Source organism: Ictalurus punctatus, chromosome 27, assembly GCF_001660625.3.
Source record: "Ictalurus punctatus breed USDA103 chromosome 27, Coco_2.0, whole genome shotgun sequence".
Classification (NCBI taxonomy): domain Eukaryota; kingdom Metazoa; phylum Chordata; class Actinopteri; order Siluriformes; family Ictaluridae; genus Ictalurus; species Ictalurus punctatus.
The window spans coordinates 14,573,748-14,645,836 of record NC_030442.2 but is presented as its reverse complement, the minus strand read 5'-3'; the positions used below and the strand labels follow the sequence as shown (position 1 = coordinate 14,645,836).

At 38.3% G+C, this 72,089-nt stretch overlaps 1 protein-coding gene and 2 long non-coding RNA genes across 4 annotated transcripts in view; 1 reads left to right on the top strand and 2 right to left on the bottom strand.

Annotated features, from left to right (window-relative positions):
* The window catches only part of irx5a (iroquois homeobox 5a), a 10,672-nt gene extending 4,567 nt beyond the window's left edge, over positions 1-6,105 (top strand). Inside the window, exon 4 of the mRNA XM_017459318.3 lies at positions 5,311-6,105. Within this exon, the coding sequence (XP_017314807.1) occupies positions 5,311-5,384 (74 nt within the window). The 3' untranslated portion in view covers positions 5,385-6,105. The remainder of the gene's footprint in view (positions 1-5,310) is intronic.
* A 34,363-nt stretch (positions 6,106-40,468) lies between these two features.
* On the bottom strand, positions 40,469-49,766 carry LOC124626435 (uncharacterized). 2 transcript variants are annotated; one of them, XR_008393657.1, is made up of 4 exons: positions 49,392-49,766; positions 48,306-48,555; positions 43,607-43,880; positions 40,469-41,204 (listed from the first exon to the last, which is right to left on the bottom strand). It is a non-coding gene; the product is annotated as an uncharacterized LOC124626435 (long non-coding RNA). The 2 variants fall into 2 exon arrangements; XR_006981260.2 differs by lacking the exon at positions 43,607-43,880 and having other exon boundaries at positions 49,392-49,764.
* Positions 44,523-48,286, bottom strand: LOC124626436 (uncharacterized). Its single transcript, XR_006981261.2, has 2 exons — positions 46,377-48,286; positions 44,523-45,060 (listed from the first exon to the last, which is right to left on the bottom strand). It is a non-coding gene; the product is annotated as an uncharacterized LOC124626436 (long non-coding RNA).
* Positions 49,767-72,089: the final 22,323 nt, after the last annotated feature.

The window sequence follows — 72,089 nt, the reverse complement described above, 5'->3', positions numbered from 1 at the left end:
TGAATAAATAGCACTGCGGATTACGGACGCGGGTGCAATCGCCATGAGCACCGTGTGCCTGCGCCTCTAGACCCTTTCTCAAGGAAACCTCTATAGCTCTACCCTCCTCCGCAGGTAGGTGTCACACTTGCTCCTAATACGGGCCGTGCACTCTTAAACACACACACTCAGAGAGAGCATCTTGCCTCAGGTGGCACGCCAGGAGGAGGAAATGGACCTCTGTCAAACCCAACTAAACTAACAGTGGATCAGGGCCGCAAGCACGTGCTTACACTTTTGTGTGGGAAAATAAATAAATAAATAAATAATTGGGTTTATTTATTTATTCAAAGTATCAAAGTACAAGCCGAATTAACATTAGTCTACAAGCGTTTAAACTCAGCATTCAACATTATTATTATTATTATTATTATTATTATTATTATTATTGTTATTGTTATTATTATTATTATTATTATTATTATTATTATTATTATTATGGAGATTGTCTGAATTCAGTACAAATCGCTCACCTATATTAAATGTAAACAATCTCTACGGATTGTGCACTATGTGTTGACAATTACACTGTAAAACAAAAACGAAATTATTAGAAATCTCACTGTTGGAGCATATTACAATAACTAACCAAATACTATAATTTAAAACAGACAATTATGTTGGGCTCTTGGCACAAGGTTTGGATATTATTGATAATGAACACAGCTAATTTAGAAACAATATTAGATTTATTTACGCATATACTACTACTACTACTAACAACAACAACAACAACAACAACAACAACAATAATAATAATAATAATAATAATAATAATAATAATAATAATAATAATAATAATAATAATAATCAGTAGAGGTATTAAAGGGGAGCAGATTGCCCAGGTCTGAGGTCGGGTCATTAATCTCTATAGTTTACTTTGCGCCCTCCACTTGAAAAGTCCCCTGGGTTACACTGAATTCCCGCAGCTCTAATGTCTTTCCCCCTGCAGCCCCGAGACCCGCCATATTTCATCTCTCACTACACCCCAGCCTCCTAAATAGCATAATCACCTTTTCTTTTCTTTTTTCTTTTTTTTTTCCCCCCCAGCTCCCCTCTAGGAATTGACGCTCCTCTACGCATTAAAAATCTTTTTTAGTAGATTTAAGCAAAACGAAAATGACATTCCAGAGTGCCATAGGACATTCTCCTAGCCAAGTAAACATTTATTGGTTTTGAGTTGCCACATTTTACGGCAGTATTTTCCCCATCGTTTATATATATATATATATATATATATATATATATATATATATATATATATATATATATATATATATATATATATATCAAGCTTGACTTTCACAGGCCTAGAATATTGAGCTATCGATAATAATTTACGATCTCATTTTCCGCCTGATGGAAATCAATTGAACGTTTAAACGGATAAACTAGAAGTAGAAGGGAAAGCCCGGTTCAAAGGCTTTGGGTATACAATAGCGGTTTGAACACTGCAGAGAGAGAGAGAGAGAGAGAGAGAGAGAGAGAGAGAGAGAGAGAGAGAGAGAGAGAGAGAGAGAGAGAGAGAGAGAGAACGGCTAATAGGTTCAGTAACAGTCGTGTGAAATCCTCCCCACTAATTTCTGCACTCAGTAGCCTAGGACTGTTTTTTTCCTCCTATATTTAGTCGTTATCAGCTCTCGGGGATATTTGCAAAGGCCCGGATCACGTGACTGATCCGCCCCTGTCGCTTCATTTGATGTGTAAATTTTATGGCATGAAGAAAACGGCTACACTTTATGGATATTATGGATATCGGTGTATATATGATCACAGGCCTATAACTACCTTTCTGCTTTACGTGCACTTATACGAGCAACAAAAGTTACACACTTACGTGCAGTGGCAGACAATTATTTCTTTTTCACTATTGCAAAGAAGAACGTTCATTCTTTCCCCCATCTACAATCTTGTTTCGAATCGACCGAATTCACCCCAGGTTTACTAAAATGTAAAATGTCATGATCTCTGAATTGCTCGCGCAACCTTTTGCACATTTAAGCGAGGCTCAGACATGTAGGAAAGCTAATTACTCTCAAAATGTTAGAGAGGAAAAAAGAGAGAAAATAATTAGAGGTTAACTCAGTTGTGCCTAAGCAACAACTCAGAACTTATAATAAGATCCAGAGATTCATATTCACTTCGGTATTTCATATTTTTTGGGGGAGGAAACTGGAAGCAATGTGTTGTGCAACGAAACAATTGTATTTATTTATTTATTTACTTACTTACTTACTTACTTATTTGTTGTCTGCTTTATTTAATCATCAAAACAGATTTCACTGGGCCATGCGACTTTGACAGGCTGTAGTGAACTTCTTATAGGCAGAAAAACAACAAATAAAGGGTAAAACTGCAAGGAATGAAACAAAGAATACAAGTGCTATTTTTTTTTAATAATACAGAGCAGAAACGCGTCTCGCGCTTATCTTTAATTGTTCTTTAATGAGTGAATACCTAGATTTCTTTTCGAAATATTTCATAAAACATACTGACATTTCATTGTGTTTCTAATAAAAAAACAAACAAAACAAACAAACAAAAAACAAACAAACAAACCAGTGTATTTATCAGGGTTATAAAGGGGAGGAAAGGATTTTAAAGATATTTTTTATGACCCGACATGAAATCCCACACTTAGAATTGTGGGTAATTTCATCCGCTAAACATATAAAAATGAAATCTATTAAACATTACGATTTCAAGAAAGAAATGTAACCAAAAATGTAGAAAAAAAATGAAAATGAGGCAGGAAAATAACCCATGAAGCAATAAAAGAGAGAGAGAGAGAGAGAGAGAGAGCGTGTGTGTGTGTGTGTGTGTGTGTGCGTTCCAACGAAAATCGAAGAGCACAAATTGTCCTGGACCTAGTCACGTGACATGTTCGCTTCCGCGTTTCCTAAAACAAATATCTGTAGCTATAGAAAGTAAAACAAAAACAAAAACAAAAGCAAAAAAAAAAATAAATAATAATAATACGACTTAAATAAATACATGCAGAGCATGGTGTTTAGATAAAAAGTGAATAAATAAGGCAGTTTATAATCGAATGTGATACAACATTTTGTTTTTTGTTTTTTTGATAATGTAACCCATTGCTGAAGAGTTAGGCTACACCTGCCGCCCTGTATCTGTGCGCGCGCGCGCGCGCGCGCGTGTGTGTGTGTGTGTGTGTGTGTGTGTGTGTGTGTCAACCTGTTGATGATCGCGTTGCAAAAATGTGCTGCACCAAGTGTTTCCCAAAAGATCGTGGACTTTTATATCAGCAGCAGCCTGATAACAGCCGATGTCTACATGATCTCTCATCAGTGACAAGCCTCCAGCTGAGCCGAATCATATTCAGCCCGATCGTGTAAAAGGACACCATTTTTATTTGGCGCGCTGCACATCCGGGAAAAGCAACAGAGCAACAGAGCAAGTTCGTCCAAACACTGACAGAATCTTTTTTTTTTTTATTTTTTTTTTTTAGTCTGAATCCATTCTTTACTTGAAGTGATTCGTTTGCTCAAATGCTTGTCTTAAATGAAGGATGGTAAAAAAGAGAAAGGGGGAAAAGAGAAAGAAAGTATTATCATTTGACCTGTTCTCTAGCACAGTTGGAGCAGTCTCTCTCTCTCTCTCTCTCTCTCTCTCTCTCTCTCTCTCTCTCTCTCTCGGATTTTAAGAAGAGAAGGAAAAATAATAATAACAATGATGAATAAAGACAGAAGCAGAGGGAAAGAGATGGAGACCGTGGCCTAGAGAAGATCCTATTAATTTCTCCTTTTCTGTTGTTTTTCTAACGAAGAGAGAGCGAGAGAGAGAGAGAGAGAGAGAGAGAGAGAGAGAGAGAGAGTCCTAGCACTGATTTGTTTTAAACTGATGTTTTTCAGTTTTTTTTAAGCAAATAAATAAATAAATAAATAAATAAAGACACACACACACACACACACACACACACACACACACACACACACACAGAGAGAGAGAGAGAGAGAGAGAGAGAGAGAGAGAGAGAGAGAGAGAGAGAGAGAAGGCCTATAGCTCAGAATGTATTGTATTTATTTGTTTTAAGAAAAGGAGTATTTATGTATTTATTTATTTATTTATTTATTTTAAAAGCAAGGACAAACATGATAATAAATAAAAGAGACACAGCTTATATAATAAGCGGAGTGTAGTTTATTTTTTTTTAATTATTATTTTTTTTTAAGAGAGAGAATGGTGTCATTTGCCTAATTTTTGTCTAAACCTTTTCACTCGTCTCCTCTTCTCCACACCTCTCCACAAACTGGAGTGGAGTGCGCTCTCTCTCTCTCTCTCTCTCTCTCTCTCTCTCTCTCTCTCTCTCTCTCGCTCTTGCTCCCCCCCCCCCCCCATTGGAGCACGCTGGGAAAACCGCCTCCCCTTTTTTATTTAATCATCCGATCCCACTGAGGAAGCGCTTAATTAATTATGGGGGCTAAAAATGCAGGCCAGCTGTTCCTCTCCTCTCCGCACTGCTTCCGCAAGGTGTGTGTGTGTGTGTGTGTGTGTGTATGCGTGAGAGAGAGAGAGAGAGAGAGAGAGAGAGAGAGAGTGAGTGACGTGGCCACGGGGCCTCATTTTCACAAATTAGCTCCATTTTCTCCTTCAAAAAAAAAAAAAAAAAAAAAAAAAAAAAAAAAAATAGCTGTCAGGGCTCGTCTGACGTGGGCGTTTCGTTGGTTATTAAAGACCTCGCACTTTGTGTCTGTATGTGTGTGTGTGTCCTGATGAGGACCAAATATCCCCGCAAAAAAAAGGAGTATGTGACATGTTTGACCTTGTGGGAACATTTGGTTGGTCCCTACTAAAAAAACTTATGTTGTTTTTTTTTTGTTGTTGTTGTTTTTGTTTTTTCCAGAAAGTGGAGCCTTTTTAATAATAACAATAACAACAACAACAACAACAATAATAATAATAATAATAATAATAATAATAATAATAATAATAATAATAATAAATCAAGTTAAATCAAAACAAATAAGAACCTAAAAGGTTTCCTTCTGGTTACTGGTTACTGAGGTTAATGTCATGGTTAGATCCAGGTACAGCATGTCAGCTAACTGCATAAGTAAGAAAGGTGTAAGAGAAGTGTGTGTGTGTGTGTGTGTGTGTGTGTGTGTGTGTGTGTGTGTGTGTGTGTGTGTGTTAGGCAGCACATAAATCCTTCAGGTTTGAAGCACATCCGAAATAGGCAGGGACACAATGTAAACGTGCTCAGATTTAACCGACAGCTCGTGATTTACTGCTGTTTTTCTCTCTCTGCAGCCCTGGACTTCAGCCGCTGTTTTTCTATGGTTTTCTCGAGGGACAGATTACACTTGCCTCATTCGGCCGTCTGACTGGCCGAGAGAAACCTACACTCTCAGAAAAAAGAAAAAAAAAAAAAATAGTACTAAACTGTACCTTTCCTTGTCACTGGGGTGGTACACTCAATCGAGGGTACTTGTTTTATGTCTGTTTCACATGGAAACATGGATGTAGTGTATACCATTACAAATGATTTAAGGTACATAAATGAAATGGACCATGATTAAAGCTTTTCTCTAAAAACTGAAGGCACACTCACTATAAGCAGCATTCGAGGTAATTCATAGTAAAGGTACACAAGGTGTAAGTGTGATTGTGGGTACCAACCCAGTGAGACTGAAAGGTACGGTTTACTCTCTCTACAACCGAGCAGATCCACAGGAATATCACCTAATATTTATATATTTATTTCTTTTTAAATAACTAAAGAACGAAGAGCAACCTTCTTTTAAAGAGAATTACACTGAATTGGGACAGGGTGTGTTCCACTAAAACAGCCTTTATACCCTTTCACTCTTTTATTAGCTTATTTGTACAAAGTTAAAGTGAGAAAAAAACAATAATGATGAACTAAATGTTAGATTGCTTTCTTTTTTTTTGTTTTGTTTTATGAAAGACTAGAATGTTTTTGTTTGTTTGTTTGTTTGTTTTTTAACATTTAGGTGTGAATTCCAGGAAATGTTTCCACAGATTCATTGTGGATCATTCAAATTAAAATGACACACAAATAAATCTGTAATTTGATTACTGTAAGACGTGTTTTTATTTACTTCTCACACAGATACAATTACACTTGCCTCAATTATTCACTTATGGTCGTAGCTTACATATATAGCTACATATACGTGTAATTATACGGGCTTTTCTTCTCAGACGAAGACAAATACGAAGGTGTTTTTATTATTATGTTTAAAAAAAAATTACAGCAACACAGACAGAATTTCCAATATGTCGACACATTCACTGTCTGTCCTTGGAGCCTCAAGGCAGCACTTAGGCGAGATAAGCAGTCCTATTATTCCTCTCTTTAATGGTTCTGATGAAGATTGATGAACTGTTTTCTTTACAGGGACTTCAGAGGGTCCATGCTATGGATGGAGGGAAGGAGAGAGAGAGAGAGGGAGAGAGAGATGGAGATAGAGGGGAACTGAAGGAATGGAAAGGAGGTCTACAAGTTTGCCTGAGTGTTTATTTACCTTTGCCCTTTTTTTAATGATCCCTTTCAAGCAGACATCTGTTCCACATTAAGACACTGATATTTAACGTAATGATGTGCTCACTTGGTAAGATGGAGGCAAAGAGAGAAAGAGAGAGAGGGGGGGCTATGATTGACCTCCCACCTGGAGGTCACATCGAAGAGTGCAGAACTCCTGTCTAATTTCTCATGCATTTATTTATTTATTTATTTCTGTCTGACCAGTTAGGTTTTTTTTTTTTTTTTTAATTTAAATTTTTTTTTTTTTAGTTAGACTGTTTTCGCCTCACTCAGGCTGATGGATGCAAATGTGAGCGCTGTAATTGGATCAGCTCCCTAGATACAGATAAACGGCTGCTGCTTTGCTGGGGTTATTTTAAGCTGTGCACAGTGTATGTGTGTGAGTGTGTGTGTGTGTGTGTGTACAGAAAGCACTAATGAGAGGGTGAAAGAGACGTGCTATATACACTCACGCTGGACCAGGCCTAACACACACACACACACACACACACACACACACACACACACACACACACACACACACACACACACACACACACAAAAACATGAAGGAGTTCCCGGAATCTGTGTGTATGACCACCATGCTCATTAAACAATGTAACCATGTGCTGGTGTACAACTGGTCAGCCAATCCCAAGCCAAGAAAACAAGAACTCCACCCAAAATTCTTGTATCAGATGTTACACTTAACGAATGACAAGGTGTGGACAGAGGGCATTGCTGAGACTGTCAAATAAATAAATAAATGAATAAATAAACAAACACTGGGGAAAATGTTATTAGATCGTTTTAAAAGACAATATTTATTTATTTAAAAAAAAATGAAAAAAAACATGATAAATATATACTGTTGCCTGTTTTTTCTTTTTTTTTTTTGTGCCTCGTCTTTTTCAATCTTCATTGGTTCATATCCGTTGAACCCCCTTGCCCACTGTGGCCTCAAATCCATGTTCTTGGCTGACAGGAGTGGAACCCGATGTGGTCTTCTGCTGTTGCAGGTCAATCCACCTCAAACTTCAAATTTGTTGTGCATCATGAATCGCTTTTCTGTTCAGTGTGGTTGTAAAGAGTGGTTATTTGAGTTACTGTAGCCTTCCTGTCAACTCAAATCAGTCTGCTTAAATCATTCTCCTCTGAGCTCTATCATCAACAGGCCGTTTCCGCCCACAGAACAGCCACTCACTGGATGTTTTTTGTTTTTCGCACCATTCTGCATAAACTCTAGAGACTTATGTGACAATCCCAGGAAATCAGCGGCTTCTAAAATACAAAAGACGACAACCAAAGTCACTTAGATCACATTAATCCATTCTGATGTATGATGCGAAAATGAACTGAAGCTCTTGACCTGTATCTTGCATATTTTTCTTCACTGCTGTGACACGATTGGCCAATTGGATAATAGCATGAATGACACCAGTGTAATTAAAAAAAAAAAACAAAAACAAAAAAAAACGTATCTACCCTATCTGCATTCCAACCTGAGATAACCACCTAGCACACTTCTTAGCAGCATGCTTCACAGCCGAGTGCAACAAGCTAATCTCATCAACGAGGTGTTTTCCGACAGACAAAGCACCAACTGTGGCTTCCCCTCATGGAGGTACAGAGGAGTCGTGATCCCGCTGTCACGAGTCAAATGTGCTAATACCTGCTACGCCATGTCTTAAGCCTACCCAGGCTTAAATAATCAATTGACCTCATTTTCAATAACTGGGGGTACTTCCAGTCTGATGCTTAATTCCCTGGCTGTGGATGAGGCAGCCATCTGAACTGGAAAGCTTCTAAGCATGCTGTGTGCTCACCTGAGCAGCAAACACACAAGCAAGGAGAATGAGGCGAGAGATTTTACACACATGCCCATGTATTTAGCTAGCATCCATCCTGATTAGCATGCAAAAACAAAACCACAAGCAATCTACATTGGGTCAGTTCCAGGTTGAACCAGTAACTACCTAAAATGAATAAATGAATAAATAAATAAATAAATAAATAAAGTCCATTCACATCCGGCGTGACCGTGAGTCTGTGATAGTGCCCTTTTGGCTCCTTGTGAATGAAGGGTGGGGGTGGGGGTGGGGGTGGGGGACCCAGCAGCTGATGTTTGTAAGGGATGATTGTTTAAAGCAAAACTCACATCATCCCACTCACTCAGTGTTTTCTTTTTTTATCCTTTTTTATATTCTCAAGCTCAAGTCAGACCTGTCTTCTTCTACAGATCTGATTTATTAGCTTGTCAAAGGAAGAATTGTTGGAGAAGGCAATCAAAAAGCACTTACTGAGCCCCGGCAAAAAAAAATAATAATAATTTTTTTTTAACGCTTTTTCACTGGTTAATTTGTGCTACTCCCATGGAGGGGGCTGGCAAAGTGTTTGATGAGGCATAAAATGATGATAAATGAATTTATTGCCCTGCTGCTCATCAAACGGTGCTAGTATATATACTCCTTTTTTTTTTTTCTGGAAACAAGCCACGCTGATCTCGTCAGTCTCCGGCTGAGATCGGGCACCGAGGTATTTCAAGTCTTGGCAAAACTTACTGAGGGTCAGAATGAAAACAAGTGAACCAGTGCCAGTGGATGGAAGAGGAGGAGGAGGAAGAGAAGGGTGGGTGGGTGGGGGGGGGGGCAGGACAGGACAGGACAAAGGACAGTTTAATAGGTTAAACTGGAAACAGGAGTAAAGTCGTTGCTGCAAGGGACACATGCTCTTGTCTTTCAGCTTCTGATCAACGTGTGGGAAAAGACTGGCGTAACCAGATAACCCTCCCTCCCTTTTTCTTTCTCTGTCTTTCTCTTTTGACTCTCTCAGGCAAGCGGAGTCAAAAAAAAAAAAAAAAAGAAGCTCCCAGCTAACAATATATCTGCCAGTGAATTAATTAGAAAACAACACGAACACACACCAGTGAAGAAACAAGTGGCATGTTGTCAGATGAGTGGCGAGAGAAGAAATATTCCATTATGGCACTTACAGAAGTGCCCACTCTCATTCCCAACCATGATTAACGACCGGCGAAGGGGAGGGTGAGGGTGAGGGTATCGAAGCGGTCGCCATGGGGTCAAAAGCAGTTCTGCATATTTGCTAAATAAGCTCTCGGCCCTGACTGCTTCTCCCACAAATCAAAGCTGTTGCAATTCTGCTCCACGTAGTTTAGACATTTACACTTGATTGCTCCATCTCTCTCTCTCTCTCTCACTCTCTCTCTCTCTCTTTGTCTGTGTAATTGTCGATGATTAAATCCTCACATATTCTTCTGCCAGCGTTGGCGAGAGAAAAATGAATTGCTGTACTTTTTTTGCTGCTGGACTGCCACCTCTTCTCGCTCTCATTCTCTTTCCTTCTCTTTCTGTTCCCTCCATCATTAGGTTAGTCCTTTAAATACTTCAAAGCCCTACTTATTTTTGCACAATAAATCCATGAAAGCAATTACATGCAGACTCGGTATGGGGTGTAGAATCATAAGGGCTGCAGCATTAGATAATGAGCCGTCTCTGTGCCATAAGAGTGCTACAAAGTAGAGTTGTTGCTACAAAGTTTTCCTCAAACTGGCACAGCTAATACAACAACACTGGGACAGGGAAGCTATCAGGGGCTGATTTGTCAGGAAACAGGGCAAGGTTCTTTTTCATTCTAGCTGCTAGTTATACATTAAGTGTTTTAAACTTTAAAAATATAATTCTATGAGCTTTCTGCCAGGAGGCCACATGGGTGGAGCAAGAAACTGAAATAAACGCATTCCCCCTTGATAGAAAGAATGAAATTTTGTCAAACAAAAATGAAAAACATTAACATTCAACAGAGGCAGGAGTTGCCGTCATTCTCCCACCCATTGACAGGAAGCTAATCAAGGGAATCAGAATATGCAGATAATCTCCAATAAATTTTTCATGAACACTTTCAGTGTAATCTCAATGAAGAGGCAGCAATGGGAGAGATGAAAGCGGTTATTAAACAAAAGATGGAATCATCAGACTGAGAAACGGCGCTCAAAACGATCTTTTCAAACGAGCGTTTTGCGTGACAATGCATTTCAATTTTCCAAACAGCATGAACATGGAAGATATTTAAATGCTGTGCGGATCTTTACTCGCCTCTGTCAAAACCAACAGACATACAGCTCACTTCATACAATCCAGTGCAGATCCCAAACACGGCGATGTGCTGTGAAGGTAAAAAAAAAAAAAAAAAATGTGGACGTGACCAACTGACAAGTATTGCAATAATGACTTTGCAACTATTTCACCCTTACAGGAATTCAGAGGATGTGGGTATATTTACTTAAACAGTGTGTTTGGTAATATTTAACAATATTATCAGCTGAAGTCTTATCCAACACTCACACAGACAGACACACTCAAATAATAAAAAGAATAGTAATAATAATAATAATAATAATAAGTGAGGATATCAATTCAACATTCCATTTGGTAATCTAAGCATTCTTCTTTACTTAAACAATTGATAAATCATTAAATCCACAAAAGAACCAAAGGTGAAACTGATTGACTATTTATACAAACCAACCTTATCACACTTACAAATTCTTAACAATTCCAAAACGTATAGTCTTATGAAAAGTTCTAAAAGGTTAAAGTTAGGGTTAAGGGTGGAGTGAGTGTTATTTTAACCTTTTAGATTGATTTAGTGCTGATATTGTGCACTTTTCTGGCCACAACCTTTAGGATTCTGAAGCTTGTGGCCAGAAAAGTGCACATTCTCTTTCTTCCTCACATATACGGTATGTGCACTGGTTTCTGATGGGTATACAAACTTTTAAACATCATGACTCAATAAGCATCTTGGAGCAATATGTACATATAAAATAAACTCAGTTCCCAGCATCATATATTAAAATGTTATTCCTTGTTCCATTTTGAAGAGGAAATTATTAGTGGTGAGTAAATATGATACGATACGCATGCATGTATTCCAACAGGCTGCAGAAACGCTCTGTCAAATGGCTTCTTTCTGTGAAAGTACATAGTTTTGCCACATTTAGTGATGATAAAGTACCAGAGTCTCCAGCAAAAGCTACTCAATACCATGGAAACACCCAACACACTCCTAAAACACTCTGTATTAATGAATATTATAAAAACAGTAGGCTTTTTATTTTTGGTTTTGGTATCGGACCAGTTTTTGGACTGCTCTCTATAGAAAGACTTTCTGCACTTTTAAAGTTAAAGAGGAAAGTTCTGGCACCTTTAGCTTTGTTTGAGTCACTTGTATGCAATTAGGAAGAAAGCAAAAAACAACTTTGTGTCTCAGGCTCTAAAGTGGCTAGCACATTCTTACTTAAATAGGTTGCACAATGCATGGTGTTTTGTTCTGCAAGAGCAACAGAACAGGTACTAAACCAAGGTATATATGGTCCCGGGTTTGCATTAGCACACGTTCTGGGTGTGTCTAATTGGAAGAAGTTCATTAAGTTAGCCCTGAGACATCACCACACACAACCAAATACATCTAGATACTGCTGTACACTAATACACACTCAAATCTAAAGGTGTGGATTCATTTTCTTCACCAGCAGCTCTGACAGTAGTTCTGGCTTTAGCATTAATAACAGGTTTATATTAATGCTCTTGTTCTAATACGTTATTGTTTCTATAGTAGCAGCTCATTGGACAGCACAAGCACTTGTATGTTGACTGCATCACATAATCTATGTGTTTTTGTAAAATTGAGCTATGTCTAAAGGTTTATGTAATACTTATAGAAGGAGTCTCCAGTGTCAGTGCTTTGTAACAGTAAGTTTTCCACCACACCAGAGGGGAGGCTGGTGAGGGAAGGACTCTATAGCTGCTATAACATAAGTGATAAGAGGAACTGACTTGTCGTAAGGATGTTTCTGAACTTTAAATGTAACTATAAATGGTTAAAAAGAATAGCATGGTCTTCATTATTAAACAAAAAAATCTTAATTGTTGGGAAAATCACTGTGGCACAGTATAAAGTAGCTGTTATAAGAAAATAACCAACTTTATGCTGCTAATAGTAACTCTGCTTCATGTCCAGTCCTATCAAACCACCCCGACATGGATTATTTCCCCATTTCTGCATGGTCTGCGAATGTTATTTCTGACTTCTATAAGCAAACAGAATTTAAACAAACAAAGTATGAGAGCTAGATATTTGCTAGACTTTTTTTTTTTTTTTTTTTCCCAGTTCCATCATTAAACAGAGATGAAGTCACTCCCCAAATGAGGTCGAGACTCTTTTGATTCATGTATCAAAAAGACAGCCATGACGAGAAAACACACAAACACTACACGCACACTCACACACAAAACTGACACACTATCACAGTCTCCAGAGAGCTAACATAGTTTACCACAGTATGATGTAATCCCTATGGCATTAAAACACACACACACACACACACACACACACACACACACACACACACACACACACACACACACACTCACTCACACACACACTCACACACACACTCACACACACACACAATTATACACACTTTCAATAAAGAAAAGCATCATGTTGCATATCACTTGGTAACATTAAAAAAGAGGTCTTTGTGTGGTTTGCTAAGCTATGCTGCTTGAGGCATGATTAATAAGGCTGCCTGTCAGAATAATTAATATTCAATGAACTCAGAGTGGATGTCTGCGGGCCTCAGCGACTTCACGAGGGATAGGCCTGAACAAGGAAGCCCTCTGGAAAATTCCTGCACATCACACACTCACACACACACACCTTGCACATCTGCTGTGTGTTTTGGAGTGTTACACTGCTTGACTTTTTGACAGACACAGAGGGATTGACACCTCTGTGTACCAAACCAATCTGACTCTGCTAAAAAATAGATACTTACACAGATGGACAGAGCGATAAGACGTCGAGGGGTCTGCATAGGGAAAGGCATGAGCTATTCTCTCTATTCGCTGTATTTTGGCAATATGACTCTGTGATATGTGAGCTGTGTTTTGCTGCATGAGAAATGGTGTTTAACAGCATGGGGAGCTTTGCCTTTTTTTTTTTTTTTTCAAGACTATTGTGTTACATTTTAAACTGCTCAAAGCAAAAACATGTCACTGTAGCTACCGGCATCTATTATTTATTTACTCTTACTGTATAGTGTTACGGATATATTGTTATTAAGATGTCACCATATCTTATTTGCTGTGCTTAACATACAGCTTTACACATTTTAGGTGTGTTTTATTCTTCTTCTTTCTGGTTTATTATCTGCACAAGTCCCATACCTAATATACTGGCAATTCGGTTTATATATGGGGGTGGGGTCTGAGGTACAGTAACAACAACAATATACACTGAATTGCAAGTGAATATTATATACATCTACCTTTATTTTATTACTTCCACCTACACTTTGTGCTCAGCCAGCTCACCAGTAGGTGTTTCTAGCAATACACTGTATGTAAGAAATGAAACACTGGGTAGTTTGCTGTTTTGGGAAAATAATAAATGACACTGTGGTGTGATGTGAAATGACATGAATCTGAGGTTCTGCTACTACCCCAAAGTTAATTATTTTACAATAACAGAATATTCCAGAGTGTTTTATTCCTCTTACACAACAGAGATCTGTCAGGGATTGCAATGTTTCCATTTATTGAAGAATTTCATACTTTAAGCAATTATAGTTACACTGTAGAGCTGTCTGACCTGGTGGAGAAATGATGTGGGCTAAAGAACAGAAAGCTTCTTACAGTAATAACAACTTCCTCCATGTTGAATCATCCTGAAAGATGTGACCTAGCCATACAGCCTTGTTTTCTACTGAAAGGTTCATCGGGCTATGTTTCGTCTTGAGGAAACTCTACGCAAAGTGAATTCTGAAGAAGTGGATGCGAAATTAACTGCTTCTGGAAATCCCATGTCTGAGTATTGTTTCCTCTTCCATTCAACACACCTTTTTCACCAGGTGCATTTTATTCGTGTCCGGTGTGACTGCTGCTTTAGATTCTGATCTGCTGTAGGAGTTTTTTCCTCTGATATGCTCCAAGACAACGTTTGAAAAATGCACTGCAGATCTGCTCTGGCATTACACAAAATGGTTCAAATGCCTGGCACAGTCTAGGAGAGAGAGAGAGAGAGAGAGAGAGAGAGAGAGAGAGAGAGAGAGAGAGAGAATACTTCATCAAGATTTACAACTTCCCCCTGAAAATATTATCTGAAATGCTCAGTGCACTCATAATCTGAGACAAGATCATATTCATTTTCGACTGATCTTTGAATCAGATCAAATTATAACCACATTACCACAAGCGTTAGAATGCAGACTCAAAATGCAGTCCTCACTGATTTAAGGTGTCATAATAGAGTTTCTGATTTGCACACATGCTGACACACACAGACACACACGCACACACACACACTCTCGCACATACACTCACTACTCACTATCCTATCACGTATGTTTCAACTTGTCAACAGTCTTAAGTTTCTGCCCGCTCAAACATTAACCAGACGGATCTCTGTCTGTAGGGTGGGTCAAAGTTGGAGCGAATTCCTCTGCGGCCATGTTTACACATAAACATGTCCAAAAGTTCATAAACAAGGCAAATAGACACCGTACACCTTCGCAGCACACACCAGGCAATTACAGCAAACCGACACGCTATGAGAGATGTGATGAGAAGAATTGCGGCGAGTCGGGAAGGCGAGGACAGCTGAAGTGGAGGCGCTTGAGTTTTGAGGAATGATACGACAAAACACTACACTCATCCTTCACCTACTGTTTATCACCCCCTCGTCATCGACATTCCAGGTCTATGTGCCCTGCCAATCATCCACGTCAACGCAGACAGAACTCGTCTCTCTCTCTCAGTATACTGTATTTATGAATCTTTTTTTTTTCTTTCCACTCTCTTACAGTCGCTTTCTGATGCAACCCTGTGATTACGTAAAATGCTGTCTCTCTGGTTTGTTTGTATGTTTGATTGCAGCCGAATGTTGTGTCTCTCGCTCTAGTGCATGTATATTAAAACAGTCGCAATGTGGTATAATCAGACACTTAACCACTCTCGGAGCAGACAGGCCTAGCAGCACCGCCACAGGAAATTGTTCCCAGTTAGCATGATTATCCAGTAACCAGAGGACTTGAGGCGCACTGTACAAACACACACAAACAAACACTCCTATATTAACTCAAATTAATGATCTAAAACTGACATAATTCTGGATGTTCAGTTAACACCAAAACATTCACAAATCACTGGAATTTGCATATACACAACTTTTAATTCTTCTTCTTCTTTTTTTTAACTGATTTCAAAAACTTTATTTCAACTTAAATACTGTAACTCGGCGTGTAGTATTCTTTAAAGGCAGTCTTCACAAAGAACCAACCTTTGGTACTAACACTCAGCAAAATTTCCTACAAAAAAAAACAAAAAAACAAAAACAAAAAAACCTAAACCTTTATTATTATTAAACTGCTTGAGTATAAGCTAAGGCTATAATCTCTTTCATTTTTATATAAAAGTAACCAGATTTAACTGAAAACACACAAACCATTCTTTCATGATTATACATCCGACTACCACATGTTGCCGCCTGGTCTATTAAACCCCACCCCACCACATACAGTACTCATGTGTGTAAGAACATGCTCCTGTGCTCATCTTTTCTCATGATCTTAATGGGTGAAGGCACACAATAAAAGCAGCCGTGGAAATAATTAAAGATAGTGTACGGTAATGTGTTCAGTGGCGGCGCTTGCTACACCACTCATTTACTTTACTCTAATGACTTGGGGAAGAGCAATAAAACGGAGAAGGCAATAAAGAGTGAGGCACAGAGCGGCAGGCAATATTGTTTAAGAATTAAACGCCCCAAATATCTTCGGGAAATAAGATTGTTGTGCTGCGGATGGGGCCTAATTGACTCAGTCACGGTGGTTTGACGGGAAAAAGGTTTTCATGCTTTAGGAGGCTTGGCTCCATTTTTCTCAACCACAATGATCATGGCGCAGAAGAGTCTCACTTTCTCTCCGTGTCTTTTTCTCTAACAAGACCAAATACTTAAACTAACACTAAAGCTTTTGCATACTCAGGACATTACATTAAAGATACTATACATAGTCTCTTGATTTCTACACCCTCAACAGAAAATTAGTTGAGCTACCATTCTCACTATGATTGTGTTGTTCTCATCTGGGTTTTCGAGTTTCCTCCCACTGTCCAGAAACATGTAGGTAGGCATATTAGATATGCTAAACTGCCTATATGTTTGAGTGAGTGTACGGGTGTGAGACTTGTGTTGCATTTGACGTGAATTCTCCCGTCTTGCAGCCAGTGTTCTTAGGATTTAATTCGGATCACCGTGATCTTGGCCAGGATAAAGTGTTTAGTGACGATGGATGAAGGTGGCCATGGTGGCTTAGTTGTTAGCACAACCTCCAGGGTTGAGGGTGCTATTTTAACCTTCGACCAGTGTGCATGGAGTTTGCATGCGTTGTAGGCTGATTGGAATTTCCAAATTGTCTGTAGTGTTAGTGCATTTGATTGTGTCCTGCAATGGGTTGGCACCCCACCCAGGGTGTCCTCCAACTTGTGCGCCAAGTGCCCTGGGATAGACTACAGGCTCCCCGTGACCCTGTGTAGGATAAATGGTACAGAAAACAGAAATGTCCTTATGCTTAGAGCATGGATGCTAGTTAAACACATTTACTGTATTTGCTAATTTTATGCAAAAAAAACAAAACAAAACAAACCAAACAAACAAACAAACAAAAAAAAAACAACCCTTACTTGTTTAAGGACTTTAACTCTCTCACAAAATGTTGAAAAATGATTTTAAAATAGCTTCATTTTTTTTAATGTTACAATGGCTAAATGGCACAGCAGTTGCGGAATCTCTTATATCATGACACTTTTGTTGTCAGTGTAAAAAATAAAAATAAAAAGGATTTTCATTAGATTTCACACAAGCCGTAAAAAGATATGAGTGCCAACCCCGCCCTTTACCGTAATCTTTTACTTCGGAACTTTTCATACACATTAAGTAATTTTAATTGTTCAGAATTTTGAAAGTGTAAGAAATACTTACTAATTAAAAGTCTTAGATTGATGCAATGTTGTGCAAAGCTGATTGGATGCGTTTCATCGGGGGCGCGGGCGGGGGGGGGGGGGGGGGGGGGGGAGTTGAAGGGGTTGAGTAATCCACCAATCACTAAACCCTACAGTTTTGTATGATCTGACTTGGGTATTACTGTATGCTATTTCAACTGAAACAGTATACTGCAATTCTGAAAAGAAGCTATTGGACAAAGACAGCGTGATATTTGCACACAAATGGCCTGTGTTATATAACAGCTGAATTGATGGCTTGTCCTTCGCTTTATCCAGATAAAAGATGAGTCACTTAGTATCAATTACAGAGTCTCGTCTACAGCCAGGGGCAACTGCGTAATCCCCCTTAACCCACACTCCCACCATACACACACAGACAATGACCGTGTGATACACAACACACGGCTACAAAAGAAGGGTGTATGGGCAACTCCGCACCACCCTGCCACCCTGCAGCCATGCTGAGATTCAGCCATCTCCCTGCATCTCAGATATCCCTATACGTGTGTATGTGTGTATGTGTGTGTGTGTGTGTGTGTGTGTGTGTGTGTTACCTAAAAAAACTGGTTGTGTTTTACGGACAGGTGCATGTTATATGGTTTGATGGCTACAGGTGGCACCAGTGTGGTGTCTGGACTGGCTGACTCCACTGAGCTTGAAAGGGTGCCATGATGGTTTAGGCAAGCCATATTATATAGAGAACGGAACAATGGACACTGTGACAAGGCATATAATAAGTAATTGGGGACTCTGAGCCAGGATTTTCTTCATCGGGATCATTAGGCCGGAGACTTGATTATGTTTCACTCAGCACATCCCAAAGAGTACACACTTTGGGCTTTATTTAAAGGTTTGGGTTTTTTTTAAGGGCCTTAAATTGCCCAAAGACTCAGTTTCAGTTTACTCATGACATATTGTACAAGTTCACCGACTCTCCAGTGTTCCATCAAGCTCACTACACACACACACACACACACACACACACACACACACACACACACACACACACACAAAGTCAGGATTTAACTTTACTTGCTCTGCTCTGGAATTTTCATTATGTAAAAGTGGATAAAATACAAACTCAGCCCTGTAAATTTATAGCTTACTGCTCTCTGCCATTAAAAATATGACTGTTTTCAGTCTGCATGCTGAAACCGGAGTAAGAAAATAGACCAGACCACAGAGTTTACACTGCCACACCACAACAGCAGCGAGCTCTCAGCAAGATTGTGCTAACACACACACACACACACACACACACACACACACACACACACACACACACACACACACACAGAACACCAATGAGACTGTAAAAGTAGAGAAATGCCACACACTGCTATACACCCATATACATATATACATTTGTGTGTGTATATATATACATATATATATATATATATATATATATATATATATATATATATATATATATATATATAAATATATATATATATATATATATATATATATATATATATATATATATATATATATATATATATATATTCTTTTGTGTAATTTTTACTTTGTTTGGACAAAGTGTGCTTAGTCTATATACTTTTAGTTTCTATTAGTCTATTTTAGCATTTTTTGGGGGGAAAAAATGGATGATAAAGTAAATAATCCACCTCGTTCTCCTTCATTACTGTACACCCGTGATCGTATTTCACATGTGCTTTCTCGGTCACTTCTGATGACATGTTATGGACATATCTGAAAAATTTCAGTCCAAATGGAGATCCAATCTAGGGGATGAGTCACTCTGTGTAATCACCTGGCATGACTGTCATTGATAGGCTGCATGAATCAGTCTAGGCTAGAAAGAAATCAGCCCCATCCTTACTTCTAGTCACTTCTTACCATTCTGTGTATTTTTCTCCCCATCATTGATTGTGCTGTTGCACTCGCTTCCACAAAAGGACATTTTCTGCTTTAAAACATTTCTTAATGGCAAAAAATCAGATGTAGATGCCAAAAAATGTATAACCGCACACTCATAATTCCTTTTACTTCTTTGTTGCTTTTGGCTTCATCTTAACGCTAGTATATCATCCCACAATAACGTCTCTGAAAGCCATAACAGCTTTAATGATTATCAAATGTGTCCCTTCATTCCTTTGTGCCTTTGTCATTCATGTTTCCTAATCATGGCCTGGTTTACAAGATGTTGCCTTTTTTTATTATTATTATTATTTTTTTTTTTTTTATACAGCTCCTTTCCCATAATCCTTCATATTTTTCCCCTTCATTTGTCTTTTCCTTCACTCCAAAGAGACAGCTGCTCTTCAGAGGAGGAGAGCAACACATCCACACAGCAGATAATCTGCAGCTTCGGTTCGTTCAATGAGACGAGTTTCGTGTAGCTACATGATGACTCAACACAGTAATTCTGTCATTAAGAGCTAATGCGCCCATGGCCTTCACTACCACTCTCTCTCTCTCTCTCTCTCTCTCTCTCTCTCTCTCTCTCTCTCTCTCTCTCTCTCTCTCTCTCTCTCTCTCTCTCTCTCTCTCTCTCTCTAGACACACAAATGCATACAGATTCAGAGCTGTGGTGGTTCTAAGGGCAGACTGAGGGCAGACACAGGGCAGACTGGTGCCAGATCCCAGTGTAAGAGAAAGATACTAATCAAAGCAGTGGGTAAGACTGACATGGTTGCAATAACTTTATGTATGAGAAAACAGAAAGACCAAAAATCCAATGTTAGAATGGCTAGCTTATGCTTTTCAGTATCATTTGAAGAATGAATAAAGTCTGTGAAATGCTTCACATGCAAATATCTTTATTACATGCTAATAACATTAAATGAAATCTCCAGCCATATTAAATGAGACTGTGTTGAAATATTTGCGATGTGTTGCTCAGTATTTATCTTCTATTTTCAGTATTTCCGCGACGTTAGTGGTTCCCTGCATCCCAATTGGTATACTTATACTATGTACTAAAACTATGTACTCTTTTTGTGAAGAAAAAGTACATACTTTTGAGAGCGTACTAAAAGAGTGTGCAAGTACTGGGATATACTTGCTGCCTGGAAGAGAACACTGTCACCGTAAACAAACTCCTCACTGCATTTCAGCTTTTCTTCATTCATTATTCCTTATAGAATTTCCACTATATAATTTAATGTCCAAGTCCCTTGATTTATTATTCCACATTGCATGTACACCTTTCTAATGTGTACCCTTAAATTCAGAGAAGCAAACCGTCACCTTCCTCACGCAAGGAGTTGTGGGTAATATTAACTACAAAAAGTGTCCACGGATCCACACTTTCAAAATTTACCAGAAATAGTAGACCATCCTGGTACCTCTGGGATACTCATTTCAACATACTATAATTTGGGACATACACATTCTCATCTCAGATACTAGGCGAATTGTGATGAAGGGGTTGTCCGTGACAGTAACATCACAGGAGGGCATTGCTGGCGTAGATATGACAGAATTTAAATAGGAGATCTCAAAAATAAAGGATAACAGTCAACGATTTCCCATGGTATCATTTTAATTAGAAATTCAACGTCGAATTAATAGCAAGAGAGACTCTACGAGAAACTCTAGAACTTCATCCGTTTGAGCAGAGTGTACAAATGAGAAACTGAAAACATGAAAGCTGGACAGACTAAAGTTCTAAAGCTCTGCTGCATCATTGTTCATATGCAGCAAGGGCTAAATCCAATGAGCAAGGGTTAGTTAAATGGCATTGTGGGTAACGTAGATAACTGTTGACCAAAGTGAATCTAGACCACATGTCAATAAAAGAATTTCAAAATGAATCTCGGCTACCGTTGAAGATCACGTGTTAATTATAAAAGTTTCAGCATGGATTTTTACTTTACCTACAGATTTAAAATGATGTCAATTAGTGTTCATTGTATGTAATAAATAAAACATGCACGGGTGGGATAAATGTCTGCCTTGACTCGGAGGAAGCTATGGCTAAGCCTGCTAGCTGTGTGAGCTGATAGACTAATCTGGAAATATGTATAAAACACGAAGGTGTATTCAAGGCAATGTGTGTTCTACACTGATGGGACAAAGAGGACTGAAAAACGTTTAGCTCCCCGGGGGGAAAATGAAACGGCTTTTGAATGTAAGAGGAATTAGAGGAAAAGGGTTATGCCTCTTTCTTTTTTTCTGTCCTCACAAAAAAAAACAAAAAAAAAAAACACACACAGCATGGCGAAGAGAAAAGGAAGAGTGAGAAGAACTGATAAAACATGCCTCAGCTTGGTTCACACCTGTCTCTCTTAGAACATAACAAACCCACATAATTAAGACAATTTAGACTTGCGAGTTATGTTCCCAAGACACCCACAAAGACAGGCCCTTTAGGCTACACACAGAGAAAGCAACAGAACTAGGTAGAGAGAGAGAAAGAAAGAAAGACAGACAGTGATTTAGCTTTGAATGCCAGACAGAAAGTTAGCATAAAGGAAGGACGTACTTTCACACGAAATGTATTATGCATTGCATATGTTTATGTTCAGAAAGGATTTAGCTAACATAAGCTCGTCTGTAATCCAAACTCTTGTAGGGGATCAGGTTAATGCACAAACCAGTGTGTGTACAAGCACACACACACCTGTTGTCGGACAGATCTTATGAGTAACCCATGTCAAAGTGCTTGACTGATTATGAAACTGACTGATGGTTAAATCTCACCTGTTTACCTGCAGCTATTCTGCGCCTGTCACTCCCAGCAACAGGGCCTGTATCCTGCTCCACATCCACCTGCAGCCCTGGGGGAAAGACTCCACGCTCCGTCAAGCCCTCAGATAACCTCACATCTAAACACACATTCTCCGACTTTAAAAGGAGATATGGAAAACATGAGTACATTTGTGTTTTCAATCAATCAATCAATCAATCAATCAATGTGGTGATCTGATTTCAACGCATCTGCCAGGTATTTAATAAGCTATTTAATCAGTCTCCAACATATCATTACAGTACATTTCCATGAGGACAAGCACAAAAACAATGCAAAATAACTGTAGTAGGGCCTGGAGACTTGTTTGGGGGTTGTTCTGACATTGCTTCAACAAGCTCTGATGCATTAATGATTGCAAGCATGTGGCAAAATGTATGTAGATCACAAAAACAGGTTTGCCACTCCCTTTCAACGAAATACAATAGAAACATGCTTGGTCAAGCCACCGGGACAAAAGTCTATGTGTAAATGTAAACATGGCCAAATAGTTTCAGATTTGCTATATGCTGAAAAAAACCCATAAAAGACAAATCAGTGTATTTATTTATTTTATTTTTTTAGCAACAATGACTAAGGTAGGAATTCTCAAAACGCCCAAGTCAGACAAAATAAAAGCATCTGTCTCGCTCACAGCTATGTCTGGATTCCCTTCTCGGGCAAGATCAACACGTTTAGAGACATCAAAGGCAAACCTGATACCTTAAGTATAAGAAGATTAACACTTGCAGTGATCTGCAGCTTAAGACTCGAAGACTGCGAAGACTTTTTTTGGCAGCCAGTGCCAGGAGGGACAATCATCAATGACTTGGCACCGGTATCTCCACATTTATTTAACACAGTCTTATATGGCGCGTAAACCCACGTCCATGAAATGCCTTTTCAAGTTACAGCCTAGTGTTGCAGGGCTAAAATACGATGAGTAGAGTCACCGGATCAAAGCTGCATGAACATGCTATCAGGAAAAGAAGGTGCAACTGAAAAAAAAAAAGCGCAAATAACAGCCCTCACAAAACACTATTGTATTGCATTCAACTTGCCTTTTCCACCTCGTGTCACTTTCTTTCATTCAAAGATTATGTCAAAATATAAGTGCACCAATCATGCTGTCAAGTGCCTCTGGCTCTGAGGAAGCAGGTGTTGTAGTTTTACAAATGCACACAAAGACTGACGAATCAAAGCTATACAGTTTTGCTAATGCTCTTGCTGTAGTTCGGCAGTTTTATGCGTGGTTCATATTGTCGCTATTCAGCAGACATGTTAAGTCTGTATAAGGTGTGTTGAGGAATACAAAAGGTTGCAGACATGATACATCTGTCAAAAGGTAGTGTCAATTACCAGTTGGCAAAATTATCTGGAACATTGAGCCTATAATTTGGAACAGTTAAAATGTCTAACTACTAATCAGGGTCAGTCCACTCAAAGTAATCATTTGCCTGATCCACATCTGTTCAGGGCTTTTCTAAACAATTTACAAATGTAAAAATGTATTTTCAGACTTGATTTTCAAGAACACCCTTTACATTGTAAGCGTCTGTGTAAAATATACACCTAGTTCCTAAAATACTACGAACCTGAGTAAAGAGTACTAATCTGCAACACACTTACTAATTGCCCCTACAGATAGTGGGTGTATTGCATGTGATTTATTACGAATAACTGGAAGGCAGGTAGAGGGAACAATATTTAAATTGTTTTTTTTTTTTTTTTTTTTTTTTTTTTGTGTGTGCATGTGCTAATTGTTCTTAATAGCAGTGACAAGTATGGATCTGAAAAAGCTCTCTTAGAAATGTCCCACATCTAAAAAGTCCCACACTTAAGATAATTATATGTCATGAAGGCATATAATACAGGCATATGATACACCTAGCCAAGCTGTTCGAAATACAGTACAACATGAATACAAAACAAAACAATAAATAAAACCGGTTTGAGACATAAATGTGTGTTCTGTTCACAAGGGAACCATTTCACAGGCCCTTTGAAACCTGTCGGCAGTTGAGGTGTGAACCTGTGGGGAAATATAATACGGAACTTTTCATAAGATTTGATATTAGATTTCATCCATTTTGCTTTGGAGATTTTGTGAAAGTTTCTCACAATTTCGAGAACAGAATGGTTGTTTTATTCCTTCAAATGGCAGAAAGGTTTACACAAATTTATACATGCTGTGTGGCTGTTGGTAGTATTCATTTGCACACACACAACCACCATTCCTAAAGTGATTTTCAGGCTGCGTAAAACACACCTTGAGTGCTAAAGTAATTTATATGAATTGAGACCACCCTGTATTTTGTATTCTTAGGTAGAAATTCCCCAATTTGAATGACAGAAACCTCTGTAGACCCTGTTAGTGCATCAGCTTACAACATTTTTGCAGGTGTCTTTAAGTTTGTATAAGTTATAAACCATCCATGAATCAGGACCATAAACTAGACCTATCTGCTTAAACTAATCTCAACTCTAGTGTCACGCAATTTATTTTTAACTTGGCCCAATTTTCCAAAATGTCTCAAACTTTTTATCTGCGTGAGAGAGAATGTTCAGTGTGATGCTCGCTCTACCATTTTACCCATACTGGTGTGAAAACCATCCCAGATTCGAAGGAGTAATTTTTGGACCTCATTATATTTTACAGTACCGATGGAATTCAGCAAATGGTCCAGTATGGAGTCATGCCTACACACTGCAAATGTTATTACAGTCCAACTGTATCCACAGTGTAGAAATGTAAGGATGGTCCACTAGGTTATGTCCAGATATGTCTATCGTGTTGTACCTGTCATCTTACCAGCACTGTGCTAAAAAAGAATCCAGTGTCTTAGTGTAGGTGACCAGAGTGACTCTAATCCTCTCCCTGTCTCATTCTGTCCCAGGTGGGAGAAGACAGGTGTTAGAGCCATGCTGTCACCCTGCGTCGACCTGTTCTGCACAAGACTCTATGGGCTCATGGGGGGGAAGAAAAAAAAAAAAAAGAATCAGCTGCCCTCCTACTGAGAGGCAACAGTTCTAGTGTAGCTCAGGTATGTGGATGAATTAGAAGTACCCTATGGTGAGGGAATGCTTGCCTGAGCAAGAGAGAAAAGCCATAGTGGAACATAAAAAGTAGAATCCCATGGCATATACACACAGTGGGAAACAATTTGAGTGAAAAATAGAATATCTGCATGAATTTCAGAGTTTCTTAGCATTTAGTACATCCCCTTTTTTGCTTGAATGAAAGTGTGCACTCAAGCTGGCATGGACTCCACAAGCTTGCGCAAAACCTTATGATCCACTAAAATCCATCGGAGTGTCGTCTGAACAAGTGCTTGAATAGAAGAGATTAGGCATAAGGCAAATCTAAACCTTTTGTACAAAGCAGTTAACATGGTCAATATCACAAATCGCTTACATTTAAATAGGGACCTAGAAATGTTACAAAATCATGTAGTCGAGCTATTAACCTTTTCTTTCTTTGTTTTAACTATTCTAAACTTTCTGTTTATTTGCAGTTTTATATCCCAGATTTTCTGATATACCAAATACTGTGTTTAGGATATGCATGGTACTGTATATGCACTGTGTATATTTATTAATGTTCACTATGGGTACAATATTTCTCTTTCTTTCTATTCTATACTGTGCCACACCCAGGCACTCAAAGCACTTTACATTGTATTTCCCCAATCTCCTCAACCACCACCAGTGTGTAGCATCCAGCTGGATGATGCGACAGCAGCCATAGTGTACCAGAACGTCCACCACACACCAGCTATTAGTGGAGAGGAGAGGAAAGTGATGTAGGTAATATATGCAGTATGTATTGAGTCTTTGTTTGCTAACGTAAGACAGTGAAAGCCCAAGATTTCATCTCTTGGTGGTTAAGCACATCAGTATCAAAGTCTAATCAAGCTTTTCTCGCTAGCCACAGGGACCTAAGTGAAAGGACATGTTACGATTTGATTCATGAAATATTTCTGAAGAATGAAGCTTTGGATACATTGAGAACAATCGCAGACAAAAAAAGACATAAAGTGTGGCATCATGGGAAAACATCTCTGTGCTCTGATTGTTTTTTTTTTTGTTCTCTCTGGAATCACTCTGTAGCAATGTTCTCGTTTGATCAGTGCTCTTCTGCTTTCATTCTGTCTAAAAGATGACTTAGGTTTACTCATTATTTATCAGCCGTTATAAAGGAAGAGTGGTGATGAAAATTCAACACACATCAAGTGGTAACCCAAAAAAAGCATATGTTTAACAATTCTGATGACGATTTTTTGGTTGGTACTGATGTCACAGGGGTCATTGTTATTGATAGCAGAGTTATAATGATGTTTAAAAAGGAGACAAAAAGACAATCCCAAACCTGAGTGATGGTAAATGCTCTACGCTTATATAGTGCTTTTATCCAAAGTGCTTTACACTGTGTCTCATTCACCCATTCACACACAACAGCGTGAGCTGGCATGCAAGGCGCTAACTTGCCATCATGAGCAACTTGGGGTTCAGTGTCTTGCCCAAGGACACTTCGGCATCTGGAGTCACGTGGGCCGGGAATCAAACCACCAACCCTATGAATAGTGGACAACCCACTCTACCACCTGAGCCACAGCCACTTAGTGATAACAGTCTGATTGCTCTCAGCTTCTAAAAACAAAAAAAGTGCAAGAACTTATTTTCTCATACGCAAGTTTCCATGGACATTCAAAGACATGCTGATATGAAATCCACCATGAAAACAGTGGAGACGTTGGTGCAAACGTTGGACTCAAATTTCCAGAATGCAGTGCAGCTACATGACAGTTGCATAGAGTTACTACAGAGACTCGGTTCGGTTAGTTAGAAATGTACTAAAATGACAAGCTTGATGGCATTGGTGGTGGTATTAGAATGAACGTTGAAACATTGGAAGCTGATCTGTTTAAATAGAGTGTACAGAGGAGTAGGTGAGAGAGCTGGACAGATTAAGGACTAAAATAATGCTGCATTGCTCTAAAGTATAGATGAAGCAAGGGATAAATCATACTTTTGACACTGGTGGTCTGGGGTAGTTGAATGAATGATGTTGTTTAACCTAAAAAAAAATAACTTACTGGAAAATAAATCTTGTTTGTAAGATCAAATGTTCATGGTGGATTTTTCCTTTAAGGATGTAAACTGGGAGAATTATGGCAAACCAACACTTGTTGAATGGCCTGAGTGTGAAAAAGACACTATTATTTAGCAGACAAGTAAGTAAGGGGCTTGGAGAGAACTGTATCTTGGTTGGGTTCATGTAGACATTACAGATTGTGTGGTGTGGGTGTGTGTTTAAAAATGTGTTTATATACTCAACGTGCTACAGCGTTCACATTCCTACCATTAAATTTGTTTGTGAATGTCAGTTCAGATCGTCATAACTTCGCCTGCGTGTACTGTACACACGTGGGTGTGTGTTAGTGTGTTTGTGTGTTATGCAGTGCTCTCAGACACCTCATTAAGGCTGGGCCAGCCCGAAACAAATTTAGAACAATCCCCAAGCTTTGGCCGGGATAAGAAAAGGCTCTCTTATTCCTTCTGGGGCTTTGACAGCTCCGGCCTGCTCACCTCATCTGTTAGACTCTTAAACAGCATGTGTATGCTTGAGCGTGTATGTGTGTGTGGTTCGGCTCCCATTACCGCTCAACATACTCCTCTATCTAATACACTCGTGATGGGGTCTGACTGCTGTTCTTCAGCTCACATGCAGTCCTCCATCTGTTTCTTTTCCTATTGTTACTGAGGCATGGTTTACTGATTCTTCTTTCATAAAAAGTAAGGGTAATGCAATCGTCTGTATTTGTATCTGCTCTAAATATTATATCTTTTATCACTTTTGGAATTAGTCAGATGTGGGTGTGGTCTAAGATGTCAGTTTTTCAGTTTCAAATTATAACAAATAGAAATTTGAGTCCCAAATTATGGAATTATTGTTTATTGAAACAATACCCACCCAATAAAAAATGATTAGATTAGGGCAGTGGTGGCTCATCAGTTAAGGCCCTGGGTTACTGATCAGAAGTTTGGGGGTTCAAGCCCCAGCACTGCCAATCTGTTACTATTGGGCCCTTGAGCAAGGCCCTTAACCCTCTCTGCTCCAGGGGTGCTGTACCATGGCTGACCCTGTGCTCTGACCCTGACTTCCTAACAAGCTGGGATATGTGAAGAAAAATAATTTCATTGTGCTGTAATGTACATGTGACAAATAAAGGCTTCTTCTTCTACTTTAGTTTTTGGGGTTTGTCACTTTCGAGAAAGACCAAAAGAGTTGGCTGGACACATGCTGGGAGATCAGTTATAATTGTATAGTTCTTTTAATTATAATGCCTGTATGATTTTCTGGGAAGATTTTTTATTTTATTTTTTTAATAACAATGGAGAATGTTCTTGTAAGAATGATGAAAACACATGCAATGAACATAATATTTTTAACAATTAATTACATGATTATGTTTTAAAAACCAAGCAGAGTGATGTTCCTTGTGAATGGACTCATGGACTGCATGACCTATTGAGGAATAACTCTAAAAATGAAAAGAAAGTAGACATAAGACTAAAGAGAAAAAAACAAAAAAACAAAAAACACAGCTATTTACCATGACATTATTAAGAAGAAGATAAAATTTCAGCATCATCAGAATAATTTCCTACAATTGGGTTACTGTAACATCCAGACTGATTTAAATAAATAAATAGAGACCGTGAGTATTAATCTATACTCAAGTATGCTGAAGAACAGAAAAATAATAATATTAATAATAATGTTACATAAAAACTTACAGCAGATGCTGCATGGACTAATGGGTATTCTTTAGAAAATAAGTTTCTACGGGGTTATTCGGATGGTTATGGATGTTTGGATGGAAAGTAACTTACTAACTTTCTCAAAGGAAAAGAAGCTCTTAGAAGACACTGCTGTAGTTTTATGCATAGAAACTGTAACCCATTAAGGTGCTAGATTTAATTAGATTAGACTTGATTTGACATCTAACTGGTGCAACCGGTTGTTAGGGGTCTTTCTTTCTTTCTCTAATAAACGTAAAAGAAAATCATATGAGACTGAAATAATTTCAGAGCCAGGTAGTCAGAGACATGATATTTGTGCCAGAAGTAGCAGAGCTGAGTGCTGACAAATGTGATAGTTCTGAGACCTGCGTAGGATGGGGTGGATGGATTGATGGATGGATGGGTGGATGGATAAACACAGACACATAGGTGTGAAAAAGTATATGGACCAATGGATGGATGGCTAAAAGGATGTCTGGAAGAAGAGATTAAGAGTGAGACAGGGTGGAGGACAGGACATGTCCAATTCTCTGTCTTCTTCAGTCCAATCATGGTTCTTCTTTTCATGGTCTCAATCTCCACACACCACATTCACCTCTTCATCACCGTCCACACAGGCCGAAATTAACCTTCAGTCACAATTACACATTTAACACTTCACCTTAAGAACAATTACCAGTGCAAAGAGATCTAGCTTCAGCTTCTATTAATTGCTGCTCGAAGTAAAATGTCAGTGCATATGGATTTTCTGCCAGAAGGAGTCTGTGTAAGTGTCCTTCTCTCAGCAGAGAGAGGATCGCTTTCTGAATTATTCATTACAGCTATGAGAGGAGGACACGGTGGCCAAGGCAAAGAATTTAGCAGCAGTTGTGTTTGTCACTGCAGGCAATCCAATCAAATTTCTGGCACTGGAGAGAGGAAAACAGACAAACTGTGTAACTGTGATTTGTGAGAAGCATTAAACAAACTGAATAAAACCAACAACTACAAAGCTTTACAAGGAGAATGTTGAATTAAGTAAACATGAGTTGTTTAGGGCAAGATAATTAGCATGTAATGAGGTAATGATGATATCATTTCCCAAGTGTGATGGATGGAATTTATATTCTGGAAAAAAAGAAAGAATTCTGGCAAAATAATGTAAATTGTTCATGTCATGAAGTATGTAAAAAACTTTATTATAATTACAGTATATATTATTACATTATTATATAATTACAATTGGTTAAAATGTTCAATATTTAACTATATTCTAGTTATTATTTCTAGTATAAATAAAAGTTAAAATTGTCTTGCCATACAAAAAAAGGGAAAAAAAAAAGTTTCCAAATTATAGTATTATTAATATTATTATTTTTTGTTGTTGTTCCATTGCTCATTTGCATTAACTTTATACTGCATATTAAAGCATATATATATATATATATATATATATATATATATATATATATATATATATATATATATATATATATATATATATATATATTGTTTAATGTGTATGTTTATACATACTCAAGCATTTTGCAGAGCATTTTTAATGTTAATAGTTAATAATGTTACTGTGCAGATGTACTTTGGGTTCTGTTGTGTGGTGATTAGGAGTGTGTCAAGGTGTGTATGAGTGTATCATGTATGCCGGGGTCAGCTGGGGCTGGAAGGAGATTGTCACTTCACTCTTAGGGCACTGAAGAGGTCAGAGGTCACACTGTCAGTGACTTATAGCTGCATATAGCTATAAGTATAAGTATTATAGCTATATATTTATTTGTATATCACCACTACTTTGACCATTTTGATCACTGATTCCATCCCCACTGACCAACATTATCTGTTTTCCTTCCTCAATGATCCACTCATATCTGCTCAGCTCGCCTTTCAGAGCTCAGAGGTGAGAGGAGCCAAAGTGTCTCCTTCAGGAGTTTGTGTCAAATTAGATGTTGCTGTCGTGCTTCCAAACCTTAGGATTTGTTATGGGGATCGTACAGAGATGTGTACATGTTTTAATGACATGATGCTGAGACGAAAGACTGTGAGAAATGTCATATGAGAAAGAATTGTCAGGAATCCTGAGGGTTTGGAATGGCGAGAAAGCTGAGATTGGACACACATACAGTTTGTGACTTGGAAGGTCAAAAAAGTGGTTCTGCTAGAGAAAAAGACAAACAAGCAAACAGAGACACTCACAAACAGAAACACACACACACACACACACACACACACACACACACACACACACACACACACACACACACACACACACACACAGGAGTGGTGAGATGAAAAGGAGAGCGAAGGTGAGAGGAGGTGAAGTATTGATCAGCCATTGACAAACACAATAGAAATTTTATATGTGATGTGAGAGGCCCATCCATAATTTATCAGAGGGCAAATGTGAGCGAGGAAAAGAGGGAGTGGATGGGGAGAGAGGACAGGGAATAGGAGCTATTGATTAGAGTAAAGAAGTGCAGGGGCACGCTGCTGCAGCCAGGAGAGACAGCACAGGAAAGCCATTAAGGATGGCAGTGTTACCAGACACGGACAGATGGAGTGAGGGGGGAGAGAGAGAGAGAGAGAGAGAGAGAGAGAGAGAGAGAGAGAGAGAGAGAGAGAGAAGGGAAGAGATAGGAAAATTGGAAATGGAGTTGAATTGAGTGGACGGGGGAGAGATAAAGAACAAGAGAGAGAGAGAGAGAGAGAGAGAGAGAGAGAGAGAGAGAGAGAGAGAGAGAGAGAGAGAGAGAGACCCCAGCCCCCACCCCTTTTCTCCTGTGCCACCTCATGGATCAATATGGCCATGTCAAAACAGAAAATGCATGCTTTTGCTCTTAAGTAAAAGGTGTCTAAGATTTTTAAAAGCATTGATTCGGGACGGGTCGATGGAAATCAGTGCAGATTTTCTCCCGTGAAAAGGGGGCAATAACACTCAGCAGATAACCGAGCAACAGAAGGATGGCGGCCGTGGCCGAGGTGGGTCACTGAGAGGAAAAACACTGCACAGATTACCCAGAAAGGTCAGCTCGACGTTGGGGTCAAGGACTCACCTCAGCCTCAGTTGTCCCCAGTGAGGGGGGTACTCATCTGGGGACAAAACGGAAGGAGAGAATTTTACACAGGTGCCAGAGAGAGAGAGAGAGAGGTAGAGAGAGAGAGAGAGAGAGAGGCAGACAGGCATTTTACACATTAAAGAACAGGCTTGTCTAGACACTAGCACTCCTCTATATTCTCAAGAGACGCTGTAAATGAATTAAATCTCTTTCACTTTTGAATCTGGTGGGCAGACACTCCAAGAAAAAAAAAAAAAAAAAAAGTTACAATAAAAAGATATTCAGCAAAAAGAGGTTGTACCATCAAATAGTTCTACTCTATTTCTCTACTACTAAATAAATGAATGAATGAATAAATAAATATACATATTAGAAAGGCTTTACATAAACCCTTGCATATGAAGTTGGCATAACACCCAAATCAACTGGCAAGTTGAGCTTCATTTTGGACATCATGAAAACAGAACTTAACCCATTAGACATAAGTAATCATAATACTCTTATAAGCAGTACTAAGACATACACTATTTATTGGACAGAGAGAATATACATAACTCTGTCCTCATGGTGACATGGCATGGTCATAAGTTTTCACAAAACTCTTATAAGCAGTAATAAACACACTTGATTTAAGAACTCATGAAAATATACATAACTCCGTTGTTATGGTGTCATGGCAGTGTCATTCATAGGCCTTATACGAATTAATAAGGAAGAAACTATTTAATCGTAGAGAAAATCTATATATCTTTGCCGTTATTGTGGTATGGAGATGGTCACAATTATTCATAAATCTCTTATAAGTACACTTCCCTTAAAGGCCAGAGAAAATATATATAACATTGTTACTATGATGTCATGACATTTCCACGGGTATTCAGAAAACTCTTATAAGCAGTAATAAGAAACATACATTACTTATGGCTCAGAAAGAATATATATATATATATATATATATATATATATATATATATATATATATATATATATATATATATATATATATATATATAAAACTGACATTATGATGGCATTAAATGTCTTATAATCATAAAACTCATTCATGAAACTCTTATAATCTATAATGCAAACTTCAAATACACACGTAATACATAGTTCGAAAGAACTTTTACTTATGAGTCAGAGAAATTATACATAACTGATTATGGTTGCATGGCATTTTCATAAATGTACATAAAACTCTTATGAGAAGCAATATTAATAATAATAAAGAGCAAACTTTACTTAAAGTTTGAAAAAGAAATCTACATTGCGCATCATGGCATAGTATTGTCATAGGTATTTATAACACTGTTATAGGCAGTAACAAGAAACACACTTTACTTATGGGTCAGAGAAGATGTACATAACTTTGGCATTATTTTTGTTATAATTTAATTCTCACTAGCTGTCACGTCATTGCTATTATGTGAATGACTAAAGGTTGAATGAGCTACAAAGTCAGTTGTTATGACATTATAACATGTCAGAGCACATCCTTATGTCAACAAAAATCTATCAGTCGACTCCTGATGAAAGCAAGCAGCCTTTATGTTAGCCAACGATTATTGGAATTCATCTTTTTGTATGTCTACGTAGGCTTATGTCAGCTGTCATGTAGGGTTTACTGTATGTAAGGCTGTATGTAGATGGCCCAAGAATGACCAGATACAAATTAGAATGGAAATAGGTTCAAGTAGTTGTCTACATCATGAATCTGTAATATTTATCACTCGATTGCAGAAAGAGCTCAGGAATCATCAGATGCAAGAAAAAGAGAGCGGAACGAGACAGAATGAATCATGTCTCGTAATCAGAAACAAATATCACTCTGGCCACAAGAAGACTGCCTTCACTGTGGATCCTGCAAATTTTATTCTCAGACTGGTTAGCCACTGGTGCGGCCGCAAGACAACGGAAACACGGCGATGATTAGCAGAGACGGGGTGCGGTCCCGGCACGCAGCCCAAAATCCCAGAGCTACCCAGAGTACATGCTATTTGCAAGCTTTAATAAAATAAACAGTGGCAGCCTTCCTTCTCAGGCCTCCTATTTCAAGAAAAGAGTAAAGAATCAAGAATCAGAAGACTAAGCTAGTTTGAATTTTCTGTGTGGCTTCTGAAAGTAAATTACATTACAGAAAGAAAAAAAAACACACACACACACACACACACACATATATATATATATATATATATATATATATATATATATATATATATATATATATATATATACACACACACACACACACACATACACACACACACACATACATACATATATATATATATATATATATATATATATATATATATATATATATATATATATATATATATATATATATATATATATATATAGTAAGTACAAGTCACTGACTCGGCCTTGTCCTGATTCGATTGCTACCTCAGAAAGTCTTGTACACTCTTGTTGGCCATTAGTTAATAGTGTCAGATCAGTTTACAGGTGGAGAAAGAAGACGATGGCTGTGACTGAGGGACGCCTGAGTGCTCTCTGAGCATTGTCCATGCCACTTGATCTGGCGGGAGAGTGGTGATGACAGTGCGCAATACTACCGGGTGATATTTGAGGAGAAGCCTGATAGAAAGGTCACAACCTACCCTGGTTGTGACACACAGAGAGAGAGAGCTAGCGACAGGGAAACAGAGAAACAGCAGGGGGCAGACTGGACTTCCTGTGACACTTCCTGTCGCTCAAATAACTCTGGAGCGAATAGTGATTCAGAGTAATAATTTAACACAGATATTTCCAGTGGTTTTATTATAGTCCGAGTTATTTTATTTAAAATGTGTGCTGTAAATTACATCGTTGAATTATGGTGATCCATGCTTGGGTTTTCATTTGTGTCCCCACTGAGGAGATGTTTATGTACAGTAACATCTATGGAAGGAGTCTCTAGTGTCAGCACAATTAATAAGTTTTCTGCCATGAGGCAGAGGTGTTTGTGATTTCAGGTTTCTTGGTAACATGGCATGTTTTTGTCTTAATTACTGCACGAATGAGAAAAAAAAAAGAGAAGCTTTCAAAGGAATGAAGGTTTATAAATGCCATAATGTAAGAAATAACAGGAACTAACTTGTTTCAAGGGCATTACTTTAAACTTTAAATGGATAAAATGTGCAATTTTTTTTTAAATTAATGAAAATGGGATAAGAGGAGGGAAGCTTAGTGGTTAGCACTTTTGCCTCACACCTCCAGGGTTGGGGGTTTGAATTCCACATCCATGTGTGCATGGAGTTTGCATGTTCTGTACTTCAGGGGTTTCCTCCAGGTACTCTCCAGGTATTCCTCCCCAGTCCAAAGATATGCATTGTAGGCTGATTGGCATTTCCAAATTGTCCATAGTGTGTGAATGTGTGTGACTGTGCCCTATAATGGATTAGCACCCCGTCCAGGGTGTCCCCGCTTTGTGCCCCCCAGTTCCCTGGGATCCCCTGCGACCCTGTGTAGGGTAAACGCTATGGAAAATTGATGGATAGGTCTAAGATAAATAAAACATTACAGGATGTACTGCTATTGAAAAATAATTATCTTTGGGCTGATAATAGTGACTCTGCTTTGCACTGGGCTGCATTACTGATTATTTTCCTATAGCAGCATTTCCAAGGGTTTTATTCCATACATAAATAAGACTGTATTACTGCAGTGGCTCAGTACACAGTAAATTGTCAACATTATAAAATAGACTTACTTTAAATGTAACTAAAAGACAATAAACGTGCTTATTAGTTGTATACACACTTGGTTCTATTTGATCACAGTCATGATCAAGAATATAACCTATATTTTCACTAGCTTTTTCTAAATCATTTTTGAAATGGCATGGAGTTTATGCCACAGCAATGTCAAATGAGTGTAATTTTGTGTACACGTGGATGGAAAATGTGTAACTTGTATTGAAAAATGTCACATAGACACTAGTACGGTCTTGCAATATATGCATGTTTTTTTTAGGTATCTACTGCTGAAATATATCTGTGAGTCAGTGAGAGTGAAGAAGGTTGAAATAAATTTACAATATAATACCAAAACTTTCTAAAGATCCCACAAACCCAGAGCACTCCAAAAACAGAGAACACCAGTGACTACTTTTCTGGCGTGACAGATCCACAACCAATGATCACGATTCAAACAAATCTAGAGCTGGGGTATTAAACACCAGACAAGATTTCCACAAATACATCCATATTAATAGCTCTTCTCTCAGCTGCGGCTGAGGATAATTGGCCAGACATGTTGGAGGGGCTGTGCACGCAGCTCAGGCAGCTCCCAGCAATCATAAATGCAGATGTTAGAGACCTGATTAGATCTTGGTCTTAACATATGTTTTCAGCTGCCCCCTTTCATTAGTGCTGGGCACGATGCATGCAGAAATCAAAGACTATTATAGAAATTAGGATAAGAAAAACACCCGATAGCACAATTAAGGATATTAAATTGTATACATTAGAGTCGGAGTGTAATAGAATAAAAAGAATCACGCTGTAATTGAAATGCACTTAAAGAGGATCACGTTGACAAATACAATTGTATCAAGGCAGTAACAGAGTACCCACATGGATCCACACACACACACACACACACACACACACACACACACACACACACACACACACACACACACACACACACACACACACACACACACATCAGCATCTTCCACTAGATTTCCTTGTTAAAACCAATGGAAGTGAAAGAGCGAGGGCCCTGACTGGCAGTCTGAACGAATCAGTGCACATTGGGGCATCTCAAATGCAGATAATCATTTTAGAGCCAGCTCGTCACCCCTGCCTGTGGCCGTTAAAGAACATTTTAGGATCAGGATGCATTAAAAGGCGGTTAAAAATAACAGGGCAGGGCAATTATTATAACCTCATCACAGGACAGTCACAGGAGACAAGCCATTTCTTTCTGCAGTCTTTTGGAGCATAAAAGATTAACCATAATTTCTGAGTGATTAAGACTGCCTAATAACATTTTATCATGGTCTGAAGTGAGTATCATTTATGAATGCTTTTTGTGTTGTTTTTGAGTGAGTTTGTGTGAACATACGGAGATGTATGATATATAGAATCAATAAGGTGTTTTGGTTGATGTGTTAGTAGCTACTATTAATCTATGTAGCTGCTATACTATTTATTTATAATTAACTTTCTTTTCAATTCCCACAGCAGAAATTTGGAGTTAAAGACACTATGATTTATTATTATTATTTTTAAAATTATTTGTTAGTTTATGCCCCTGGTCATTTTCTGCATGTAAAATGTATTTTAAGTGTTTTAGTGTTGCTTTTTTGTTTGTTTGTGTAAGGTATTATACGTGTTGTTATTAATTTAACACAATTTGTGTTAAATATCTGCTAGAATGAGGCAGAAACAATCCACATCTATTGCTTCATCCCAATTCGCCCACTATCCATCGTAAATAGTATCTGAGATTCGATTTAGTGTGCCACAAATAGCAATATGTTGAAATGAATATCCCAAAGGACATATATAGCCATTGTAGATAGTTAAGGATACTAAACTATCCAAATAACCAAAGAATATCAATAGCCAATATCAACTCATGCAGTGGGTAGTGTCGGTGCCTCACAGGTCCAGGGTTTGATCCTGAGCTACTGTACTTATGGAATTTTGCATGTTCTATATATATCCACATGGGTTTCCATTGGGTTTCATTCCATCAAGGTAGGTCTGACTTTACTTAATTATCCTGCTGCAACTATGTTTCATAATTGTTTTAAAGTTGCCTTTAAGTACATTGCTCAATTTTATGATAGGACAAGCCCAGTTCCTCATGCCTCTTCTCAATAAACCTTCTCAAACTGAATAATATATATCTTCATTCATAGTACATAGATATTTAAACTAGATATAACCTCATAAAGTTACAACCAGTATTGAATCACACTTTTCAGATCACAGGTCCACCACTAGAGGCACTCTACATCACTTTCAACTTACTATGAAACAAATGTGAGGATTAAAAATTCATCATTTGCCTGCTGGCCTCTCTTTTTCTCCCTCACACACATATACACATTATCTCTTAATGAACAGCCAGTTACAGTTAGCCCTGAAACAAATTAATCTTAAATTACTCATAGGAATGAAAATGTCTACAATGTGTTTTGCCTTGCGACAAGGGGGAAAAAAAAAAAAAAAGTGTTTTCTTTTTAATGAAGTACAGACCACTTTCTGCCCACATCCAACCCCAAACATCTTCAACACCAACATCACACTGTTGCACGCAAACGCACGCACACACAGAACTTGGGAACACATGCACACGTCAATTATGCATTACACATCTTAAGATATTTAAGAGCTTTGTAGGAGTTAAGACTCGGAGTTGTGCCGTGTCATTCTGTGCTGTGTCATTACGGGTTACGGGTGTCATTACTGCGTCTTCCCAAAACGGCTGGAAAGAAGGACTACATGAGTTGTGTGTGCCTGTGTAATGCTTCAACGTGTGCCATCCTCGCAGTAAGGAACATTCTCTGAATAATCCATGCAGCAGAAGCACTTGTACCACAGCATTATGGGATAGAGAGATGAGGTTAGCTTTTCCCACTGAGGGAAAGCAAAGCTGGCAAAAACCAAGATGAAAATGCTTAAAGGGGTGTAATGACAATGTAAGTGACTAAGAGGTTTAATGAGAATTTAAAGAAATTCACTACACAGGCTTTGAACAAACCGAGTGGAAAAAAAAAATGTACTTCTAGTTTTTTTTTTTTTAATCAAGTTACATATTTCCATTTTTGTATATGCATTAATGCATAAATGGAATATATACTAAAGTGCACTATTCTATTAAAAAAAAAAAAAAATGTACTGCATATTGTCAAGTCAAAATGATTGGCACCCTTCACAAGAATAGGCAAAAAATTCTGATAATAAAATAATTCTTAATCTTATCTATTAAACAACCAGGGTAAGTTATATTAGCATCAGAAACTATAAACTATGGTGGTGGATCACCGAGGCTTTGGGGACATCATGAATGACATAATAGATTTCACACACTCCAGCCTAAAACCTGGTTGCCTTTGCCAGGAGGTGAAGGTTTGACCGTTGACCCCAAGCAAAAATCCAAGTAAATACAGACATAGCTGTAAGACACAATACCAATGTTTGGCAATGGCTTCGCATTCACAGGATTTTATTTTTTTTTTTTTTAATATTTAGTTTATTAAAATGGCATCATCATATATTCATCCATCCTTGATAGCCAGAGTCTGAGTAGATCCAGAGTCTCCATACCTCTTATTATTAAAGAATATCACTTTGAGTTAAATATTTTTTTGTTAAACATAATGAAAATAAAATATACAGTTTACAAAAATACAAATGGTGTTCATTGTGGAGTTCTGTTTTTACACATTTATCTAATGTCCTTCAAAATATGTTTGTATATTTTTTTTAATATATATTTCATCAAGTTGATTTGGCCCACTGATTTTTAACACTACACTATGGGCATTGGAATATTAAAAATAAATAAATAAATAAAATCTTACAATATAATACATTTTTATAACTTTACCACGAGGCCATAACATAATATATAACACAACACGCACACAAAAAAACACACATTAGCTTAATGATTTATTTTCAATTACACATGAATATTGCATTGCGATAAATGCAAATAATGTTCATCTTCTCATAGAAAGAAGTACACAGACTTTAGAGTTCTACTAAAAGAAAAGAATGAAAATTCATGTATTTATGAGCTGGATTTAGCTTGTGTGTGTGTGCGCGCACACACTTATGTATGTGTGCATGTTCGTAAAATTGCTAAGCCGCAGACATTGCAGGGTGTGAGTATGTATTTTCTGAGTCTGATTGAAGCGAAACATAGTCTTTAATGTATCATTTCAAGTGAACACAGAAGCCAAATGAAAACACACACCTACACGTGGCGGCCTAATTGAAGACTGCAGGTTGCCATGCTGCTGGTTTTACAGGCACAAGAGTACTTTTGAAATCAATATTCACTCTGAGTTGTTTTTCTATCTCCAAATTAAAGCTGCCACTTACAGAGAGCTGACGCCAGACAGAGAGAGAGAGAGAGAGAGAGAGAGAGAGAGAGAGAGAGAGAGAGAGAGAGAGAGAGAGAGAGAGAGAGCAGTACGTGTCATGAAGGTTTTATAGCACTTCTTTTTGAAGATCATAAAAAGGCTTCTTTTATGTTCACAGAGAACAAGCTATTAGTTAATAATACCACCCTGAAGAGAACTGATCAAAACAGCCAATTACAACACAATGATAGTGCAGTTTAATAGTCGAGAAAAACATGTAACTCAGTAGCTAACAAATAAAAATGTAAGATCTCTTAGTGCAATAAAAGTGTAAAAGTCAGGCCTGGATTCCTTATTCAATTTAATTCCATTCTATTTGTATAGCGCTTTTAACAATGGACATTGTCTCAAAGCAGCTTTACAGAAATATATGAATTCAGAATATACATTTTAAATGTATGAAATTGTCCCTAATGAGCAAGCTGGAGGTGACGGTGGCAAGGAAAAACTCCATTAGATGATATGAGGAAGAAACCTTGAGAGGAACAGAGACTCAAAAGGCAACCCATCCTCATCTGGGTGATAACGGAGAGTATAGTTTTAAATAAGTCCCTTCTATAAATGCGCTAATACTACATGGTCACAGATAAAATTCATTAAAAATGAATTCATGAAGTCTCTTTTGTTGAACTTTTCCACTGTTCATTGATGGAGACTTGAACGCAAAACTGTTTGTGGCAATTGCAGCACTGAGGCTATAATAGTAATTTGTAGCTCTGGCCATTATTGCATAACTGTTCTTATGAGTTAAGGTCCAAATCCCAAGTGGGCCCCATCCTTAGCAATTCCAGTGATTTTTAGGCTGCTCCACATGCCCCATTGATGAGAACTCCAACCAGAAGTAGGGCATCAGGATGGATCAGGCAGGTCCGGAGATCAGAAGGGGTAAGAATCACTGGCACAATTTTTTCTGAAAAAAATGTTATACATACACTTATTACTATGTTCTGTAGTTTTCATCACTATTTGTGTGCCATGAAACTGCAATTACACATATTTAACAATGTATAACCTACAATTTGCACACCACACGCCCTTTCAAACCCACCTTCAACTCTCCTCTACGAAAGACGCCAATGACCATGAACAAGCTAAAGCCTCTCAATTTAAAGCCATCAATATTTCATTGAGACAGCTCTTGTGAGCCCAACTCCTCTGCCCCACTCCCTCCCACATACAGCTGCTGATATATTTAATTGGTGGCCCAAAGCACTGGAGACAGACAGGACTCGGTTTCCTCAATAATGGATGCCCCAGACTCGTGCTAAATGAGTCTTGACTGTAGTGAGACGGAAGAAGACTTCATCAGCTCCTGGTTCTAAATAACATAACTTTAAATGAGTACATAAATATATAAAATAAGAGAACATCTGCATGATTTAAATCGTCGTGGTGATGTTGCTTATGCACGTTTCTGACTGTATGAAGGCAATGTAGGTCCCCCTTTACGATCTTGAGGTTACGATCGTTTCCTCCCCCATGACCCTGTGGGGTGCACTGATCGGAAAATAATCAATGATGGGGTGGTGCGCTACCCTACCACCCAGAAGTTGATTGTTTTCCAGTAGCACCACTTTCTGAAGCGTTTTATTCCTCTTATACAGGGGTTTGCTAACAATAATGCTACATTATTCATTTAAGAACATGATGCATTTTATTCGCTCACTGTTATATTTAGGTAGTATTTTCCATCACTTATGATATGGCCACTATAAACAGTCGTTTCCTCACTTTCTCTTGAATTTAATATGACAAGAAAGGCAGCTTGTTATGGAGAAACCATTAATCACAGTGTCGTCTGTTCTGAAGAAAACCCTAATCCGCTGACACTGGAGGCTCCTTCTACAAATGTTAATTAACCTCTCAAACCCCTATTCGTAGATTATGTGGAGCATGCAAGCAAACAAGTCCCTGTGAATTAGCTGTTACGATAAAAACAGACACATTAAAAGTGAGTACATTAATATAAAACTGTGATTTGTCCTACAGAATTAGAATTTGCCTAATCAAGAATTGAACAGTGCTTGGGTATGAAATACAGTATATTTTTGCTTACTGTGAGGGAACAAGACGACACAAGACAAATCTAAACTTACTCTTCAATTCTCACTTTTTGGATCAAGAACAAACGCACCATGTGGTGTCTACAGCTACATTTATTCCTGTGAAAAAGTAACTATCTTTTGAGGACATGTTGAAACAACAGGTTGTGTGTTCGTGCATTCTGCGAATTAGAGACAAGACTAAAGACCTGCTCGTGTATATCATTCCATTTGTCTGATTCGACTGTGTCCTAGTTAGGAACTGCAGTGGGACTCATTTAGGTTGGAACAGAAATGGGCCGCTATTTAATTTATTAATGAATACAATCAGAGCAGGATGTTGTGATGAGAGAGCTGTTTTGTAATGAGTGGAAACACTGGGCCACCGACAGAGGCGTCATTGTGGCACTAAAAAGTTCATCAGAAGTCCACTAAACAAACGCAAAAGCACACACTCTTTTACACACTATACACATTTGACAATATATACCAAATATTTATATGTGCCCTTATTGACACACACACACAAGAAAAAAACGAAAGAATTCTTCAAACATATTTTTTTCCCCATATACACACATGACACACATTTTCACACTCCCTGGCAAAGAGGCATCACCATCACATTAAAAATAAATTCATTCAAAGTCAATTTGTGGAACGCTTGCCGATTCGGGGAAACAATACCGACTCTGCGCTGGGAATTGCAGATGTCTCCCCCCCCTGCTCTGGCTCCCCAAGGCATTCCTTTGTCTCTCTATTTTTCTGTGATTAAAAATACAATGATGAATGCATATTATTTCCAGATGAATAACTTGGAGGAGTTGGCAGCAGATAAAGCAAACAGTTGCAGCTAGTAGGTACTAGCTAGATCACAATTCACATTACATCCATGTGTGCTGGCTCTGTATGAATGCGGACAGACTCTCAGAGACACAAAACATGCAAATTAAGTACTTCATTGTGTAAAGTTTTTTTGTTGTTGTTGTTGTTGTTGTTTGTTTTAATTAGAATTTTTGTGTTTGTATATTAATTTTCTAAACCATAAGATCCTAGCCAGGGTTTTGGGAGGATTTGATTAATACAAAAACAAATGCAATGTATAAATAGATAATAATAAAAAAAACAAATGCAAAAAAAAAAAAAAAAAAAAAAAGAAAACGTTTTAAAAATGAAACTTTTCAATTTTATTGCCAGTTTTATATTTTGATTTATTATTATTTTTTAAACTATAAGATGTCAGGTAGGGTTTAGTGGTTAGTATACTTACCTCGCACTTCCGGGGTTGGGGTTCGAATAACGCCTCCGCCCTGTGTGTGTGTGGAGTTTTTGCATGTTCTCCCTGTGCTTCAGGGATTTTCTCCCAGTACTCCAGTTTCCTCCCCTAGTCTAAAGACATGCCTTGTAGGCTGATTGGCGTTTCCAAATTGTCTGTAGTGTGTGACTGTGTATGCAGTTGTGCCTTGTGATGGGTTGGCACCACATCCAGGGTGTCCTCCACCTTGTGCCCCAATTTCTCTGGGATAGGCTCCAGGCTCACAACCCTGTGTAGGATAAGTGGTAGAGAAAATGGATGGATGGATGGATGGATGGATGGAAAATTATATACAATAATGTAAAATATTTTTTAAATATTTGATTTATTTATTTATTTATTTATTTTAAATATTGCCAGTTATATTTAATTTTCTAGTGGCAAAGATCTAAAATAAATAAACTCCAAAATTATGAGCACCCCAGTGTATTTATGGCTAATTCTAACATTTTTCATGACAAATATTTTAAAATTTATGCATTTTTTTTTTAAGTTATAAATGAGCATAGAATACTTACTTTAATCGTATGTCAATCGTGTCATATTTTCAGTATGAGATTGAGATAATAAAATAGAGATTTATTTCACAACCTTTTTTGACCCATCTTAACCAAGGGTGCCAATAATTCTCAAGCTGACTATTTTAAACACCCATTTTAATATCAATATTGGATTAATTATGTATTCAGCGCTAACCCTGGGAGACAGCTATGATGCTGTTTCCTTACTGGAGTCGTTTCTACAAGTCTGACAGCCTTCAGAAAGCTTTTGAAATGTAACAATCCTCAACAAACCCTGGAGAATTGATCTAAATAGATGGTCCAGTGAATCAAAGAGAATCCGTTGAAGTCAGGAACAGTACTACAGTAAGTTCAGCTTGTTGACTTTACTAAGAGCAATCACAGTGAACTGGTATGTTTTGGAGGTTGCAGTTTTGCTTCTTTGAAATCATGTGCTTCTGAAAACAAAACCAAAAAAAAAAAAAACCCAAAAAACTGTCCTGTTCAAAATGATGTAAACACCAAACCAAGCAACAGCTTCTCATCCTGAGAGGCAGCAGGTGAAACTTCTGAAATGCACAGACTCGTACTACATGCAGTAAACACTAAGTGAAGCTCAGGACCTGAGTACCAGGGGAGGATTTTATTCCGAAGGCCCAGATAGAGCCTCTCTCCAGCCCCCAATTTCCCCCAGAGCAGCCCTTGCTCTCTCCATCTCAACTGCTCCCTGTAGACACAGAGCACACAATCGGCCTTGCTCCTCTTTTTACCCCCTCTTTCCGTCTCTCCTCCCCTCCTTCACAAGTTGACTTCAGAGAGTCAGGCCCTCACACCCGCTAAGCTTTGATGCCAAAATAGTCCTGGAAGTTCCTGTCTTGAAAAGTGCCTCAGTAGGCCTAGATCCCCGAGCTGAGAGAGAGAGAGAGAGAGAGAGAGAGAGAGAGAGAGAAAGACAGACAAGCAGACAGACAGACAGACAGACAGACAGACAGACAGACAGAAGGCTATACCGAAGCTGCACTCAATTGCTCTTCTTCACAAAGAATATATGATGCAGGATTAACAATATTATTCCTTGAATTAAAAGAGAATGCCTTAATATCAGAGCATACAGCTCACAGCTGTGTTGATGGGTCTGACTTAAAAGATTCTACTGTATGTTGTAAAGGTCTTTCTGTTGATAGAATGTAGAATTTAAATGCACAGTTTAAAAAAAAAAAAAGTGTTGCATCATTTCTAGCCTGGCTTATACTTGCTTTAAATTTTCTACTCATATATGCTTGGAAGATGGCTGCCTTGTCAATTTTGCACATCCAAGTAAGTGACTAATATAAATAAGGCAAAAGTAAAGGGAAATATAACGTGTTGTCTGCAGTGCATTGAACAAACTATAACTGCATCTTAAATCACATACTTATGAACTAGTTTGAAACAGTTTTGAGTTTTGACTGTTTCAAAGCACTGACACTGGAGACTCCTTCCATATAGCAAACGTCCCCACATCAACCATTACACATGGTTTATAATAAGTTTATGTGGAATGGCCACCATACAAGGTGTGAAAGTTGTGCATTAACTTAAACTACTACTTTCAGAGCTGCTGTTATAGAAAATGAATCAACGTCATTATTGACTCAACAATTCAATAATGATGTGGTATCATTTTATGTTAAGATGCAGCTCTTGCGTCTGTTTAACTAAGGCTTATTCTGTTTGTACTTAAACTAATAAAATGTATTTGATAATAAGTTGTAGTGCAAAAGTCCGTGTAGTAGCGAAACTGTCAATAATGTTCAATACTAGACCTTAAACATGGGTACTCAAGTTGTAAGATGATGCTGTCCCTGTGCATGGCTTAGTCCATGGTAATAACAAATAAGATTCATAGCGAATGGCAGAAAAGAATTCAACTGGACTGCGAAACAAAGAGAGAAGGCAGTCAGGAAGCAGTGACAGAAGACAGAAAGCAATTCGGATAAAACCGTGCCAAACTGCCTGCTCCAAATTTTGCTCCGGCCTCTCATGATGGCAATCTGCATGTGTTGAAGTGACATTATGTACAAAGCAGCATGCTGAGTGAGCCAGCCTCCTCATTACACCTGTACATGCTAATATTAGTGAAAAAAAAAGGAGCATGAATCAATACTGGAGAGGAGGTTCAGAGCGAGAGAGAAAACGAGAGAGTATTTGGTAGCCACAAAGGCTCAAGATGAAAGTTCCTCTACCTGTCAAACAAACTGCTGGAACTGTGATAAATTAATGATCAAATACACTGCTGAGGTGTACAGTGGCGTGTCAGAATCCAGCAGTCACCAGAACCTCAGATTTACACAGAGAGAGAGAGAGAGAATGAAACGAGTAGAAGTGAGACTGACATCAAAACCTTGGCACTTTGCAACAAATTTCCTGTGACTTCAAAGAAAGAGGCGGGTCACCGTGACTATTCTGAACAACCAATCGGAGAGAGTTTACACAGTGACATGTTTGACATTTGAAGTGGTCTTAGTACCGCATGCGTAGGGATGGACCCAGTGCTATTGAGTCCAGTGTCTCAGCATGGACACTTAATCCATCCGTACTCCAACTAGAGGTCTTAGTGTCACCACTGTGTGCCACATGAGTTATGCATGAAATACTAGAAAGTGTACATGTGTGTGTGTTTTTCAAAAGAGAGGAGAGGGTCGGAGTAAGCAGCTATGAAAAAAAAAAAAAAAAAAGGTCTAAAGTTCACTCTCGCATATCATCATCTCACCCATGTCAGATGTCGCTGTGGCCTGAATTCTGGTATGGAAAACACCAAACAAAGATCGAAATGTAGTTGTTTGTACATTTGTCAATACTATACAAATGACCTCTCTACTTTAAGAAAGCATAAATATATTCAACCAAAACAATGTGGAAATGTTTTGGTATTTAGTCTGCTGTAAAACCTTGCCTTTGATGTCTGCCTGCAAAGAACAGTCAGTTTGTATAAATATGTCTAAAACCTTGGTAGCTAGGTGTGAGGTCACTCGCTAAATGTCCAGGTGTGATCAAATGCTATAGCAAAATTAATATAGCCTAGTCAATTCATTTTGTAATCGGATATAAATAACAGAACAGGGGCACGGTGGCTTATTGGTTAGCACAAAATGGATGGGTGGATAAATAACATAACAGAACTGACTGAATGAACCAGAGATCATTTCCCCATTAATGTTAGTGTAAACAGTGTTCAGTGGAATGAAGAGAAGATAAGGCTCATGTTTAAATGTCGTGAGTGACTTTTACCTCATGATGAGACATACAGTATGTTTACATGGACACCAATAATCCGATATTAACCCGATTAAGACGATACTCTGATGAAGAAACTAGCATGTAAACAGCCATTTTTTATTATCTTAATCCGATTAAGGTCATACTCAAAGTAAACATAAATGGAATTAAGACGTGTGGAGTATTCCTGTTTTAGTCGCATTATCCACGTGTATTACAGACATGTACACACCTTAATCACACTATTAAAGTTGTGTGGGAGTTTTCACCGCATTTTGCGACAGGACACGTACACACACGGCAGCGCTCAACCGTTTGACGGCAAACAAAAGAGCACGGCTGCGTCCGAAACCGCGTACTTACTAGATAATAGATGGAACACATGTATCTCAGCTAATTTGGGACGCAGCCCACGGCTTCAAGCAGTCGTCTATTTGCACGTACAGCAGGACAAATAATTAACTGCACTTGAAGCGTTCGTAAAAATTTTAAATAAAAACACCCAAAACTGTATATGGTACCATAACGAAGACGAATTATATATACGTGAAATTCTGGAGGGAACGTCTGACGGTGTGGCGTGGGGACGTAATGACGCGTGCCATTAATCGATCTATGTTCTATAACACGTAAAACGGGAACACGAAAGGAGTATTCTAAAAGCGACTCATGTAAACACCTTAATCAGAATACTGTCTTATTCAGAATAAGGTCAATAAATAGATTACTGCTGTCCATGTAAACGTAGTCATACACTGATGTGGATTGTGCTGATAATAAAGCTGAGAATTATTTCCCCATTGTAAAGCTATAATACTTTCAAATTTGCTACAAGTAGATTAGTTTGTACATGTAGAGGTCCTATATATAGTAGAAAATCTCATAGAAAAACTGACCATGTGAAAGATTTCCCCAAGCTGCCACACATATGCTTGGCTACTTGCAATAAAATGCAACTTTTTTTTCCTCCTGTAAACAACTTGCTTCATGTTTTCCTTGCATTCCTCATTGGCAGATGGAGTCCCTGTCCCTCATGTCAGTGTTGTCACTTTCTTCTTGGCACATTTCCATGTCTCTCATGTCATGGTGCTACACCTCCGCTAAGCCGCTAATGACCAGCCTGTCTCCTCTCCCTCCTCCGCTCCCCTTTGAAAGAACAGAGGGAAATTAAAATGATGTGTCTGAATTATGGATCCTATGACAAGAGCGCCTCTGTGGAGCTCTTCCTCTCTCGTCCTTAAACAAAGTTACTAAGGGTTCATCTGCTAGCCTATTCCTTAAGAGCGCCACGTGTGAGAAGTGAAAAACGAGGAAGGAAGAAGGGAAACATCTCAAATGATGATAACGCACAGTTTGATAAAACTGACAAGGGAGTCAATTAAAGTAGGCTGTCAAAGAAGGAGAGATATTTTATTAAGTGGCATGCTTCCACTTGCCAGTTACATCAAGCGACACATCTGCTAGTGGCAGTGAGGGGGGGTTAAGAGAGGACATGTGTCGCCACTTTCAGGGAACATCACTCAAAAATCCGCTTCATCACGTCCACTGAAATATTAACAGGCTCAGTATTAGGATGCCATTACTCTTTTATGTACATCAGTCAATATCGATGGGGGGAATAACATCACATCACATCACATCACATAATATCACATCACACTCGTTCCATCCTCCCTTTATATCAGGTCTCAGATTTCCTAAGAAATTGATATCTGATTTAACACAATACCAAATTTTCCAGTGTCTATAATACTTCATTAGATAACAACATCCTCAAAATTAGAGTACTGAAATACAAAATAAATAAATAAATAAATAAATAAATAAATAAATAAATAAATGAACTATGTTAAGAGGAAACTTCTGATAAAAAGTCACTAAAACATTTCCATAGCCTATTCTGGCACATGTATACACACATGCATAGTTATGATTTAAGTTCACATCTGAACCAAAAGGAAAAGAGAGATGGAATCTCTTACATTTCCAGGCAAGTATTCCCAGATGACAGGCAGGCAGGGTGCAGATGGAGTTCTGAAACCACTTCCTTTCTTTAACGTTACACTCTTGCACACATACAACATACACACCAAAGTTATCTGAGAGAAATAACAGAAAAAAGGCAGAGATGGATGTTGCTTGAAATGTTGAAAGTTAACCTACTGCTATAATCATAAACACTGTCCTGTGCTCATCGCAGGACTCCTATCCTTTCAACACACTCAGTACTGTTTGTCTTTACTATTAGACTGTAATGATTTATAATAGCACAATTCCCTCTTGAGTCTGCTTCCTTTTAAGGATTCCTCATGTCATCTCAGGTCTTGCTCAATGCCCTATGTTCACACTAGTGAGTAACAAGTCAGTCATGTCCTTAGAGTTTGTCTCTGTGAGCAACCACTACTGTTGTATCTTGTGGGTGTGGCCTGTCCAGCATTTTTTATTTCAGATGAGAAATGGTTGTAACTATATATTATATATCTTTCATAGTTAACTAGTAAAATACAAATTAAATATCAAACCAATCAGTGTCAAAATTGATTGTTGGAGTGTCATGTTAGGGGTACGATGAATTAGTGGTTAGCTCATGTGCATCACACCTCCAGGGTTGAGCGTTTGAATCCCACAGTCACTCTGGATGATCGGCATTTCCAAATCGTCTGCAGTGAGTGAATAGGTGTGTACGAATAGGTGAATAGGTGAATAGGTTTTGCCCTGCGATGGCGTCCAGGGTGTCTGCCACCGTGTGCCCTGAGTTCCCTGGGATAAGCTCCAGGCTCCCTGCAACCCTGTGTAGGATAATTGGAATGAAAAATGAATGTATGGATGTATGAATGGAATTGCATGTTACGAGCTCAGCTTAGGATTAGATTTGTTACTGGCTTAGTTAAGCAAGCTAACGGTACTCGCTACGTACGCTCACCAGAGACACCAACGATCTCTGATGCTCCCTTCCAAGCTTTATTTTTCTTCCTAATACCTCTATACACATTTAATGAGAGGGAAAAGATGAAACCAATTTCATTATTATGCATCAAATAGTAAATGGGTACTAAGATCAAGTAGGAACTAAAGTTGGAATGGTGGATTGAAATAATATCGGACCACAGGTGGCACAGAATTGGTCAGAAGAATCATTCGAGCCATTTCTTGTGGATTTGTTGCATTACTGCGTCATACCTAATTGGCACAGAATTGAGAAAATGTCACGTGTCGCACTGTTGCTCGGTGCTGTTGCTGAAATTGAGAATGAACGCTTACTTGTTGATTTGTTGCTTGCTAGGGTGTAGGGTTAGGGATGTAAATCTACATCCAGCTTTCCATAAAACTGCTTTGTGACAATTTCTATTGTGAAAATAGAATTGATTTGAATTATATTTAATTGCTGTTGAGTCATACTATGTAGTATTTTCCTTAAAATATCATTATGAAAATATATATAATTGAATTTAGTAATTTTCCATGATTGGGCCAATGAATTTTTGCCAATTTGGGCATAAAACAAACTGTATGTATTCTGCAGAAAGTTAAACTATGTCCTGTTCTATATAGGTTATTATTATTATTATTATTATTATTATTATTATTATTATTATTATTATTATAGTCGTTATACACAAGTATTTAGTTGTGTTTCTAAAATAACTGACTAAAAGACGATGACCTCCTTACCGATCAACCTCCTTACTATGAATCTACTATTCAAACATGAAAATTCCTGTTTTCATTCCTTATGTTTCTTTCCCCTTTAAATTTCACCCTCTGTTATGCCATTATTATTGAATAAACTTCATTAAAATAAGAAATAAAAAAAAACGCAAAAAAAACAAAACACATACTGTGTTAAAAAAAAAAAAAAAAAAAAAAAAAAAAAGTGACATACTTTGAAGGGTTTCACTGAAACCTACGGAGGCATGGCATGTTTTGGAGAATGAAACTTTAATCCTGACACACTTCTGTACCATCATGGCTGAGCATCTCGGACAAAATCACTAGACATGCAAAGGGAATAATCCACATGTCAGTATTATCTGGAGTCTTGTATGAAGGAGTGTTATTCCCTCTGTGTACACAAGCACGATGCTCACCATACATAATCTGTTTCATCTCCAACAAAAACCCAGTCAGTGGACACAATAGGCCTGGTTCAAAAGGAATCCTGTCAACAGCAGCAAAGCCAAAAAGGTGAGAAACAGTCGATATCGGCTTGTTCGGCTGTTAAAGCAACATGACATACACTGCCTTCCACTTTATAAAAGGACTAAGGCTTTTATTTTAAGAAACTTTTTTTTTTTTTTTTTTTTTTTAAACAAAATGTACAGTTTATAATGATTTAATCTTATCCATAAGGGTGACTCCACCACTAGGACAGCATTCATGTATAGTATCAGTATTTCTTTTATGTTCCAACACACTATAATTACACTTTACCTTGAAATATAATCAGTAGAATACGAGAAAAAAAATAATTGCATTGATGTAACACAGTATACTTTATATAGACTCAACATATAAATACAGTAAAGTCAATATACAATCCTGAGATATGCACAATTCTTCTACACATTTAAATACACATTTATACATTACACACACCTGTAAATGTGTCAGAGTGGTTGTCCAAGCCAGAGTCTGGACAAAGATTGGTTTCTCTGCAAAAGAATAGTCATAACTATTACCAGAAACACCACTGCAGTTGATTTGAGGTCACTATAATCTCACTGTGGTGAAACGTAAAGGCTTGGATGTTCATGACACATGTGGCGAGAATATCTCTGCTACAGAAACATCTGTAAAAACTCCCTCACAGCCACGTCACATAGACTTCATCACAACTGAACTGACAGATTTTGGCCCTTAAAGATACAGCACACTGTTCTAATGAGTCCACAGGAAACAGAGGAATTCGGCAGTGCACATGATTCCAGACACGACCGCTTTATTCCTTTCTCTTCATCTCTCTACCTCTCACCCAAAGTCTGTCAAATATTACCCATCTCCTAGTGTACATGTGCAGATGTTGTGAATGATACATAGATCTGTCATCCAGATCTCTTCACAAATTAAAGCTGCTACTGACCACTCTTTCATCGCGTGTGGGGTTTGATGGAAGCTCCAGCCTTAGAGTGGACTTTCAGTGAACTTGATTAGATATTTGGAGACGAGTGTAGCGTGTGTATGACTGCAGGAGGGCTGTTTCTCCAACTGTGCAAATATTTCTATTTTGTTTTATTTATTTTAGTCTGTACTTTTTTTTTCAGAAATGTAAGTCTCTCTATCTTGACTATCGTTGCAGTTTAATGAATGTACCCTGGATCGTTTCTTTGTAGCCGCTTTTCAGTGCAGTGTGTTTTCGTTCTGCATAAAGTCATGAACAGTGACTGAAACGATAGTTGGACAGGAAAACAGATACGGTGTCTTTTTTTTTTTTTTTTTTTTTTTTTTTTGATGGCGTGCAAGACTTAAGCCTTCCAAAGCAAACACATGTACACACAGTTACAACATGGTGAGTGGGTGGTGTGTTTTCACACCAGCTACACGTCCTCAGATAAAGATTTTGAGAAGGAATGTACAAAAAAAATTTAAAAATAAATAAATACCATTCTACAGTTTCTCATTGTCCTGAATATTCTATTTTTTTTAAGGCATTACCTCCAGGTACTCCGGTTTCCTCCCCCAGTCCAAAGACATGCATGGTAGGCTGATTGGCATATCCAAAGTGTCCGTAGTGTATGAATGAGTGTGTGAATGTGTATGTGAGTGAGCCCTGTGATGGATTGGCACCCTGTCCAGGGTGTACCCCGCTTTGTGCCTGATGCTTCCTGGGATAGGCTCCAGGTTTCCCCGTGACCCTGAAAAGGATAAAGCGGTATACAAGATGGATGGATGGATGGAGAATAATATTATTTTATTTAATATTTTAGACAATATCATCATTTTGGAATCTCATTCCGTAAAAGATGTGTGGATAAACAGATGTTCTTCTACATTTCTTGAGATGAAAACCACGGAAATTTAAAGTGCATACAGTATGTGCTCTGTACTTCCTCAAGGCTTAATTCATAATCACTTTAGGACCTATGTTAAGCATTATAATTTCCACACATCATAATGTAGATTATACATAAAACCAAATAATAAAGCAATAATAACTGAAAAAAAAAACAGTTCCATTTTTGTCACTATTTTATATATATATATATATATATATATATATATATATATATATATATATATATATATATATATATATATATATATATGCATTCATGTATTGGCTCATAAATAAACATAATCTGCCTCTGGTTATAATGTGAGAGTGAGCTGGAGATAGAGTTACAGCCATCACCAATAACAAAAATATAAGTGAAAATGAGAAAGGAAAAAGCATTTTCTAGTCTGATACCTCATAGTTTAGCAGTGCTAACTGAACACGTATGAATTTGAGGTCAGGAGTTGACCAGGTCTTTTAAAAAGTTAATTCATGACAATGATCTTCTATGATAAGACAGAGATACAGTGAGAAATTTAATCCGTATGGCATATGGACAAAATGCGCTAATAGGTTACAGAGGAAAGAGAGATGGGGCATGGAGAGATGAATAGAATTAGGCATGAAGATTAAACCTGCAATCAGTATTTAACTCGTTACAATTAACTCTTGTGCAGATTGTCAAGAATTCAAGTAGCTCACTTTGTAAAAAAGCTTATGAAGGAAAACTATTAACTGTTAGATTAAAGCAAAACTCCACCCTGAAACACAATATGTTTATAATGAAATATTTGTGATGTGCTTAGTGATTCTGCAGATAATTTGGTGCTTAGTGCTGTATCTGCATTATTTTTCCACAAGGAAAAAAAAAAAAAAAAAATTTTTTTTTTTTTTTTTTTTTTTTTTCCTTCCCCTCAGGGTGTTTCCTCAGTTACACCCAGTTTTCCCAGGATAGACTCTAGATCCATCATTACCCTGACCAGAATAAAGCATTTACTGAAGATGAAGAAGTGAAAATTTGCAGAATAGTGTGCAATCTAGTACAGAGAGCAAAATCCCAACAATGAACTAATAGAAAAAAGTAATTTTTTAATGAATATCTTCCCCCATATTCTCCCAAATCTGCCAGTTTCCTCCCACCAGCCATCTCTTCCTTATTGTTCAACTACCGATAAGGAAGGGTGAAGGCAACCACATTCCTCCGAGAACATTAATAAAGCTATCACATCTTTCCTAACTGGTGCTCATGCTATGTTTTCTCCATTGTCTGAAATCACAAGTTTGAATCCTCAGACATTCATGACCAGGAGTTTAAGAAAAAAAAACTGTCCGTGCTCTCTCAGTAGAAAGGATGACATGCTCTGTTCCCTCGGTCAATCACAGTGACACTAACCAATCATAGGCGTCTGTGAGCTCATGTATGTGGAAGATGGCAGACAGCACTTTCCTTGGAGTGCAGTCAGCCACCTTGCTTTTCTGAGGCGATGTTTAGACTGACGAATGGTGTTAACAACCATAGCTTGATTTGTATTAAATTCCAACAAAACTGACTGCTCATCGTAGAATTCCTACTAGTGAAATCATACTGAAGAATTCAGATCTATGATTTCCCTATTCCCTTCTTCAGAACCTAACAGCAGCCAAAATTTGTAAGACCAGAGGCAGTCACTAGAGTCACTAGGTGAACAAGAGGGAAGATGACAAGCCTGTGATACATGCTTCCCCCATTTCGCCTTCCACTTTGATTCCTTCTCCTATGGTGATTGTAAGGATTTTACAATATCTGCATACTTACACACGTTCATTCTCCCCCTTCAACCGTGCACTAGTTCTCATTGTTATCAGAGTAAGTTATGTGTGACAAATGCCTCGAGCGAAATCACCATCAAAGCGTCAGTTGGAAGGAAATCACGGCGGCTCTAAGCCTCTTATGCGTGACACATGTCACGTTTTGAAGTGTGTGGGGGATGAAAGTGGCAAGGAAGTGACAGATTTTTGCATGGACAGTTTCTTTCTTTGCTTTTTTTTTTTTTGTCACAGCCATCAACAGTGGAACTCATAACGGAGCATCTAAAGTGGCAGGTCAGGGACTCACTGGACGTCTGGGCATCCGTCTGCCCACTACTCTCTCAGGGGTCTGAGTGCCAAACGAACGTCTGCCTCTGCTGGCTGAGCATTTTTTCCATGGACTTTCACCCAAAATTATAAACAGGGGCCTTGTGGACAAATTGGTAAACTCTATATTGGTGATATTGTTATGGTCATGTTTTGGAAGCTAACTACTTTGGACACTACACGGAGAGTATGAAACATCTAAATGGCAACAAAAGTAACCAATTTCATGCAAAAATCATAGGAAGGAAATGGATTTCACTGGATCGCATATAAACTAAGAAAAGCTAATCCCAACCTTCACCCATCTTGAAGCATATGTTAACTTTTATACAAGCTGGCTTATGCTAATTCTTTCCAGAGACTCTGTTTCCAAAATACAGCATTATGGATGCTTAAATATACATGAGTGGAGAACGTTTGCACATAAATGTGTGGTGTTGTTGGAAAACCCTTCACATAGTGAAGTTTCGACATTTTCTTTATTTTATATTATATATATATATATATATATATATATATATATATATATATATATATATATATATATATATATATGGAAAACTGCTGGCTTTCCTGTACTGAAATATTTTTCTCTTTCGCACAACTAGCACCAAAAGTGAAAAGGGAGAAAATCACATTTCTGAAATTTTAAAGAATTCTAGCAAAGGTTTTATGCGGACTAACTGGCTCTTTGCCCAAAATGATCTTTTGAAGGAAGACACCAAGACAAGGTTAGAACGAAGCATAAATGAAGTCATTTTCAAGTCAATTAGGTAAAATGTATTTATGTTTTCTTAAAATGGAGATGTCAAAGTTTATTATTGGCATAAAAAAATTCAAAATTCAGCCACATCTTTTTTTTTTTTTCCTCCAGCCCACAACATAAATACAACTAGCATAAAAGCAAAAAAGTAGTAATGGGCCTTTATGTGATTATTTAATTATATTTAACCAAAGCAAAGACTCACACAGTAGCACCCTAGTGGAAAACACATCCATACACCAACTAGAAATAAAAGAGGAGAGCACTCCAGTGCACCCCTGCACAAGCCCAACAAGTAATAAAAGAAGGCATCTTGCATTGATGCGGTGCAAAGTTTTACTGTTCGGGCTGAAGAGCGTCTCGTAAACAAGTCACAGAATGGATGGTTTTCAAAAGTGGCCTGGGTTCTCGACAGCAGCAGAAAGCTAGAGTGTCACTTCTCAGAGTAGACTTTCCTGCTTCTACACTCTCAATATCTTTATTGTCGCTTGATATGTCACCGGTGCCTACATCTCCTACTTACTCTCCTGCTTTGCTTGCTTTACTTTGGATTCTTCCCTTTTTATAAATTATTCACAGTTCCATGTGTTTTCTCTGTACCTGCACCTCCATTGTCTAGGTACCCATCCCGTCTTGTGAAAGGGCTTCTGCTTTGAGACAGAGTTTGTGAAATGTAAAGTTAGCGTAGCTGTGACAACCACCTTCTAAGCACTAACACTTGCAAGAGATACCTCATACTACTGGTACCTTTCATAAAGAATGCAGTAGGTACCAAAAAAAAAAAAAAAAAAAAAAAAAAAAATAGAAGGAGAAAAAAAAGATGCATTATTTAAGAAATCCAAACACAGCCCAAAATAAAAATGGCATAGCAAAATAGATTAGGAATTAAAAATGGTAAATATATTCAGAATGCTATTTCCTGGATGTATCGTCATTATTCCTGACAGTAATATAAATAAGATGAAGTCTGAAAGTGACATTTGTATGCATTTTGCTTTATTTGCTGTAGTGTACACAGCAGAGGGAGGCGATGTAAATAGCCTTATGAGACTGAATATGATTAGTGTCCAGACACAGGAGAGCTGACCTGATCCCAATTAATCACACAAACCCGGAGAGAACTGTCACCTCTCATCTACATCACCATTCCCCTCTGTCTGTCACAAGCCCAGGCTCTTTCTGGCTTGCTCCAATCTCTCTCATATCCCTTCCCTCCCTTCTTTCTTGCACCCTCTACTTTATTAAAACACCCTGTTTGACAGATCGTTGGGCATTGGGCCTAGATTCTCCTCCATCTCACCAGGTTCCCCAACCTCCAAGGGCAACAACAGCAGGGAGGACGGTGGTGGGTTTCCCCGAGAGGGCCAGGAACAATGGCGGTGCTCCGAAGTGTAGCCTACATCCTCCTCCCACCATCAAAGAACATCCCCCCATGTAACACGGCAGAGAAGCCACTGAACCACACACCACCGACATCAATTGAGAGCTTTCAAGGGTAGCCCTGTTATTTATTCCGTTTGTCTTCCTACCCCATAGCTAACCGCTCAGATCTTCACACGATGGAGGAAAACAAGGCAAAGTGTTGAAGCTTCTGCGCTCCTATCGGCCGGCCGAGCAGAAGCCTGTTGAGGGATATTCTCTCTAATAAGAGGAACTGCTGCCACTGTTCCAGTGCCAATAAGACACTAGGTTCTCTGAACAGGACCGGTGAGCCACTGATGTACTCCAAGAAAAATGATACAATGACAGCTGACAGTTATGGTTTAGTAACGAAAACAGGGCAATGGATTATAATAGAAACTTAAAAGAAAGCTCTGACCTGAAATATATGTTTATATTGAAATATTTGGGATAGCCATTGGTTCCTTGGTTGATGGTGCACTTTCCTTATACCTGTGAGAAGTTAGTGATGATGTCTTTTGTTCACATCACAAAGGGACTTTCTAGCACAATGGTGAAACAAAAGAACAAGAGCTTCCTTTCTCTTTCACCATTTTCCAGTGATGCTTAATGTCATATTATGACTAATGTACACGTCAACATTTTCAACTAAAAACGGAAAACACGTAAACATACAAAAACGAGAATTTGTGTAAACGATGACGTCATGTGCACGCGTATTACATGTTCAGTATGCGTGCGAGTACTTCAAAACAATGTGCAAGACATTCAAAATTACAGTGCTGGACTACGGGACTGTGTTTGTGCTGCTCAAGATTTTGAGTTTATTGATGCTTCTCCAGTAATGTGTAGCTTTACTGCATCACTACTACGACCAGCGGACTCAAATTATTAACCCACATCCATGCCGACAAAGGGTATTCAAAATCTTATAATTATCTTTGGAATAGTTTGTTTTGGAGTATATCTGTATCCTTTTATTGACAATAAAATATAGAAAGCAGACTGACTGCCTCACTATTCGATTTGTATTTGCCGATTTTGTTCCATTTTAGTACAACGATGGTCAATTATTAGTATTAAAGATGCACTATTCAGATTTTTGTTCAGTATTTAAAAATCAACGAGCTTTGTTAACAGAATCCTGACCTGGAGCACAAGAAAAGCTGAAAGATTGTGATTGGTTGAAGTGGTTGAAGACAGAAAAATCCATTTACACAATGAAAAAAACTTGCACATTACATTACATTAGGGACGTCTCACAAGTTAATAACCAAGACAAATAAGCCAAATCTATGCTTGACAAGTGTGGGTTTTCACAATTCATCCATCCATCTTCTATACTGCTTATCCTTTTCAGGCTCACTGGAGCCTATTCCAAGGAGCATCAGGCACAAGGTGGGGTACACCCAGGACAGGGTGCCAATCCATCACAGGGAACAATCACATACACACTCACACACCCATTCATACACTACGGACACGCCAATCAGCCTAGCATGCACGTCTTTGGACTGGGGGAGGAAACCGGAGTACCCGGAGGAAACCCCCGCAGCACGGGGAGAACATGCAAACTCCACACACACAGAGCCACGGTGGGAATCGAACCCCCGACCTTGGAGGTGTGAGACGAACGTGTTAACCACTAAGCCACCCCATTTACTTGAATTTGTTTATAGGGCAGTCTTGCCTGGATCAATTTGGCAGATACATTGACATGAATGCTTATGTGCGCAGGTGCGTAGTGTTTCTTTAAAAAGTGACATCGCCAACTACTGGCCTGGCATGCATAATACAGCGTCTTTGGTCGTTTTTGCGGATCCATGTGAACGGGGATCGTTTTGAAATCATTGTCATCTGTACATGAAACTTTTCAAAAACGCAAAGGAAAAACGTTTCCGTTTTTAGTACATCGTTTTCATGTAAACGTACCCTAAAGCGCTGCTGCATTGTCTCTTTAGGCCAAGATGAAACAAGGGTTAAAGCCCACTGCACCACTATCAGCAGGTATCAGCAGCAGTAGCATTGTGGGTAATGTAGAGAACTGATATCCAAAGTGAAACTAGACCACCATGTCAATGAAGGAATTTAAAAAATATGTAAAAAAAAAAAAAAGGTCAACTTATGCCAGAAAGCAGAACATATGCATATGCTAGGCATACTAACTGTTAGTACAAGCATTCCAAGAGATGTCATGGTTTGAAACAATATTTGTAAGTTTATAATCCTGGCATGTTTTAGTCACTCAGAGAAATGGAGTTCTACTGAACTTTTCAAATGATCCTGTCTGTAATTTGACTAGAAAGGAAAGAAGAAGAAAAAAAAAACCCAGACAAAATGTATATCATTTTAAGTTTGTCATTCTTTTTTCCCTTGGAACAGCTAATGATTGTCAGCTATCATAACCAGCACGATGACACATATTCCCTTGCTTTTAACATTCATGATATTAGCCGAGATCAAAACGCGGCAAATGTTGATGAAAGTGACACGGTGCATATAAAAGTCATCCCACAGCTGTGTGTTGATTCAACTTTATATTACCATTTGAGCATTCTCTTTGAAATGGGAGAACTGGCATCTCTAGAAATCATAGAGGAAGTCGGGAGACTTCATAATGCATACTGTTCTGACTCGGCTGTTCAAACAGTTGTTCTCTAGACTTTTATCCCAAACTACTTCCATCCCTTCAATTCCTCTTCATTTTACTGCATGCCATTTATCTGCAATCCATATTTTTATCATTTCTTTCCAGATTCCTTAAATTAAAGAAGTATGTACTGACCTCAGTTAAGCCGCACAGGTCCGGAACTAATCAGCAAAATAAACAAAAAAACACTGTAACACCTTGCAATCTGTCAGCTTGTCAGTTTGGAATTATGACTTTAACTTGTTATATTTTTTATGGATTTATTGCACTAACAAGCCTGCACCGTGTCCTGTCAATCTACTTGCTTTCTATATAAATCTCTGTCAGATTTTTCACTTTCTTGTTAGTAGTTGTCTCATCAAATGATCATTGTAATGATGAGCCTGTAAAACAGTAAGAGCTAAGGTTAGCAAGGGGCCTCCAGGGCCAAAGGTTGACTTGCAGGGGACTCAGAGGGAGGAGAGCCCAAATTAAGAGGGAGTCCTTGGGGAGAAGAGAAGGGGCGGTCCCTTCTTGAGCTCCATCCTCAATTCAGCATATCACCTACCGCTGCTTCTAAATTTCCCCCCCAGCTTCTCCTCCCAAACCACACAGTGCTGAAACTTCTTTTTCAGTCTATCGCTTTGTTAATGAGCCCCCATGTGGCTTCCAACATTTAAACTCTTCCTGCAATCATCAGGTGCAAGCGTGTCGAGAGAATACACAGAGGATAGTTATTGTGGGGAAAGAGACTAAAGAAACAACAAAATTTGCATGTTTAATGTCTGTTTTACCAGCACTCACCAAAATCCGTGTTGCCCCAATTTTGCAGTGAGGCTTGGTTAAGGTTGTGGCTCTTTTTCTTTTTTTTTCCAATTCACTTCATTTAATTTCATTTCATGCCATTATTTTTATTTTAATGTCTTAATTTATTTTTATTAATACCGTTAATGAATGAACAATGAATAAATAAATAATCAAAGAATGACATAAATACATAAATAAAATAATTCAATAACAAACTTGGCTTATTTTCTTTTTACCAGCACTCAAATGATGATTTTTGCAGTGAAACTTGGTTTTGATTGTTACTCTTTTTGTTTAAATTAAAAAACAAACAAACAAACAAACAAATAAATACATTTTCCTGTTCAATGTCTTCTCGTGAGCGCTCACCAATCTCGATAAATAATGTCAGTAATTGATGGATAAATAAACATACAAATAAATAAATAAATACATGAATATTTTTATAAACACAAATAAATTTACTTTTATTTACAGTATAACACATGATTTTTTAACACAATTTTATTCTCTCTTTTAACCGCACTAAAAATATATATTTCCCCAGTATTACAGTGATGAGTAATTTTTGGTTGCTGCTCTTATTTTGTTTTATTTATCTATTATCTTTCTTTCTGTGTGTCTGTCTGTCATTATCTCAAAATGGCTAAAAATAAAGAAAACCTCCCTGTACCCCCCTTCCATTGCAACACATTTCAGAACAAACAACCCCCTGCCCCCAAAATAAACTAACTAACTAAATAAATAAATAAATGCATGACTAAAGTAATTGTCAAGTGCTACAGCAGCCAATTCAAGATGGACAGCTATGCCAGGCACACTGCCACACAAAGCCCTAGGTGCTAGTCAGAGCCAGTCAATGGCCAACAGCAAGGCCTGGCCCTTCAAACATCCAAATCAATCAGGGATAAGACCATTACAATACTGACTATAGAATGCCAGGCATTCACTCAGGCTGGGACTCAATTATATTCCTGGAGGACTTCTGAGGAATGTCTATTCATAATACCCACTGCCACAGCCATACAATGAAAAGGGAATGAACAGGGACAAACAAAATCCCCAGACGGTGAGTCAGAATAAGCTTCAATTAGCAACCTAAACCCATGATCAGCCACCTACTGACCACATCCTACGAAGTTCTTACTGTCCTGTTATGCCAATCCACACACAGACAGGGTGGACTGGGTGTTGGAGAGAAAAGCATTAACCAAAGGCACGTGTCTGACTGTGTGTCATACGAGACCACCAATTAAATTCACTTATTGATGAAATAATATCCAGTTTCTTAATGGCAGAACACAAAGGGCTTTAAGAGGATTAGCTTGGGTGTAACTCAATCTTGTTCTCTCAGGCACAAATCTCTGCGTGATCATTCCTGGACTCCAGCTGTATCTTAAAGACCGAGTTTAGAGAAGAGTGGGCCAGACAGACAGGAATGGAGAACTCAAAAACAAACAGAGTTAACCACAAGTTCATGCACACTATGCTAAGGAAACTATACGCCACTCCCTGTATCCTGGACAAATCACTAAGTTAAAGGACATATTCCTAAAATTGTATAAATGACACTATTTGAGGTCATGAAAAAATCTTTGATCCATGACAAAATCCATACACAAATGCCCGGTCAGCTTCAGTGACATTCGTGTGAGTGTCCATCTAAGTTAGACAAGTGCTAAATAGATCAGCATTAATATGATCCACATGTTAATGGCAAAACTGGAATATACTCACAGATGTTTCCATGATAGCCTGTACTCTTTACACCATCCCCCTAACACCCCATTGTCGGGGCACTCGCTCAGACAACGTGCCTGTCTGATTGGACTATTTTTACAGGCTTCAGATTTTAGGAACACATGTCCCATCACTAACTAATCCCTCATATCTCAATCTTCACCCCCTTCATTTCACATTTCAGGGGCCAAAGCGAAAATACTTTAAAGCTCCAGTTAAATCATAAAACATATTAAGACTAACTCAAAGGTTAAGTGCCGACAATGCCTCTGAGATCACCATGGCTTTTAAAAAGAGAGAAGGATCAAAAGCTAAACAGGCTATAAAATGACATCATCAGGGTTTCTAGAGTGACTTGTCTCAGGCTCAATGATTGCTGATTCTTTTTCACAGGTCTTGTGTAGTCAAAGCTTCCCGCTGTTCCAGACTACCAGCTATAGCCAGCTTGTGGCTAGCCAAGACTGCTAACCAGCTGGCCAAGTATCCACAAAAGCCTGAGTGACAGGATAAGTCCAGAGGCTCCTGCTGCATTTATGCTACTTGTGGCTACACATTACCCAAGGAGATCACATTAATTGCCCCATTTGGCTGGTCGTTTTTAGCAACAACCTCCGCCACAGTAAGACTGGAACAAGACGATCCAAAACCCCAAATGGCTCTATCTAAGTTTAAGCTGGCAAAGGAAAGCGTACATTTCCCACAGGGCTCCTGCTTGGGTCGCCAAGCTACACGCATATACACAATGGCAGGGATTTAAAGAACCATGCTGTGGATCTTTTGCTACATTTGATCTGACCTGAACATGGAGCAAAGTGCGGAAAACAGCATTGTCAGGTTGTTGTGGGAAGTGGTTTGGCGGCATGAGTTAACTCAGATCCTGCATGAAACAATCACTTACAGCCATCCGATGGAAAGATTGGGGAGGAAATATGCCATGTTGCTGGCTTGTTTGGCTTGGACCAGTGAATAAACACAAACATCTGTATTAAAAATCAGCAAAATTATGAACATTTTGGCTTTTGGGATCCTTTTTAGTCTAATCTGTTATGAGCACAGTCTTCAAGCTTAAGGTTGTCTTTTGTGAAACGAAAAAGCTATTCCAAGTCTTGCAAAAGTGGCTATTCAAACAAACAACTCCTCTTTTTTACTTCATTTTTTTCTTTTTCTTTTTTTTTTTTTTTACAGCAACTTGGCAGTCCATCACTGGCAATAAAACCCCTTTATGATTTCAGGGCACTGGTGAAAATGCCAGCTTGGCTTTGACCCATCTGGATATGGACCGATGGGTGTCTGCTTCTCTGGGTCCAGGGGTAATGGAGCCTGCTGATGGTTGAGACATTGTCACACTTCTGTGGGTTATGAATATGAAACCTTTCACTGTGTCATCCTGCCATATTACCAAGAGGAGCCTTGGACTGTGGGAATGCAAGGCGTACTCTTTGTGCCAGGACAAGCAGAGGCCTCTCAACAGCTGGGACACTGCTGCTGGAACCTGACTGGACAAGAAGAAGAACAACATACATAGGGCACATCATGCAGGATAGGGAATTCTGCCTTGAAGACTTCTTTTCTCATGTATGATGAGAAAAGAAACTTGAAACAGAGATTCTTCAGATTTTGGCTATGTTGGGCAGGTTGTGTAGGCAAACTAAAAGAGGTATAACAAAATTCTATAAAGTGCATGTTTTTGAGGTCAGCCAGCATTGCACTGTTTGTAGTTTCCTGGCAGCCTTTCACCTTTTTCAGAACCACTCCAACATGTTCATATACTGTATACATGCAAAAATGGATCGAGTCTGGGACCAGTTAAGTAACTGAACTAGACCAAGAAGAATGCATAAACATAGATCAGGTTCTTCTGGTCATAGAAATGCTGCCTCAAAGGCAGAAGTTAGATCACATAATGCTTGGACCATGAATAAAACTTGTCTTTTGACCGCCCACAATATCCAAAATACTTGATTGAAATCACAGTCAATGCAACTTATGAGATCTAACGAGAAATCCATATGAATTCAAACACAACAAGGTGATGTGGAACCCACAAAGCATCTGATATCAGATGTTCACTTAGGTATCCATAAGTCTGAGAATCTTGAATGTTAAAACCTTACTGGCATTTATCTTTTTCATGTATTTCCATTTCAGTGGTTTCCAATGGAAACTTTTGAACAAACTTTGAGCTTTTCAAAGTAAGATATAGCCACCAGAGAGGAAAAAAAAGAGTTCATAGCATTTGTTTTTAAAGTTTTTTAGTTTTTTTGTTTTTTTTTTCTTAGTTTTACTTGGAGCAGTTATTGACAAGGAAATGGGATACTTTTGTGTGTTTGTGGACAGGATCTGGGCAGTTGCCATGTTGGTTCTTATTCATATTTAGGCCTCATCCACAGGTATGTATATTGATTTTTTTTTTTGTATACAAGCATAAATGCTAAATAATATTTGAAAACACTCACATGAGCACACCAGCCCAGTAGGTGGCAATATGTCAGACACTAAGAGTATGCAGTAGAGAAGGCGAAATGTGGAAATGCACTCTTAAGCCACAAGAATCTCTGATTGGAAATTATTCCACTAGTTCCTAGTTCATCCAGGTTCTTAGATTCAGGAGAAGTCCACATACATCATGTTCTGGTGCTTCTTTACAAGGGTGTAATAACAAAAAGGCAAAATTAAGTTGCAATGTTCTCAAATAAAAAATTAAGACCACAATGTAACAACCAGATCAGCAGCGATAAAAACAGTCCTAGCACATTTATAACACATGTGTGTTGAAGAAACACAATAGACATGAGCAGACTGATAGTGATGTCAGTGTATTCAAAACATACTTTTTACTTTTTTTTTTTTTTGCTCACAAAAACAATGTCTACTTTGATGACATTTTCCACGTCCTTGTAGATGAACCTTAGTGGAAAAAAGAAACAGCCTCTCTAATCAGTGGTAATACCTTTCATACAAATTGAGTCATTTGACTTGTTACAAATTTTCAAATGTAAAACCATGTTGCCTCGCAATTTATACAGTGAGCTACAATTCACAATGTAGGTAACAATGCCCTTTTTACCTCCTGTGCTTATTGCATCATGAGGGACACGCTCATTTTCTGAACAAAGTTCTGGACACAATCCAAAATTCTACTTTAAATGGCTTCCCTGTCATCTTAACCACCCTTCCTGCTCTCGTTCTCTTTAAATTGCTGTTTGGGTGAAGGTGTACAGGCTGGAGCTGTCTCTCTCACGGTATTAGCATTTAGCATTAACGCTAAAGCTCCGAGTCTGCCAGCTGTGCAGCAATGCCATGGCATTGAACTCAGAAGTGGGTTCTGGACAGAATTGGGTAAAAGTGTATATATATATATATATATTTTTATAAATGTGTGTGCGTGTGTGTGTGTGTGTGTGTGTATAAGGGGGGTCTGGGTGAGATAATCAATAGGCACCCCCCTGGGGGGCTCAGCATGCCATCACTGCCCTCTAGTGCTGAGGAGGAGAAAGGCATGGATGAAAAGAGGGGAGAGCAGATGCGGTGACACAGCCTCTCAGAGTTAAACAGATAATTGGCCTTATTGATGTATAAAAGATGTCCCACTGAGCCTTCCGAATCTCCATTAGTGAAGGAATATCTAAATTGTTCATGAGCTGCTTCTGAATACAGAAATGAAAAGAAAAAAAAAAAAAAAAGAACAGGAGATTAATAAGACCTTTATCAATCCATCTCACTCTCTGTGATTGTGTGGGTTTGACTTTTGTCAACAATTTAAATGCTTCTGGGATTCATTAAGCTAAATTAAACCTGAATGAAGAAAGTAACTCATGAATAAAGTGAGGTTAATCAACATACATAAAAATCCCATCCTCCATCCCAACTACACAACAACATATACACACATACACACACAATACTGTAAGTAATGACCTACACTACCTTTTCAACATAGTCTCCTGTGTGTTCTGTGTTGTTTTATTAATCAGAAGGTCTAATACCTTTTGATTTTTCTATAATTGAAATTCTATACCAGTGGAGACTCAGTTTCTACATGTGTTTCATGACTACACCATGTACAGCAAAAACAAATACATACTTTCCATTTACCCAATAACGAGAAGTCAGTGGCAAGGCTGATTAATGAGATGACACTTCCAGTGCTAAAATAATGATCTATGCCTGTCCAGAAGCTTCATTTTTTTTTTCTTTCAGTGTTCAGTTCTCAATCTCTGAGGTCCTAACATCTTTGATCAAAATCAGTGCTCACTCTATTTCTATCCTTGGTTTAAACTTTAAAACCTCAATACGCTGTCTATAAAACTTCAGAAATCTTCTATTTCTGATCCTGATAATAAAACACTCAAAATATACTGCGTAATAAAAAAAAAAAAAACACTGAGGGGGAAAAAAAAAAATGTATGGGTTTTGGGGGTAAAAAGTAAAAAAAAAAAATAATAATAATAATAAAAAGAGACATCTTTAAAATTAAATCCAGCTCTTGAGTTCTTAGAAGTGTGTATATGTTTATATATTTATATTCAAATCCAAGGCACATAATTATTCATGGAGTGAAGGCAGCTGAACCGTTGATGGGCGCTATCAGGAAGGAATGACACCCTGTTAAGTTAGAAATTCTCTTTGTGTTAGTGAGGCTTCTCTAGTTAATCTTGCACCTTGCTTGATCTGCAATGTTGTAATTGGGATGCGCGGTGAAACGGCCTGTCTTATCGAGCTCCTCGGCAGAACAATGAAAGAAATGAACATCACACCGTTAGCTTTCTAATCAATTCTGTGTGAGCACGTTCAGAAGCAGGGTTGTACTTTTTAATGAGGACAGATTTTTTTTTTTTCCTCTTTCTCCGTAGCTCTGTGTTTCTGAAGCAGTGAGGATTATAGTGCCAATTAAGTAAACTTTCACTTGAGCAGAAAAGATCTCTTCACTTCGGATTCAGTGTCAATTGTTTGCTATATCTTATGAGGGCATAATCAGTGCCACTATCTGTATCTATTTAGTGCTTAAAATAATTGTATTTGTATCTGTGTACGGATATAAACGTCCCTCAGCCTCAGCTACGGTACGCTGTATTACTCGAGTTCATAACTAAAGATGTGCAGGGGACTGTTTCTAAACCTGTTCTTGCAGATATTATTTTTAAATGTTCCTGCCAACAAAATTTTTGAATAAATTGAATCGTTTCTACTGTATTTCCCCAAATGTAAACAAACTAGTAGCCTAATTTAAACCACCACAACTCTGACTAGGAAGTTACTAAGGATGAATGAAGGAATGCTGTAAATGCAACACACAGCGACTCACATTAATGAAAGTGGTATTTTTTTTTTGTCCTACAAGCTTCATACCTGACTGCTTGAAACTATTGCACCTACATGAAAGTGTGAAGAGAAAAAAAAAAAAAAAAAAAAAAAAAACGCTAGCTCATTTTTTTGTGTGTGTGTGCGCGTGTTCCCATGAGATCCCAATCATGATGCGCGTCTCTAGTCTCAACCAAATGATCTGTGAACAAATAACTCACATCCTACTCATATCTATATTTGTATCTGTTTCATTTCTGAATAATGTATTCATATTCGGTTATATCCCTAATATCTTGACAATGTGTGCAAAAAAAAAAACAAACAAACAAAAAACATGCATTTGGGTGGAACGTGGCTCTATGAAAAGGAATATAGATAGATTAGATACATCTCTGTTGGGTCATGTGGGCTTGCAAGTTGCAAGTCACATGACAGAGTGATCTCCCATGTCATGACCCCACTGCATAAACAGTCCAATGATGAGGCTGATCAGTTGTCATGGTGACCTTGCAGTCACCGCAGTAACCCAGCACCCAGTGGGCAAACAGCCTCGACCCTATGCCCTGAATTCTGCCAGGTCCTCTGGCACATTCTAATGCATCCGAATATATTCTCAAAACTTAAACAGGGTCACGACAATACTTGAACCTATTTCAATTAAGTACTTTTATGCGCCATGCACCCATGAGAGAACAAAACACACGGCACATAAAAGTGTCAGACATAGACTGCACCTCTTTTGAAACCTAGCAACCGTGAGGATCATGACTGTTTTCCAGCCTCTGTTTTTGTGCCCGCTCCCATATTTTGCAGTGTTTTTGATAATTTAAAGTGACTGCGAGAAGACTGAGGGGTGGATGTCATAGCACTTCTCTCAACTACCTATATTTACTGCTGAAAGTGAATTCTTGATGAGGCCGGTGATATCAAAGGCTCCGGGATCAAAGCGGCTCTAATAAGCTACCCACTGTTCTTAGAAACCTGGACTTTTTTTTTTTACTGCACCGTGCTTCTGTGCTGCCTCGGGTTTCTTCACTGGAGTCATGCAAAAGGGGGGAGACAGTGAAAGCAAACATCTGTAGTCATATTGTCATCCTCTAGTCTTTAATTTGTTCCTCTGTATAGCTTTGTAGAGGCAAATGTCCCAGTGCAGGCTGTTGGCTGTTGCTTTTTGGCTGCTGCTGTTTTTTAGCCCCAAATGAAAAGGGCTTGTCATTTGTAAAATGCACACCTGATGCTCCTCGCGCTGCATGCACTCTGGCAGCTGTTAGATTTGTTTTCGCTTATTTTTACTCAATGTGCCGGTGCAGTTTATGATCTGGGAAAATGGAGGTGGGAGATGGAGAGTGAAAGAGTCCACAGAGCTATCATCTGACATCTTATCAACAGTCAAAACTCGGTTTGTAATTTCAAACCTAAAAAAAATAAAAATAAATCAAAGCACCTGAAGTCTGTATTTTATAAGAACAGTGAGATGAGAATGTTTATTGCATTTTAAAAAGGTACAGTGGGAAGAATTTGGGTTCTACGAGATACAAGGTGAACTAAAAACACTGGAATGGTTTGTTTCACATTAAGCACATGTAGATGAAACCCAGGCTATTTTTTTTAAGTGTTCATTTTAACACTAGATAGCCTTCAATATTAGGGTGAGCATACATCCTCTTTTTCGGAAAATTTAGAAAAGCGTCCGTCTGGGATTTCTAAATTTGAGAAAATGTCCAGGATTCAACTTTAGTTTCATTATGATGTGCGTATGGTCTAATAACGCATCATGTGTGCGCATATTTGCATTGCTTTAAGCCCTCTCTGTAATGCCCACCTTCTCGCACACCAATTGCTCAGTTATGAAAGGCTTGCAGCAACTATTGGCCAAATTCCTGCCTCTCCGCCATTACCTTACTCTCATTGAATGTGCGAAGGCGAAGCGCTGTTGTGGTGTCATGTATGGTGTCAAACAGTTGCTTGATAATAGCAGCAAATGACAGCTGTCCTGATTCGAAGCAATGCCCATGGCTATATAATTTTTAACTTCATGTTATCACATTGCTAAACATAGACAGATATATATTATCTGTATTACCCCCCCACCACCACCACCAGATTTACCATGCTTGGTCAGTTAGCATGGAATTAACATTAGCCATTCCTTATAGGTTAGTCAAGTTCTTAACATGTGTCAAATTTTTAACATACTCCACCAAGTAATCCTCAAATATAGCTAAAACAGTGTAAAGACTAATTGTGTTCATTTATTTTTGTATTTATTTTTTACATTTTATTTTTAAAAGATATTGTAAAAGTTGTTTTCTAGATTTATGTATATAACCTTTTTTGGTCTTTGGTGATTATTGTGTTCCGAATATAGTTTCACACATTTTTATTAAATAACAACAACAACAACAACAACAACAACAACAACAACACCTATGCACCTTAAAATACCCCCATGCAGAGAGTCACTTCCTACACACACTCAGGCCATGTCATCCCTGTCTCCTCTCTCTGTCTCTGTGCGCTCACACACACTCAGTCTCAGTCTCAGTCTCTATCTCTCTCTCTCTCTCTCTCTCTCTCTCTCTCAGCTTTAAAGCGGGAAGTAATTGAGTGTGCCACGCAGTATTTAAGTGTTGTCTTCTCCAAACAGCTCCATGATTAAGAGAGACAGATGATTAGAGGCTGTACAGCTGACTCAGAAAAAAGCACACATACTCACTCACTCTCACACACACATGCACATACACACACAGCTGCATGGATGATTAAAATTTAATGGTAATGATATGGTTATGCATGAAGCAATACACTGGGGTTAAATAATGATAATAGTTCCCCGCTCCCTCCCTCTCTCCACCTCTGTAATAATGTAGTCTGCACTGCAACATGATGTTAAAATTATGGGTTCGGTTAGAGGCATTAGTGGCTGTGGCCCTCCACTCAACACACGTCTCTCCTGGTGCAGGAACATCGAGGGAGGCACAGGGCGTAAGAAAGGCTGTTTCTCCTCATTCCAGGTTACTTAATGTATATCATTAGAAGCAAGCAGAACTACTCAGACCTCTCACTCAGAAAGACCAACCTGCTGCTTCCTTAAACGTACACCATGTTTACAACACTACTATACCCCACTATTAATCTTTTTCATGTTCCACTCTTCCATGAAAAAGATGAAAGAAGCTGTAGATAAAAAATGCTATCAGAAAAACCTAGCTAGAAATGATTAGTAGTTCTAAATGTCACTCTCCTATATTAAATTAATGAACCAAAGTACTTCAAACTAATGTCCGTCTACTATATCTGTACTCAGTGTGTGATTACCTTCTACAATCGTCGTTCTATTCCTTCAAAACTCACTTAATACTAATAGAAGCTAGGAGCAGTTTTGAGTGTTCTGAGAGGAGATGTTTATTTAGCATTTTTGGAAGGAGTCTCCAGTGTTAGCACTTTACATTCAGACATAAAGCTTTGCACTATAGGAACATCTTCAGGATGGAGACCTGTACAGTTTCTCAGTAACATGACAAGCTACATGTTTTATCTTGACTTCAAGAAGGCTAAAAAAGTGAGGCTAGTGAGGGGGCGACTGTTTATAGGAGTTCCTGTTGTGTTTTGCTGATGTTCCACAACAATAAATGGCTAAATTTGTGTCCATGGAAGTTGTGGTACAGATGTGGTAGATATTTGACTTGAAAGAATCAGACTATTCCAGACTATCAGTGGATTTTGAAAAAGACTCTTTAGTGTTTTAAAGCCAGCATTACAAAGTTAGCATTGCATTGCTTTAGAATGAACCCATGTGACCGGGGTCATGGGACATCCATTGTTAAGTAATAAACCAAACATAGGGGTTACGATGACACTACGATGATCTGGGCCCATGTGGTCAGCTCTAGCAATTTTTATAGACCTGGGGTTACAAATTAGAGCAG